We start from the raw sequence: 72,089 nt of genomic DNA on the forward strand, positions 1-72,089 counted from the left end.
GGCTCAGGTGTGGAGGGCACGGTCGTGGGAGCCGGGCTGGCACCGCTTGGTTCTTCTCTGCGGAGCAAAAGGCAGGTGGTGGCAGGTGGATGCTCAAGCCCTGGGAGCCCTTCCGCCGAGCACAGCACTCCCTCACAGCTCCCATCGCCCCATCTGTGTGTGTGTGTGTGTGTGTGTGTTTGAGAGAGGGGGGAGGGAGGGAAAGATGGAGGAAGGAGGGGAAGGGAGAAGAAAAAGAAAGAAGGAAAACAAATGCTGTCGCTTTAAATCAGAACTGAGCATGCCTGGCTGTGGAATTCTGGGAGTTGAAGTCCACAAGTCAAAAAATTGCTGCCTCACCAGCCATAAGCCTCACTGCAGGTCACTGAATGACACACACCCGGCCATGGTGTAGGAGACCGACTAGGCCATGCCAACCATGGCCATGGTCACCCAGCAATGGGGTAGCGAACCTGTTGCTGCAATTTTTGAAGCCCATCCCTGTTTGATTGCAAGAATTACCTATTTGCAATCATTTATGAAGAGACCGCAAAGGACAATAAACAGAAATATACAGAAAACAGAAGATAATTTAGCATTATCTTTGGATGTTCTTTATTCAATGCCCATTGGGGGTTGGTATATTAGCTCCAATTGCTTAGAACAGAGACGTTCTGGTCATAGATCTGCCTCCGAAGGTCATTTACAGTCCACGGTTCATACAAAATACAATGTCATTTTTCAACTCAGGTAAGATGGCTAATATGTAAGGTGGTGGTGGTAGGAAGGAGAGAGAGGGGGGGGTGAAAAACAAATCTATAAACATTTGATTAAATGCAGACTGCTACAGTTCTTAATGTTTTCTATAATGACAAATTTCAACACAGAGATCCCCGCCAAAATATTGAACTTGTGGAATCCTACCTGAATCATAAAAATAGTGCATCTGTCACTAGCAAATGGAGGAGGATTTTTATTTTTATTTTCTCTGGAATATATTGGTGCAAGTGCTGAAAGGTAAGAAAAGGCCATCCTTCATAGCATACCTTTGTTTCTCATTAAGGATGGGAGAGAAATCTACTTGTTTCAAGCAAATGCACTTAAGTGCATAAAGTGACTTTCTGAAAGGAAAATAATTTTGCAAAAAAATGCATATTTATAATGTGCTCAATTAGGAGGAAAATGGAGAAAAATGCAAATGATTTTTCCAGCAAGCCACCCACCCACTACTTTTTAAGCCACACGCTGATGTGGAAATAGAAAGCGTTGAACTCAAGACTGAAAAAATGAAAACTGACAGCTATCAAAATAGACTTTCAACTCCAGACTTTTCATTTACTTTAGCATCCTATCAATAGACATAATAATATATTAAAGATAATTTGCTTGTGGAGGGAAATTACATGAAGCATTTTAAATCCATGTTTATCAACCTATACACTTAGGTTGGAACAACATAGAATGATGTGGTGGCCTAGTGGGGAAGATACTCACCTCCCACTCGGAAGGTTGAGACTTCCATCCTAGGCAGTGGCAGATGTTTCTCTATCAGGGTGCAAAGAGAAAATATCTGCTTCGTGTAGGCATCAGGAAGGGCATCCGGCCAGTAAAGGCGCAGATCCATTCAGTTGCCCACCCCAAATAAAAGGATTAAAGGATCATAAAAAGGGTGGAAACCCCACTTTGGAACAACATAAATAATGTCCAATTGTATAATGAAGTCAAAATCTTATAAAAACTTCCAGAAAATATATAGCTGTACTACAATAATCTTGCTAATTATTTCACTGTTTAGTGACTATATAGAGATTCGTGCGTGTGTGTGTGTGTGTAGCTACGTTCCTTCACCATAAAAATTGCAGCTTGGATTCTCACTTCTTTTGGCACTGTGCCGATTTACATAATGGCAAAGCTGTGAAACAGCGTACGCAATAATCCAAGTCTTAATTCGATTCCAACAAATGGTTAACACTGTTTGATTTGGTCTAGGGCAGGGGTGTCCAAACTTGGGAACTTTAAGACTTGTGGACTTCAACTCCCAGAATTCCCCAGCCAGTAAGTCTTAAAGTTCCCAAGTTTGGACACCCCTGGTCTAGGGTGTGGTGATAATGGAACGACAGGTTTTATTTCTGAAAGGAATTTAAAACTCCCTTTTCCGCGATTGTTTTTGGAAGATTATATGCTTGCTAGGAAAAGTCAACAATTGGATACCTCAGGATTCAAGTATGGTGCACAGGTTTATGCATTTTTTAATATACAGCTGTATATGGAATTCTGTGTACAACTCAGAGTGACTCATCGGGATGCTTAGGGTGATACTGACTGCATTTTTTCCTCTTCGTTTGACAATTCAGTTGCGTGGATGAGTCATCGGTGGAAGCTTCTGGGAGCTATTTTGGAAAAAAATATTAAAGCTGGGAAGCTTTTTAATTTAGAGGATTAAAGTATCTAATAAATATATAATACGGTGTAATAAAATGGAGCAAGAGGTCTTCTGCTTCCTCTTCAGAATTCTGAGTTATAAAATTAAATTGATGGACAGTGGGTTTAATACCAATTGGGGTGGGGGGGGAAGCATTTCTTCCTGAAATGCATTATTCACTGCAGTGAAATTAATGATGATTGGTAGCTAAAGCCAAGAAGTATTGTTCTACCAGATCTATTGATCGTTTTAGCTAGGGCAATGTATGAAATTCCTGATTTAGAAAAAAGATGTAGCGGGTAATAGGAGAGGGAGATGGGCTAGTACTTTCAAATTCTTTAAATTCATAACTACCTGTTCAAAAACAAACAAACACTGAGACGTGGCTTTCTGAATTGTCATTTAGTTCCTAATGCATAGCATTCCTTTATTTGGCTTGTTGGATCTGGCATAAGGCAAATCCAGCAAGTTCTATCTTAACCCACCTGTGTTCTGCATGTAAAATGATGGCATTAGATATATATTTCCTTTTCAATGTACTATATTAGGGGTCCCAAATACTGGTCCATGGCCTGGTATCTATTACAGCCCTGTACTGGTCAATGGCCTATTGGAAACTGGGCCGTGCAAGCAGGCAAGTGGATGAGCGGGTGAAGCTCCATTTGCACAACTATTCTGTCTCCCTCACTTCTGCCACCGCTGCTGTCACTGCTGGTCCACTGAGCTGGAAAGGTTGGGAATCACTGGACCGCATGATAGAATTAACAAGTCACTCCCAGGGATTTCTGATCTGTGCTTAGTAGATTTTGATGGATGGATTGATTGATTATTTGTTTATTTTTATATGGCCATTCAACTTACATACAGTGATTCTGGGCGCCATACAGCAATAATAATTTTACATTAAATAATAGAATTTGGTTATTTTTTAAAATTGTATAGATTACTGTATGATACAGAGTTAAGTATGTTAAATGCAACAGAATGGAATGACAGTTCTGTTTCTGACAATGGACAATGGACAGGGGGCTGTTGTTGTTTTCTTGTTACCCACCTCAAAATGTACTCGACAAGTCCCAGCAGCTCTCTGGAATATGTTTGTATTCAGATTGTAAAAGTAAATGCCCACTTATAAAGTGTTGGATTTCATTTCCAGATTTGTTGATAATTTTTCTTTAAGATTTATCCGGAAAATGAAATGAAGATTTTAACATTTTTTTCCTCCTTGACAGAGTATTAAATATAAATAAATTATTTTAAAAGTCAGGTGAGAAATAACTATTAGGAAACATGTGCATACTATTCATTTGAATATTGCAATATTCAGGTTCAAAATCTACCTCAGTAAAAACAAAAAGCAACTACTATAGTTAAGATAAAAAAAGAGCATGACAGAATATGTGTAAAGATAGTGCTTAATGAGAAGATGATAAATCATTACACAGACAAATAAAAATTTAGATAGCATTTATTGAAGCTTTCTGAGTTTGCTTGTTTTCTTGGAGACGTTTTATTATGCAAATTAGGTAGCATCATCAGTGCTAGTAAGAAGTGCAGTTTGCTGTCAGTTTAAATTCTGGTGGCTTGCTCTGTCCGTTTTGGTGGGGGGTGGTCTTAGACATTCTTTGATTGGGCTGTTTCCTGTTTGCTCTTTAGCAGTTTCTTGATTGGAGTATTGTTTACTTGATTGTTGGTCTGGTGTTAACCTTGGAATTAATCTATGTGATCTGGGTGCTGATTATGGTGGAGATGTGCTGGAGTCTTTTTGTTCCCTTTTGGGATGGTTGATTGTCTCTTGCATAGGCTATAAATGTTGTTAATGTCTATGTGTCTATTGATGCCAGGCTTCTAGAAATTCCCTGTCATTGTTGGACTTGGCCTGATCTAGGATGGTCACATTTTCCCAATTGAAATTATGGTTACATCTGTCTATATGTTGTAAAATTAAAGAGTTTTCATTGTGTCTTCTGATTGCTAGTTGATGTTCATGGATAGTTCTGCCAGTCTTCTGGCTGTTTGCCGTACATAGTGGTTGTTGCAGTACTTACATTGCATGTTGTAGGTGACTCCTGTTTTTTTCTTCTGGGGTTGCTGTTTTTTTTGGTTTGCTTAGGATGTTTTAGTTGGCTTCTGTGCTACACTGATTCCAGATGGTTGTAGTAGTCTGTTGGTAGTTTATGAGATATTCTTGATGTATGGCAGTGTAATTGTTTTTAGGGTTTGTGTTGGTTATATTGTATTGAGTTACATCGACTTTTTGACAAAGTTGTGTAGATAGCCATTTTGTTGGAATATATTGTATAGATGCTTCATTTCCCTTTTCTGCTGCTCCAGATTGCTGCAGAGACAATAACTTCTCTTGGACTGAGAATATCTCAAGGCATATATCGGATGATTACACTAAATCTAAATTCAATAGTAACACAGATAAAATGGATACTTCAGAAATAGAGCCCTAAAACATATTTTCAGAAATTTAATTCACTGATTCAGAGTTAATTTGGGGAAATTTCCTTTAATTTCCAATCAGAAAGCTTTAACTGTCAGAGCAGTTATGGCAAATGTTTCTTACCTTAATGAAGGCATAACTAGTGAAGCTTAGTTTCATTACGTTAGAGAGTATTAAAATCCAATTACTTCATAAAATATGGAATTAGCTGCTATGGAGGAATGATGTACAATACCAAACCAGCCCCAGTATCATCCTAGTGATAAATTACCATTGGGGAACTAAAAACCTGAAAATAGGAAAAACCAAATGGACAAAGAGACTGTATATCGTAATAAATTGGATTAGATTGTGAGTATAAATATCAGAACCCTTTTCAATACCACAGGATTTAATACATTCCTTACAAACTAGGAATATATGATAAATATTTATAAACAAGCATTAAATACTAAATTGGTTATTAAGCAAAAAACGGGAAACTCCAGGAGAAGAATGTCAATGGTTATTCATTGGCATATATAGAGAGGCAAACATTACCATTCAAATAAAAATATTTTATTGCAACTGTTGAATGTTTCTATGTCTTACAGGAAGGAACTGATAACTTCAATTAATTACTTAAAATACACTTGGGTTGCGAACAATATGGTCCGGTGTTTTTTGTGGTGGTATTTGGACAGAAGTCATTTCACTATTACTTTTATTAACTAGGCTTTAAAGATACTTACAGTATTCTGAATTATATGTCATTGGTTCTGAAATTGGTGGACGGACAAGGGAAATGAATATTGGGTGCACTTATGATTGCAAATAAAAAAATGTTATAAGATTAAAAGGATACAAACCCCCAGCCTAACCACCAACCTGAGCTACTAATATTCAAACACATTTCAAAGGATACATACCCAGTTACACAATGATTTGAAAAAGTTACTTCTCTTTCTATTGGACTGTTTAAATGCATTTACATGAAAAAAGTTTTAACACTGAAAATGATTCAGTACGTGGCAGGCCAGACGATGTATTGATAAGCTTTGCAATGCCTACATAACACTCTGCTTTGGGAACTGCATTGGTTAACTGTAGGTTTTACAGGTACAAGTTAAGATGCTGGTTATAACCTACCTGACATAAGGTCTAACTGAGGTGTCGGCAACCTGTGGCTCTAGAACCACATGCAGCTCTTTCACCCCTCTGCTGCGGCTCCATGGCCCTGTTGCGGCAGAGGGATGAAAGCTCTGTCACCCTGTCACCTTAGTGTGGAAGTGAAGCACCCCTGCACTTGCCTTTCCATGGCAACAGTATTCCGCCTGGTACATTTTCTGTTGCCACCAGCAAAGAGGGCTGGGAGAGAATGGCGGGGGTGGATCTTGCAGGATGGGGGCTATTCCCCAAGCCTGGCCTTTCTCTTCCCTCAACGGCGGGGCCAAGAAAAAGAAGGGGTGGCATGCGGAAGTGCTCCCCTCCCTGTCCGAGCACCAGACACAAAAGCCCACGGGGGTGGGTGGGCTGGCTTAGCAGAACTGCCCCCATTGGCAAGTTGGATGGTGGAGAAGCCTGGCCTGGCTCTCACAGCTATCCAGCACCTCTAACGCGAGCTGCCACCTTTGTAATGTGCCGCATCCTTGAGGAAGCTGGGCAACGATGACTGGGGCCATGGGGGAAAGAAAGTGGAGGCATCAGGGCTGCTTCCCCGCTCCTGAGCATGCCAAGCCCTGGAGGTACACGGAGAGTTGTGGGCCGAGCGCCAGAGGGTTACCCCAGCATGCATTTCCAGTGTCTGCTCCTCTGTCCTGAAGTGGGATTAAGTGGGGGGTAGGAGAAAGAGAGCAAGAAGTAGGGAGCAGGAGAAAGATAGGGGGATTTCTAGGAGGAGAAGTCCAGATGGCTTTCCTTTTGGTGTGCGGCAGGGGGAACACCCAATACCCCTTCCATGACTGCCAGCTGCTCTCGCAGCACCTTGCACAGCAGTGAAAGCACAATGGGGGAGACTCGGTCCCCTCCTCCACCTGGAGCCCATTCATTGCTTCTCGCCACTGGCAACTCTCTCTCTCCGGGTGGAGAGCAGGTCTTGCATCTAATACCAACCAAGGCCGCAGGTAGCTGGCTGACGTTTCCTGCTGCAGTCGGGCAGTGAGAGAGAGACAATTTTGGCTCGATTCGACTCTGTCTGCTCCCCTCTCTCTGCCTTTGCTGAATTTGGCAAGGATTCAGCGGACACTGCCTTGGTTATGGAGGGGGTCATCCCTTAAGTTGCCTGCCAAGTGTCTTCGGGGTTGCCCAGGGAGGAAGGTGGGAGAGAAAGAAAGAGAGAAGGAAAGAGATGAGACAGACAGAGAGATGAGTGAAAGAGTGGTGAGAGGGAGATAAAAAGAGAGGGAGGGAGATGGGAGAGAGGGAAAGGGGGAGAAAGAGATGAGAAAGTAAGAGATGAGAGAGGGAGAGAGGGGAGGAGAGGGAGATAGAGAGGGAGGAAGAGATGGGACGGAGAGATGGGAGAGATGTGGGGGAGAGATACCTGTTTCCCATAGAAAATACCTGGAGCCACAAAGCCTGGGTAGGCATGGCCGGGGGGCAGGGTCCTGTGACTGAGTGAGAGTGAGTGATGTTGACTTAGCCACGCCCACCCAGATTTTGTGGCGCCGAGTGTTTTGTTTTCTGTGGGAAACAGGTGGAAAAAATGGCTCTTTGAGTGTTTTAAGGTTGCAGACCTCTGGTCTCACTACTTGATCTATCTCCCACGGTATCTGTTCATTCTATTATATCTTACGTGTGCAGGATCAGTATGTTCAAGTCCCATTGATAATATAATGTGATCTGATGGAACTCGGACACATGCCTTCTCTGTCATCACTCTTACCATCTGGAGCAGCACCTGATCCTATTTTTAAAAACTTCTTAAAACCTGGCTCTTTGACTAGTATGAATGATGGATCCTTTCTGGATGCTGCTAGGGAAATAAGTTTGATTTTTCTGTCATTTGCCATCTCTTTTGTTCATTGTTCTATCTGCTTTTAAATTTGCCCATTGTCCAGTCACGTTGAATTAGGCAGTCTTATAAATTAAGTAAATTAAGCTTCTTGAACTGAATTTACATTCTACAACTTAAAGTTTTGATCTGACCCACTCAGTCAATTTGAAGATATTAACTGATCTCTCATCATCGCAATTTCTACTTTCTGGGGCCACTGAGAAGACAGACGAATGGGCAGCAATCGAAGCAACTTAATGTGTGAGGAGATGAATGCTGAAGCTGAATTAGATCATTTATTTTGAATGGGAGAAATAAAATATAGCCAGAAGCACTTAATTCTAAAAATGAAAATTCTTCAGCAAGAAATTAAAGCTATTGGAGATAAACTAAATGATTCAGCAACCATGGCTGAGTAAGTAATAATGCTGAGAATAACATTCTGGGGAGGGAGTGAGATGACATAAAAATGAAATTGATTTGAGCCATAAAATTGGGGGCCTGGAAAGCAGACAGAGATATAACAGTTCAAGGTTTTACTGAAAAATGTGCTAGACTTAATGTAGAATCATTTATTATCAGTTGGCCAACTGAGGTGTTAAAAGTAGAAGGTAACATTGCACCAATGATAGAAACAGCACATAAAGTTAATACATCAGGTAAATCATAGTGATTGCTTTATATATGTTAACAATTTGTACAAAAGTAAAGTTTCTTCATGGCAAGATTTGGACACTAGACAGAAATACGGCTTGCTGAATGGACAAGGTCAATGGGAGTAAAAACTACAATATAATGTAACAAATTTAAAGATAATTTTACCAGTAAAAAGTGGTAAAAAGAGGTGACTGAACCTGAATGCAATAAAATTGCCTAACAGTGGAAAAGTAAGAATTCTCAAAGTCACACCTTCAAATCATATATAAATTCTTCTTGTAATATGATAGTTGCTGAAATTATGCAAAAAGTGAACTTTTTAATCATTAGAACAAATCCAGAATTCATTTTTTTCAAAACGTTTAATGGCTAAATGCAAATTTATAATGTAGTACTGCTTCTTTTAAGCCCCAAAAGCCATATTTTGGAGGCCCAAATATTAAAACCATCTAAGGTTCAGAAATGAATGAGAAGTGCTTTAGAAGTTGTGTGTACAGCTTTGTATGTATAATTTACAACACAATTGGGACCAGCATATCCATATCGCTTAGCAACAGCAAATCCTACAATCCCAGTTGCCATTGTTAACAGAGTACCTGTCTTTAGGTGAGGCAACTTCTTGTGGGTTCTCCCAACTAGTCAGTGGGGAAGCCAGCAGGAAATTGCAAGCCCCAATAGATACCTATCCAGCAGTGATGTGCAGTCAGGTGAGGCAAGTGAGCCACAGCCTCACCTCTCATCATGAATAGAAAAAAAAACATAAAAGGAAAAAATAAATTTACTGTTAAACTAGTCAGGTGAGAGCTCGCGGTGAGGCTTTAGCCAGCTCAGCCTCTCAGGCGACAGCTGAGGTGAGGCTGAACTGTTGACTCTGCTTAACTGTTAAAAAAAAAGCCTCAAAGAAGCACCCTCTACTTTGAGGCAGCAGAACTGCATGCCTCTTAGTCTGACTTTTTAGGTGTTTTATGATCGCTATGTGTGGAACGTGTTTCTTGTGCTGAACGATCATAAAACGCCTAAAAATTCAGACTGGGTGAGGCAAGAAGTTCTGCCTCATAGTAGAGGGCGCTCCTTCTTCCTGTGACTCAGCAGCAGCAGGGTAAGTGACAGCCACAGAGCGCGACTCATTCCGGATTGCTGATTGTGGAGGTGTGGGCTTCCAGCTGCTTTCGCGGCTTCCTAGAGTGCTGAGAACCTTCACACTCTCCCATTAGCCCCAAATGCCACTTCTTGACAAAGAAGCCTAAGCAAAGGAAGGCTGGGCGGAGTAAGAGGGAAACCTTAGTGAGGGCTGCTGGGGCTGCATTGCCCCACTGGGTTCAGGGACTTCTGCCTCTCATGCCATGCTTTGCAGCCACTGCAGCCCCACGCAGATCTCTTCAGGATGCTGGGCAACCTGGTTCTGGGGATTTCTCCCCCCCAAAAAAGACCGACCGTGGTGCTGGGAGCCGGGCTGTGCGCGGAGGAGCTGGCAGCCGGAGTGGCCTAAAGCAGCGCTAGCCAGCATGTCCCACAAGAAGAGCCCCAAGGGCAAAGGCGGCAGTGCTGTGCCCTCCTCCTCCCTGCCCGCTGCCCAGCAACATGCCGCTGCCAATGCTGCCTTCTACGTCTGCCTTATGAAAAGAGAAAGCCTAGCCGCGTTAAATGAGCCTGCCCTGCAGCCTCCTTCATTCACACGTTTGGGCAGGGAGTGGGGCTTTCTTGCACGCTTTCAGAAAGCCCCCCCCCATTGCCCAAACATGTGTGAATTAAGGAGGCTGCAGGGCAGGCTCATTTGCCTTGGCTATCTCCTTTCGTTCTCCGTCTGCCTCATGAAACAAGATAGCCTAGCCAAGCAAATGAGTCTGCCCTGCAGCCTCCTTCATTCCTTCCTTCTCTCAGCGCCCACCAAAGCGTTCCCAAAACGTTCTCATATTCCAGATTAGGAGATCCCAGGTGATTGCAAACAGAATGAAGAAGAGAAATAAATTCCCCCCTGCAATCTCTTGGATGTAACTCTAAGCTATTGTCCATGTGACTGGCTTGATTGGCCAGTGGGATGAGTGGATTCCAAAAGGAATCTGTTCATCCATTTGGACCCTGGACATGTAAGATTTATCTAGTCCAACCCCTTTCCAAGGCAGGAGTCCTTCCTTCTGTTTGAGAGCTGTCAGTGGCAGTCTGGCAGACATGAGGGAAATGGTGTGTGTAGGTGTGTGTGTGTGTGTGTGTGAGAGAGAGAGAGAGAGAGAGAGAGAGAGAGAGAGAGAGAGAGAGAGAGAGAGAGAGAGAGAGAATGAAAGAATAAGAAAGAAAGAAAGTTGGAGAGATAAGAAAGAAGGAAGAAAAAGAAAATAAGTGGGGAGAGAGACACAAGAATGAAAGAAGAAGAAAGGAAGGAAGGAAGGAAGGAAGGAAGGAAGGAAGGAAGGAAGGGAAAGAAAGAAGCCCAAAATTTTGGTTGCTAAGCAAGAGTGTTGTTAAGTGAGTTTCACCACATTTTCCACCCCACCCAGTCACATGGCCGGTAAACCACTCCCACCTAGTCACATGGCCAGCAAGCCACTCCCACAAAGCAGGCCACACCTACAGAAGAGGCTCTAAAATTTTTTGAAACCCACTACTGTATCAATGCCTCACCAGCCATAAACCTCACCGCACGTCACTGCTATCCAGTAGGTAGATACGCTGTGGCAGGTGAGTAAGGAAGCAAGGGATACGTGGAGGTGGATGGAAGGTATGTGCAGGTTGAGGAGGATGTGCAAGGGTGTGAGAGATTGTGGTGAAGATTGAAACCAGTGCATAGAGATGAATGAGTGGTATAACGTGGGTTGAGCAAGGTGCACAAGAGTGCATGAGAAGTGAAGAACAGGTTAGAGCGGGTGCAGTGGGGGTCGGTCTGGGAGTACCTGAGGATGTGTGAGAGATATGGGGAGATCAGGAAGAGTGCTTGAGAGTGAACTGCAGGTTGAGGAGAATAGATTGGGGAGGAGGGGGAGTTGGGTATGATGCCAGAGAGTGCAGTTCAGGTGTGAGGGAGCATGGTGGTATGAGCACAAAGGGCTGTGGGACGGTATGTGGATGGGAAAGATTTATCCAAGCTTATTTGTTTTTAAACATCGGGGTTTTTTTAAATTAAAAATTATAATTTATTATAATATAAACTACAAATAGAAACAGATCAGAAAAGACGGGAAAAAGAAGAAAGGGAGAATGCTAGGGAAAAAAAGCAGTAATTGTGCTTTTGATGCCCTCTGGAAGAGGCAATTGGGCAAAGAATTGGAATGTTGCCAACCCCTCAATTCTAAGCCTCCTCCCTTTTCCTTCCCATCTGATGACTCAGAGAAAACTGTTGAGGTAGGTAATTCCAGAAGCCACACTGCATGCTTTCCTGACTTCGTTGTTTTCTTTCTGTCTTTTTTCTTTCTTTCTTTCTTTCTTTTTTCTTTCTTTCTCTTCCTTCCTTCCTTCTTTTTCTTTCTTTCTTCTTCCTTTCTTTCTTTCTTCCTCCCTCCCTCCCTTATTCCTTCTTCCTTTCTTTCTTCTTTCTTTCTTCTCTTTCTTTCTTTCTTTCTTTCTTTCTTTCTTTTTCTTTCTTCTTTCTTTCTTTGGGGGGTGAGGAATCTTTTGCCTGAGATACTAGAAACATGAACAGTACACACTTTTTTTGGCTGGTTTATTCATTTTATACTCCATTGCATTGTATTTGCAGGCCCTCATGTCTCACGGCCCCTCGCAATCTACTCCATTCGTATTTCATCACAAGGCACCAATTTAATTGCTAAAGAGGGTGCACTTGCCCTAATCTGTGATTAAACTCTAATTCAGATCCTCAAAAATGCGTTTTTGCTCCAACGTACTAGCCCCTTGGTTAATCTCAGAAACAACGTACAGAAAACTTTACGTAGAAATACACTTTAAATGTTCAGTTCTATTTTGATAAATACGACAATCAAATTCAGCAAATAGGATACAACAGATCGTACTACCGGTATCATTTTTCTGTCAAATAGTCTAAGAATTAGGCTTATTTTTCTGGTTCGTTTTTTACTATACTTTCCACTTGTTTTAGGAAAAGCCCATCATGTATTCTGTAACAGATAAGCAAAATAAACGTATTTCTCCTTCTCTAATGTAACACCTGCCAGATATGTACGATCACAGCTCCACTGAAGCTAAAATGCTAAGAACGGAATTAAAATCCAGCACACGTGAAAACTCTCCCGACTCGCACGCTACATTAGGGAAGACATCTCCGCGTTTCCACGGAGGTTTAAAAAACCCCAGTGGGCTTCCAAGCACTTTATCGAGAGGCCCGCGAGTGGATGCTTAGGCGAGAAAATTAATTCGCAGGCATTGCGAACTCAGGTCGCGAGCCCCAAAGCTTCCGCAGAAGAAGAAGAAGAAAAAAGCCCGAAGGTAGTTCGGTTGTGCCAACAAGAAAGAGAGAGGCGTGATCAGATGAACTTTACTGTTTTCCTGGAACTAAGGGCAATGTGCCTTCCACCTTGGGAACTGCGCATGCTCCGATTGGAGAGGACAACCGCAAGCTAGGGGGAGCCAACTCCGAAAAGAGGCTGGGAACCCTGAGCCAGTATTTCCTCCCCCGATCGGTCCATTTTTAATCCCCCCACACACACTCCGCCTCCTCCGCCTTCGCTTCCCCTCCCCTTCTTTCGAATCCTTGCTTGAACTTTTCAGTCCGGTTCTGCAGACGGGTGAGTAGCAAGGCGAAAGGCGCCAGGGGGTTAGCGCTTGCTGCGGATGCCCCCGCCGCCTCCTTCTCTCCCGCGGTCTTCCCATTAGCCCGCTTGCCTAGGGATAATGCGGAGGGGGCGGGGAGTCCTTGGGGACGGGAGGAAGGATAGACCACCCCACCTTCTATCCATCGGTTGCGGGGAAGGAGAGCCCCAGCAGCCTCTGCCTGCGCAGCCCTTGCGGGGATCTCGAGTGGAAGAGGGCTCCTCGGTCAGGTGCAGAGCTATTAAAAGCCGCAAACCAGGAGCCTTTGGGCTGGCTGTGCAGAGAAATAATTAGGCCAGATATCGGTTACTCGGCTTGGGTGGTTACGTGAATATCAGGTGTGTGTGTGTGTCTATGAAGATTGTCAGTGATCCAGGTCATGGTTGCCTCAAAGGTGCTTTTTTTCAACAGGCAACTTGGACTTTCTGATTTTTCTTTGAAGACGTTTTGCTTCTCACCGAAGAAGCTTCTTCAGCTCCTTTGTGTGTGTGTGTATGTGTGTGTGTGTGTGTGTGTGTGTGTATGGAGATTCTCAGATATCCAGGTCATGCTTGTCCCAAAGGTGCCCCCCCCCAAACAAAAGAGGCAACTGGACTTTCTGGTTTTTCTTTGAAGACGTTTTGCTTCTCATCCAAGAAGCTTCTTCAACTCCTGTGTGTGTGAGAGAGAGAGAGGGGGGGGGGGGAGGCAGAGTTATCTGGAGAGGTTAGATTAAGTCTCTCCAATTCAGCCCTATCCTTGAGAACTCCTGAATGTTTCCATAAGAAAGGCTTTTTGCCTTTAGCCTCTTCCTAGGTGGTTCTTCTGAACTTCCATCTCCATCCTATACAGCCTGGGATTTCTCAGTGGTCTCCTTTTCCTCTGCTAATAAGGATTGACAGGTTCTACTGTTTCCCAATGTGGCTGAACTTGAAGAAGTGCTTTTCAAGCTCAGCCAAGGTCAATTTCCCAATATGAGTGTGTGTGGTTCAGTGTTGGACCCAACCATGATTTTGTCTGGCTTAGACCTCCTGGCCTTTTACAGACTTGATACCTGTCTCCTGTGGCATAAGCTTTTATAAACTACAATTCACATCAAGTAGCTTAGGCCTTAACACATGTATGGGGTGTTTTTTTGTTTTGTTTTAATGTATCGTGAATATATCTGTTCCTCTCGAAACTGCTTCACAGAATTGTTGTAATTAGGATCAAGGAAAAACATGAACATGGGAAAAATATGGTAGAGATTAGGGTTATGCAACATTTTAGATTTAAAGAATAAAGGTGCTTCAGAAAATACAGGAACATTCATATAGAATCAATCTTACAGCACCTTCTCCTCTAGCACATTTTATATTGTAATACTTCTGATTTTTTGCCACCATAACAGATTCTTCTCTTACAATAGCACCAATCTGCAAGTCCTTATAGTAGACATATTTTCATGGATTTGTTGGGCAGCTGCAGCCTCATGACTCCTAACTGCTTTAACAAGTGGTAGAGAATAGCCCTCTGAGCTTCAAATCCAAAATGCTACATGATTCTAATTAAGGTTATCATTTTAATTAATTACACAAATGAATAAAAGGTAGGTGTTTGCCCAACCTTCTATAAATTATTTATTTCTTTAACGATTAGCTAATTGCAAGGCACTATAATCTTGGGATCTTGTATTCATTCTGGAGAATCAAGATTTCAATGTTCAGATTCCAGAATATCCTAGATCAGTGATGGCGAACCTATGGCACGCGTGCCACAGGTGGCACGCCGAGCCATTTGTCAGGGCACTTCCGAAGGCATCAGGGAAGCCTCTGGACGGTCCCTAAAGCCTTCGGAACGCTTAAAACAACCCTCCAAGCAAACTGGAAGTGACTTCCCGTTTCCTCGGAGGGTCGTTTTGAGTGTTCTGAAGTCTTCAGGGAAGCCTCCGGATGGTCCCTGAAGCCTCTGAAGGCCTCTGGGGGGGGGGTAGGGGGGCTCTTTTCGCCCTCCCCAGGCTCCTATAAAGCCTCTGGAGCCTGGGGAGGGCAAAAAAAGCATGTAAAAATGGGGGGGGACGTGTTGTGCATGCATGCGCACTGGGGTCACGCATTGCATTATGGGTGCGGCACGCCTGCACACGACCCCCCCTGCGCTCCCCCCACCTGTGGCACGCGAGCCAAAAAAGGTTCGCCATCGCTGTCCTAGATATTATATATAGCTAGACATTTGTAGTCCAAGCTCAGGGGCTGCAGGAAGATAGGAAATTTTTAATTGATTTTGTTTCTTGCAGTTGCCATGCAAGCTACGACCAGTATGTAATTTTTTTTATTGACCAATTTTAGAAGTGTATTATTTCATAAAGTTACTCTTCCACTATTTTGCTTGTGCATAATATTGCTTCCTCAATTCTCTGAAGCACAAAAATCATTTTTCATTTTCTGCTGATGAAAGCCATGATGTTAGTAGAGATATCAGTCAGAGTTCACCTTGCTTTTCTACATATTCAAATTACCATTGGGTTGTTTTTTTTAATGTTCTACATATATATTGCATTCACTTCCTTAGTGCCAACTTTATTGACTATGTAGCCTGGGAATTGGGAGAGCTATAATGATCTCGAAATTAAGACCCCATATTGCAAGACTTGTAAAATATTGTAAACCTGCTTTGGATGGATAGTAAATGCAGACTGTGCAATAAATAAAGAAAACCTGATGTTCTCTTAATGAGGCCTAATATTATCTTCAATTTTGTCACTGTGACTACTGAACTACATACTTTTGGAACTTAGTAAAGCACAAATTATAGGCAGATTTGCTGACTTCTAGCCTTCCTGAAACTGAATGGTAGATCACTAGGGATTAATCATTCAATGTTTATGTTTTGAACACCCATAACAACTCTTATTTCTCCATCCCCCTGTGTTTTTACCACCTTAAAAAGCACACATGGAAAATATTCAACTTCTCTTTATCTAATCTAATTTCTCCTGGCTTTTAGCAGAGGTAAAATTGTCAAAGATAAATGAGTTATGTCCTGCCTTTCTTTGTCCATTATGTATCTTTGTGACAACATAAATCATGTTCTCCATGATAATAGATTATATTTAGATGTAAATCTAAAATCTAAACATCGCTGATGCTGCTTATTCTGTGTGGATAAAAAGTTATTTGAGTGTTGAGATAAAACATTCAGTCCATTATGTTTTACATTTGTCCAAACTATTTATTACACGCTTAAAATGATGCAACTATCATAAAAATACATAAAACAGTGAGTCTCAGTGAAATACTAATTTGGGGAAAAAACAGATTCGAAACCTTGATTCGTGTTGCTTAATGATCTTAATGAAAATAAATTATTTCATACTTGAAGTTTTAATACTGTAAATAATCATAATGCTACATTTAAACAAAAATCAGAAATCTGAACAATGTTGAATTACAGAAGTAAACCCGTTGAAGAAATTGTTCTTCAAATTCTGGATAGATTATCGGTCTCCAAGACAGAACGAGTGCATAATTTGGGGTTTCTCTCGCAGTCTCAGCTCCTGCTGGAAGAGTAAATGGCCATGGCCAGGAGGGTGTTTGACCAAATCCAGAGTGAGCTTGAGCCAGTTCCTCTCTCAGTCCAACCCACCTCATACAATTGCGGAGAAGATAAGAAAAAGAAAATGTATTATGTATGCTTCAGAGATGGTATTCAGCAAGTTCTGACCAGTTCTGGAGAACTGGTAGCGGAAATTTTGAGTACTTCGGAGAACTGGTAAATACCACCTCTGACTGGCCCCGCCCCCATCTATTCTCTGCCTCCCAAGTCCCAGCTGATTGGAAGGAAATGGGGATTTTGCAGTAACCTTCCCCTGGAGTGGGGTGGGAATGGAGATTTGACAGTACCCTTCCCCTGCCATGCCCACCAAGCCACACCCACAGAACTGGTAGTAAAAAAAAATTGAATCCCACCACTGGTATCCTTCCTGCCTTGAGCTATTTATAAAATTAAAAAAAAAACTTTAAAAGCTACAGCTGTAGGTACTTTTGGAGCACCATGATAAACCTATATAACACTAATGCTTCACTAGCGCTTCATTGAACATTTTTTAAAGATTAAGAAAATTATCGTAGTTGGCTTAGGTGCGTTATGTTTTGCCTTTGCCTTCTAGGGTTTTATTACGGCTGTCATTTGTTTACTTGTTTGTAATTCATTGTTAGGACTCCAGAGTTGGAATTACTGGTTGCATGGCAATATAAACTGGGAAATGTAGGGAAAGGCTTCATCCTTGGCGCCTTGTCTCCATGTTAAGATAGTAAAGTAGATGTGTCCCAGAATGGAGATGTTTTGTTCTTTTTCTACTAACTTGAACATACCAATCCTTTGAGACTAGTAGAAGGGAAAACTAAGGGTACAAGCTTGTATTACAGCGGTTCTTGTTGTCAGAGAAATCACATACCACAAATGCTTTCGGATTTACCCATCCTCTTCAATCCTCAAAGTACAAATAATGGGAAAAGCAGAACTGTGCTCAGCGCTAGGATTGAAATTCAAATAGTGCCTGCTTCAGAGAGACGGGTGTATTCCTAAATCATTTTTGGGGTGGAAGAGGTATATCTTAATGCACCTTTTAAGATATCGCAAAAGCCAAATTTGAGATTTGTTTTCGTATTGGAAAATGATTCAGTAGGATCAAATATTTAAAGAATAATGCCTATCTGTCCATTTTAAGTAACAGGATGACAGAATAAAAGATATGAAGCTGTGTCTTGTAAAAGGGGCATCTATTGTTTGATAACAAGTCTTAGCACCTTTTTTTTTCTTTTGAATACATGCACTGTTTTTATCAAGATTTCATATCTATCTCTTTATATCTGAATGAGATACTTTAAAGTTATATAAATAAAGAGAGGTGTGTCAACCAGGAGATTATGGGAGTTAATGAACTATTTATGGAGATCATGTCAAACAGACGACAAACCTGCCTTCGTTCATTAGCCAATGAAGCCGTGCCTGTTTTCACTTTTGTGTTCTTTTTCTTTTTCCCTCTGCTTTTTATTTCAACCTGTTAGACATTGTCCTGGGTTGGGGCTGTTTTATCTTTTAAAGATAAAGGGTTCCTTGTCTCCATGTTAGAACAGTTGCTTTATGTGTAGAAGATCCCAGACAGGCAAATAATGAAAGAAACATTGTTGCATTGTGCTACAAGATCCCTGGCTTTCATGACCCATAAACAAATGGGTCTTGTGCGGAAAATGAACAACACTGAATTTGTAATTCTGCCCTTCCTTGCCTCTGAATCTACTCATTACCCCATCCCAGCAAATCAGCCTGAGACATTTTCAGGTAGCCTGGGATATTGTTTATGTAGATGAAATAGAGCAGGGCTCTCAGACTGGATTTCCTTGAGGGCTGGATCAGCCTTGTAGTTCTCCGTGGGCCGGCGAGGGGGGGAGGAGACAGGAGGGACCACTTCTGCAGCACCCTGACGGCCATAAAGGGGCACGGGGGGGGGCACATGCACCCTCACGCCCCATCGTCAGCCTGGACAGCCTCCTGCAGCACTTTGCTGGCCAAAATGGGGCACAGGGGGGCCGCGCACACCCCCACCTCATTTTCGGCCCGGACGGCCTCCTGCAGCACTTTGCCACAGTCCCCCTGTGCCCCATTTTGGCTGGCACAGGACTGCAGGAGGCTGTCTAGGCCGAAAATGGGGCAGGGGGGGGGCATTTTTGCTAGCAGAGGCACAGCAGGCCAGTCCTTTGCTATTTCCAGGCTGGCCCTGCGAACCAAATTTAAGCAGGGTTTAAATCTAAGCAGATTTAGGCTTTGAGCTACTCATATGATAACTTCCAGCTCTTTCACATGCTCATTGAACAGCTTGTTGAACTAGTTTGCAAGCAGTTGCAAGAAGCAAGGGAAGACTGACTGACTGACTGACTGACCAAACAGGCAGGGAGACTAATAAAGTGAGAAAGAGCTTTTCTCCATTGCACCTCTGATTTTGTCTGAACATAACTATCCTCAATCTTTCTATTTGCTACCCTGAGCATCTATTGTGTTCTTTCATGTATTGTTAGCTTCTTTTCAAGCAACAGCTAGAAGCACCATTTGCCTTGTTGTTTTCTATCCTTAATGCTTTTTGCAAAACAGCAGATATCCGTCTAAGTCAGCTCCTTCTTAACTTCTCCTTTTTGCTTTGATTTTCCACTTTTAACGGAATTATTATTTTAGTTTGTGTTTTAAAGTCAACAATAAAAATATTCCACATAGCAATGCAATTTCTTAATATCCTGAAATAATAAAACATAGAGTTGGAAGCAATAATTAGATAATTAAACTCAGTATTCTGTGTCTAATATTAACGTCTTCCTTACAATAAAGTCTTACTTTTATTTCTACCATGAAGGTTAGGGAAGATTCAAATTTTTTGGATAGAATTGTTAATGGATAATAACATGAAAACGTGAGAATTGTAACCTTAGAGAACTGGAGTGCCATGATCAATACTGATAGTATTGAACTAGATGACATGATAGGTTTGACATAAATCAGTTCAGTGTTTTCCTATGTTGATGTATTCAGGGCTAAGGAAATTTTAGGTCATATATACATATTAAATAATTCTATAATGTTAGTGTGAATTTTTTAGTTGATTGCAAAATTTAAAACTCTATGGTCATGTTTTTTTCTTGTTTACAGGCAGCTGGACGCTTCCTATCTGTGTCCTGAACTACCATGATATCATGGCAAGATTTCGCAGGAGAACATGTATCGTTTTGCTGCTTTTTATTTTATTTATTTGCTCTATAATGATGGCACTGAAAACTCTGAGACCAGAAAGAGTTGGGTTTGGAGATCCATTTGGTCTTGGCCTGTTACCAGATTTTCAGCAACAGACAACACATTTGAAAAAGAAGTTCAGTCTGCATAAAGGAGCAAAAGAAGAAAGTTTCCCACGGACCAAAAGTGTTCATCCTCTACCGATGAATCTCAAAACATCTACAACTTCTGTCAGAAAAATGGAAGCGCTACCTTCTCCCAATTATAACTTTCATGTATTTTACTACAGCTGGTATGGGACTCCACAATTTGATGGAAAATATATTCACTGGAACCATCCGTTATTGACACACTGGGATCCCAAAATTGCAAGTGGTTATCCAAAAGGCAAACACAATCCTCCAGAAGATATTGGATCAAGCTTCTACCCAGAACTTGGACCTTATAGCTCTAGAGACCCATCTGTCATAGAAGCTCACATGAAGCAAATGAGATCAGCATCCATTGGTAAATATTCCATCTCTTTTCCCCTTGTTCCCCCCCTCCCACACACACCTCAAAGCTCATGTCTCTGTCCTGCATCCCTTTGCTTGCTTGCTTGCTATTAGCCTCCTCTCAAAGCCTTTGTTTTGGCTGTATATGATATAAAAATAATCTAATACAGTGCGAGCAAAAAAAAAGTAATAGTCCTGAGATTAGCATATTGTCAGGCGTCAGTAACCAAGAAAGAAACCTCAACTCCATTGTTTAGGAATTAAAAGTACTTTTACTAGTTATGAAAAGATAGCAGCAAAGTAAAGCAAGGTCTGAGTCAGAAAAGCGCAAAATCATACATATCAAACATTTTCCCAACCCCCTCCCCCCAACAGTCCCCACCCCATTGCTCAATCTGCAACTCCCTTAGGTGTCATGTGGGTTGCATCTCCAAGAAGCATCATCAGGTTGGTATGCAGGACGGTTGGCCTTGACCAGGTCCAAACGTCGCCAACAGCATGCGCAGAAAATGGTGAGAATAAAACTGCCTTTTTTACTATCCCTCCTGTACCAGTTATTCCCATCCCAAATACCATTCCCCCCCCCCCCATTTCCGTGGCAGGTGAAAGCAAGTAAGTGAAACAGAGTCTGACACGTATCAAACTCAGCAGCACACATTTCCTAGTCTACGACCAGAGAACAAGCCCAATCTTCAAGGCCAATTCAAAGGATGGCAAGATCAGGGAACCTTAATTTTCTGGGAAATGCTGTTTAAGAAGGCAAACATCACAACAGAGAAACCATACCACTAAGTGTCAGAGTTTGTTGCAGAAATCACATCCAGAAAGCACCAATTCAGCAGGATTCATTAACTTATTTATATACATAATAACACATGAGTAAATGTACAATACCAAGAGTGGTTCTTCAGTTTCAGATCAGAGCAGCAGGTCCAGACTAGTTTCATTTCCAGCACAGAGCTTAATACAGACAAAAAGAACCTCCTCTATACAGGACAGTTAAGCTAAGCCTAAGCCACACCCAGGCACCTAGCTGTCTTCAGCAAATACTGTTTCAGTTTCTAAACAACCCTCATTGACTGACCATGCCTATTCATTGGCTGACCTTGTTGCCATGTCTCTGCCACTCATGAATATTCTGATACTAAGTCTCATCAGAAGAGCTTGTTTTAAAATTGGGAGCATGTCTCCTCTTTCCTATCTTGGAGGATTGGCAGAAATAATGAGAGAAAGGAAGTCACCCAGATAGTGATAGTAGACGGGTCCTAGATTTGGTAAGACTTTGTGGGTTGCAAACAGCAACATAATTTGCAATCAATTTGCAATCAATGCAGCAAAGAGAATTAGAACACAATCACTTCCTTTACTACTGTCTTCTGGACCAGCTGTAGTTTCCAAATGGTCTTCGAGGGCCGCCTTATATTGAGAGCATTGTAATAGTCCACATGGGAGAGGACTAGTGTCATCAGTGACTATGTCATTATTGACACTAGAGACTAGTCATTAGTGACTATGAGAAGGGATTCCCAGTTAAGAAAAGAGTGCAGTGGTGCAACAGATGAATCTAGGGAAAAGCCTCCTTAGAAACAGCTGCCACTTTCTGTTTGAGAGGACTTGAGTCCAGGAGAATCTTCACATTGTGAATTGTGGAAAATGCTATCCAATTTCAAACTAAAGATGGAACGTCCTTGATGCATTTCTTGGTCAGCTTGTGGTTGAAATATACAGCTGGTGTTATCAGCATATTAATGATACCCAACCGCATGTCAACAGATGCTTTCGCCCAAAGGCTTCATCTAGATGTTAAACAGGAGAGGTGACAGCACTGAGCCTTGTGGCAGTCCACACGTCATCAGCCTATTATAATTGAAGTGGCTTGTTGGAAAGTTTAAATAAAAGCTTTAAAATGTGGTGAGGTTTTTAAAAAAACATTTGGGAGGAGGGTGTCAATTCAAATTTATAATAAAAAGATATATGTTTTATTCCTTAGGAGTTTTGGCTCTTTCCTGGTACCCACCTGTTATGGCTGATGAAAATGGAGATCCCACTGATGGGCTTGTGCCTATAATTTTGGATATTGCACACAGTTATAAATTAAAGGTATAGTATTTGAAATTTGTAAAAACTAGCTGTAATGGGTTGAATAAAGTAGTCCATTTTGTTATATCAACAAAGTTTGCTGATATTTTATATCCATTTCTCTTAGATTAAATTCCATTTATATTTATAATTGTATTATCAAATATCATTAATAATTTATTTCAGTAAAAGACTGCTTACAAAATGCTATGTTGTTACCTTCCATAAGTTATATATATTCAAACTGACTGTGCAGCAGTCCTATCTTTTAAATGAATTTTAATTTTGTACCACTCTAGTTAGAAAGCTATTTGAAGCAGCTGTAGCGTCATCATCTTAGAAACAGCACTTCTCTCTCTTAATTCAAAGCAAATATTATCAAATAAATATATACGTAAATACTTTTCCATCCCAAAATTTGTTCTTAGGGATAGTAACTTCTAATTCTTTTGAAAATGAAAGAATTGTCCTTAGTCAAAACTGAAATAATGATTGCCCTTAAAAAAAAAATACAAGAGTTAAAAAATAATTCACAGGTATTTGAGAAATATAGGGTAAAGTTTCCTTAAATCTAATCATTATTAGATTATTAAAATATTATTGTAAATGTTACTTATATATTTTGTCCCAACCCAGAATTGCAGGTCATACTATTATGTCTCAGATGCTAAGGAAAAGATATCATGTACGCTGGCTAGAAATTGTGTGAAGAAATGGCTGGCATAGCCTCTTATTAATGAGTTGTCATTATTGCCAGTTATCTCTTCATTTCAAAGGATAAGGTTGATTAGGGAGGCAGGGCAGATGCGTTGAGGAAAATTGTTTGCTAATAAGGTAAATCCAATTACTTATTCAGGTATAAATTGCTGAACTGGAAAATTTAATAATTTCAACTGCCCAAACCCTAAAATCGATCCCAACACTAATTAAAACTGAACGTTTAATAATTTAAGCATTTCTTGCAAATCGGTACATATTTCTTTTTTCCTTGAGACATTAATATCTTGAAATGCTGTTTCTCTGATGAAATAATCATCCAGTGAATTTAATATTAGATTACTCACTGCCTCTACAGTTTTGCACAAGGCTTTGAAACTATTGGGCAGATAGGCCTCAAAAATGAATCAAAAATGGCAATGACACTGAGACTTTTGATCATTTGAAATTCCAGCCACATTTCTCTTTTCACTGTCGGCACATTTAAATTTGCTCTTCAGATTGGAGTTGGCAATGCACTTATATTTTCTCTTTCTATGGAGAGATTTAACACATTACAGCATTGTCTTTAGGTGATTTTTTCAGCAGATGAAAACATAGTTTTAATACTAAAGAGCTATTAACTTTCTGTTGGTGTCATCTGCCAACCTTTTTTCTGGTTTAATTAATAATGGCTGCCATATAAGGTATATTTATTGTTGTACTGTACTGTAATTGTTTTAAATTGTGTTTATGATTGTTTACTGTCCAGAGTCACTTATCTTAGAAAGGTGGACAGAAATTAATTAAATGAATAAAGCAAAACATTAATTGACATTGCAGCATAGAGCATTTTTGATCTGTGTTTGTATCAAATAGCTATGCTTTCCATTTTCTAACCAATCTGTGTTGGGTGACAACAGGACAAACCCCATTCCCATGTAAAGAACAAAAAATTTATCTCCCTTTTAGTTTTTTCCATTCTTTTTCTACTAAACTTGCAAATATCAAATAAAATTTCTGTTCTTCATAAATAAAGGACTACTGACTTCAGGATTTTTCTGCTCTTTTGAGACATTCAATTTTTTTAACCAAAAAAAAATCATTTTTATATTTCAGATCACTTTCCATATTGAGCCATATAAAGACAGAGATGACCGTAGCATGTACAACAATGTCAAGTATATTATAGACAAGTAAGAACTTGGTGGAATATTTGAATATCAACATGATAATTTTATTTTGTCTCATCTGACTTTATTATCTTCATGGTGATTTATCAATTAAAAATTGACTCATCAATAGACACAGTTCTCATTAAAATAACCTGTTCTCATTCTTTTTGTTCAAATTCACAATATTTAATATCATTGCTGTCATTTTTGTTACTGTGTCATGCAGCAACAAATAGGGGGTTACAAGCAGAGCAATTTGGTAATTTTATCTTTCTCAAATTTAATAAATGTATAGACTACATTTTTAAAATTTGATTTGTTGACTTGCAGTTAATTATCTTTAAAGACCTATCTAATGCTATTTAGGGACGCAGTAGCTCTGTGGCTCTGAACCTGTCACTCAGAAGGTTGGTAGTTCAGTGATTCGAATCCCTAGCACCGCATAACGGAGTGAGCTGCTGTTACTTGTCTCAGCTTTGTTCGAAAGCATGTAAAAATGCAAGTAGAAAAATAGGGACCACCTTTGCTCCTATGGCATTTAGTCATGCCGGCCACATGACCACGGAGACGTCCTCGGACAGCGCTGGCTCTTCGGCTTTGAAACGGAGATGAGCACCACCCCCTGGAGTCGGGAATGACTAGCACATACTGTATATGTGAGGGGAACCTTCACCTAATGCTATTTATGACATTTGAAATGAAATATAATTCAGAAAGAGTCAGGAAGAGTAACTTTTAAGATGATTAGAAATATATATATGGAACAGTTACTTTCTTTTTTGCTTGTTTGCTTTTAGATATGGAAGCCATCCAGCTTTTTACAGACATAAAGTCAGTACAGGTAGAACCCTCCCCATGTTCTATGTTTATGATTCTTACATCACAATCCCAGAAATGTGGGCAAACCTGCTCACTGTATCAGGATCTCAGAGTATACGTAATACACCCTATGACAGCTTATTCATTGCCCTTCTTGTAGAAGAAAAACATAAACACGAAATTCATCGAAGTGGCTTTGATGGAATTTACACCTATTTTGCAACAAACGGCTTCTCTTATGGTTCAAGCCATCATAATTGGCCCAGTTTGAAAGCTTTCTGTGACATAAAAAACTTAATGTTTATTCCAAGTGTGGGCCCAGGCTACATAGATACCAGCATCCGACCATGGAACAATCACAACACACGCAATCGTGTCAACGGGAAATATTACGAGACGGCATTCAGTGCTGCGCTTCTAGTAAGACCTGAAATCATTTCCATCACCTCTTTTAATGAATGGCACGAAGGGACTCAGATTGAAAAGGCCATTCCTAAAAAGACAGATTTGACAACTTATCTGGATTATCAGCCGCATAAACCAAATATTTATCTGGAGCTTACACATAAGTGGTCTGAAAAATATAGCAAAGAAAAGGAACAGTGGCTTACATGAGTTGCTAGTGTGATTGAGAATTCGACCATGAATCTATCACTGATAAACCACTTCCTCACAACATCTTCTCACTCTGACTATTCTGGAGCTTTATTACAGAAAGTTTTCACTTTAAGGAACAAAGGTAACAACAAGCAATACTATCTCTTCAGTTACTTTATTATATGAAGACTGTGTTGGCCATGCTTAATACTGTATATTATTCTCTACTGCAAGTACTGTTTCCAGAGTATTTGAGTGGTGGTACAATAAACTGTTAAAGAGCTAATTTCAAAACTGGCTGCAATTAAAATAATTGCCTAAGATATTTGTATGCAGCTGGTTTTTGTTTTCATTTTTGGGAGCGGGGGCGAAACCCCTCTCAAAGCAAAACAAGTTTAGAACCCATTTCAAATACAATTTGAAAAGCTGTAGTTGAGAAATAACTTCAAGCAAAGGTAGTACTCAGATCCAGTCATTTCTCAGCAAATCTCTTGGATCAGAAGCTTGGAACAACTATGTACAAAGATATTTATCCAGGTCTATTGTAGATTAATGTGTATATGATGCATGATACTGTAAAGAGAGGAATTTCTCTGGGAACTTTTTAGTTCAAGAACCATTTAGAATTAGTTCTACCTAAGAGCATAGTGTTGAAATCCTTCTTGTTCAGATCTTGTTTAATTGCCATGTGAATAGCTGGAATTGGAAATAAATTCCATGTTATTATTTTTAGTGTGTTTTTCAGAACATGAAAAACCTTTTATTTACATTTGCTTTATTAAAATTAGGGAAGAAGGTGAAATTTTCATAATATTTCTAGACAGTAATATTTTCAGTTTAGCTATTTCTAAATTACTACCCACTTTTCTATGTGAATCACTGCAAATAAAATTAGGGAACAACCCTAATCCCCCTGCCAAAAAAAAATGTTGTGGGAAAGGATGGATTAAAGTAACTACCAACTAAAATTGAAATACTGGGAAATGTTAAGTGTCATTCAATTTATTCATAGAATAGTCTGACCTGGAAAAAGGACTTTAACAGGAAGGGCTGTTCCTAATACGGAGAGTTTAAAAACCACATTTAGTTCTGTCCCAAACATCATAAGCTTTTGCTTTTGGTTTTTTTTTTTAGGAAAATGGTCTAGCAAAATAGTTTTACTTTTCAGAACAGGCTAAGAATATGTTTTCACAAACATTCATTGTTAGTCTTCTGAGTTTTAGTCCTCAAGGTACAGGAGGTCATTTAACAATCAATCAAAGTTATACCATATCCCCCCAAAAACTATGTATGGCCTTTTTTCAAAATTACAAATTCTACAGAGCACACCTGATCATTTGCAGGGATGCTGCAGGGAACTCAGCTATTTCCACCACCACCACCCTGCCCTGCCAGCTCCCCAAGGACACTGGACCTGCTTTGCCCCCCCCACTGGATTCCACACAGTCCTCCTCCTTCCCTCACAATCCCTCACTTTACCTTGTGAAGATCTATAGAGCTGAGGAGTTAGGGGGAGGGAAGGAGAATCACCAATGACCTATGCAGCCTGAAGCGGCTGACCTGCATGATTGATTGGCTTGGGAAAGTCCTGTGTTTGGCAAAGAAATGTTTAATTCACTAGCAAAGCAGCCCTTTAACTATAAAAGCTACTTTTATATTGGCTCAGTTCAGTTTCTTTTCACAAAAATGCAGTTTAATAATTCTCAAGCACCCCGTTATCGCTCAAAGTTGTTTATATTGTTTTTAAAAAATCCATAAGTATAGAAATTAATCAGCAACTTAAATTTGCTTCCATACAAGCAAGTTTAGTAAAAAGCAAAACTTTTTTGTTGAGCCATTTCAAATACAATATTTTGCAATCTGAGTGTCAAAAGCTATTCACATGGACTCTTGTAGTGTGAACGCTATTCCATTATAAGCTAAATGATGTGATATTTTTATTTTTGCTAGTGATGGGCAAACTCTTCCAACGGAGCCTGAGAAAATAGTTTTATGCATTTAAAAAAAACACTACCTTGCTTTATTTTGCATTTTGTTCTTAACCTAATTTGCTCTCCGTTTAAGCATCTACGAATCTCATTAGAAGCAGAATGGGCCTAGACACTCTTTTGCTTCAGCTCTCCAGCTGCTGCTTCTTTTTCACTTGTCTTATTTTCCTGGCCACAAAAACATCTGCTGCAATGGGAGCTATTTCTGCCAAGAAATGTGTTTTTTCTAGGTGCCTGCGAACTTTGCATAGAAGCAACTAGACCAGCGATGGCGAACCTTTTTTGGCTCACGTGCCATAAGTGGGGGGAGCGCAGGGGGGTCGTGTGTGGGCGTGCCGCACCCATAATGCAATGCGCGACCCCAGTGCGCAAAGGTGCACTACAGGCGCACCCCCCCACCATTTTTACATGCTTTTTTCGCCCTAACCAGGCTCCAGAGGCTTTATAGGAGCCTGGGGAGGGCGAAAACAGCCTCCCCGCCCCCCCCAGACGCCCTCTGGAGGCGTCAGGGAAGCCTCCGGACAGTCCCTGGAACCTTCGGAGCACTCAAAACGACCCTCCGAGCAAACCGGAAGTCACTTCCAGTTTGCTTGGAGGATCGTTTTGAGCGCTCCGAAGGCTTCAGGGACCGTCCGGAGGCTTCCCTGATGCCTTCAGAGGGCGTCCGGGGGGGGCTGTTTTCACCCTCCCCAGGCTCCTATAAAGCCTCTGGAGCCTGGGGAGGGCGAAAAATGACTTTAAAAAAGGGTGAAGTCAGCTGGCCAGCGTGCGCATGCGCGCTGGCCAGCTAACAGGGCAGCACTTCATGTGCCCTGACAAATGGCTTCACGTGCCACCTGTGGCACGCATGCCATAGGTTCGCCATCACTGAACTAGACCAAGGGACATAACCTGTGTTTTTTTTAGTTGAAGAATGGTGCAGGTGCATCTCTTGAAATCCCTTCAACATTGTCATCTGCTGCCAAATGGCCAAAAGAAGTTGAGAAAGAAACCATGTCCTCAGCCCACTTCATCCTCTACGTCTCTCTTTGGCTTTTTAGCAATTGATAAAACATTTGAGGAGTTGAGGCTGATGAGGGCCTGGTTTTCTAGGCATGCTAATAATAGAAATGTAATCATATTTTGCTATTATTTTTCCCCCACAGTGGATCTAGCATTAGTCACCTATCAGAGGAAGTAATGCAAAGACTTTTTTAAAAAGCATGCAATTTGAAGCAATTAGCTGTGATAAAAGACATTGTTCTCTGCCAGTTTTGTAATTACGTCTACAAAAGTAAATGGGTCATTGCATTTTAGTATATATCTCTATAACAGATACATAATGCATAGATAGCAATGTATATATGTGCACTAAAATAGCGGACCCCAATCTTTCTGGCTCTGGGGACCGGTGGCAGCCAGCGGTGTGAGAGAGAGGATGATTTTGTGCCTACAACCTAATCCTGCGCAAGCGCGAATAGAGTTTCATACATTGACCCACTGCTTGTGTGGACCAGTTACCAATGGGCTACAGACCAGTAGCGGTCCACAGATCGGGAATTTGGACCCCTGCATTAAAAGAACAGTACAGATATATTGTAAAGTGATTTCTTTTTTAATGCAGCAAATTGTCAGCTGAATTTTATATTTCCTACCTAATTGCAGATTATATGTAATGCATACAAACTATGCTCTTCAACTATAGATAATAATGTTAAAGTTTAAATTTGTTATACAACTCAACTTTCATAGATGCCACAAAAGAGCTGTATTAATGCTATTTTCTTGCCAACAGAAAACTTAAGTGGCTATTGTTTATTTATTGTATCACTTATTAATTACTGTGAATGTTTTATGAATTGTCCCTTGCAAGAAAGGATAGGCAGTCTGCCAATGGCAGAGAGCTTTGTGGAGCAACAGCAAGCAAGATTATACAATTGAGTTTAATTATAAGTTGGCCGATGCATCTGCCCCTTTGCAGTAGATACAATTTTAAGAGAGGAAATGAAACATAGCCTTACATTTCTGTCCTTGGATTGCCTGAACCTCCATATATGCTGAAATGTTTTATCCACTTTTAATGACATCACTATGTCATCACAAGAAGTTGAACAGTGTGCTGACTGATCACAATAAGCATGCTTGGAATTGCATTACTGATATCTTAAGATGTCTCCAAAAAGTTGACAACCCTCATGTAGAGCGTTTACAATATTTTTAAAATAACACTTCAAAGGCCAGATGTCATATTGACAGAATGAAGAAGCTTAAGGATATCATGAAGCTTAAGGGTATCATAAAAGGAGAAGCTGATTCTTAATTACTTTATTGGTCTACTCTTAATGCCAGAGAAATAGAAAGCTCTTGTCAGAAGAAGTTTCCACTCTGTGTGGTTATGAATTTTTTACTTGACTTGTCATACTCAATTCATAGGTGGGAATTTAGGAATAATCAAGCTCTGAAAACAATACAGCTATTTCTTTAGGCACTTTGAATAATCAGGTCAGTTAGCTAAGAGTGTATCATTTACTTCTCACTTCCATTTACTCACTTGGAAATACAGTGATCTACCATAAGTGTATGGATAGAAAAGAGGAACCACATACACACATAGCGGGAGCTTCTAGACACTCAAGTGGCCAGATTGTTTTTCAACAGAGTTGACAGCTGCAGCTGAGATTTCAAACAATCTGCCAGCTAAATAATAGGCCTTTTTCCTTCCCCTCTTCATCACAGAATATTGCTGGCTCCACTTCATTGGATATCTAGAGTTTGAAGAGTTGTGCACAATTGTTCTGTCAGTTAGAATAATTTATAGCAGCATTGTTCCTTTAGATATTTGAAATCTTGAAAGAGCAGTTTTGCAATATTACAGGAAAAGGATTACAGCATAGTCTTTCGTTTTCAGTTTTTAGCGTTATTGCAGCTATTGCATTGACTGTTCTGATCCCATTTTAATAGGATTCATTCACTTAACAATGCAAGTTTCCCTTGTCCATGTTTTCATGGGTTTGGATCCTACTTGGGTATTACACATGCACAACATGGCTTTTGCACATGGATAAAGTATATTTGTTTAGTCTCATTAGCATAATCTGCTTATCAGCTGTTCTTTGATTGAAAATGAACCCCACAAATAATAATAGAAAGTACATAAATGTTCTAATCACAAAGCCTATCCATAATTTCGAGAATGGAGTTGAAATCCAGTTAGACTCCTTTCACTTAATATACTGTTTGGGCACAAAGGATCGGTCAGGAATAGCAGGTAGCAAATATAACACTGACTTATCAACTTCTCCCTCTGCTGTGATATAATGTATTGGGTTCTATAGGATTCATAGAACCTATAGATGTCCTGATGAAATGCAGTTTCCTTGAAAAGGCAAATTGAAATGTCTTAATAAACAGATACCCCATTAGTATTACGAGTACTAAAGTTACCAAAATCATTTTTGACATCATTTTTTTATTTGGATAATAAATTGAACATTTTAGCTAACATTGAGTCCATGGCTAAACATTTTAGTGAATGTTAGTGAAACATGCAGTTAGTGAAATATGCAGAGAGTTTTTCTTGTTCCATACTAACAGCAAAATGACTAGATATAGTTAAAGTGATTTTGTCATTTTTTCTTGGACAAATGAAATGGAAAACTGTAAAAAACAGTTTGTAAATAAATGTGTATTTGATTAAGCTTGCTGTTAACTAAGTAGGTTGAGATTTTTCTAACCTCAAAAAATCCGCTAAAGCTCATCAAGCAGCACATAGTCTATTCCTTTGATTAATTTAGGCAATTTATTCCTGCTCAAAAGAGCAACGTTTATAAGGAAGAAATGATTTTATTACTGGAATTTGTTCGGAAAACCAAATGCTACAAAGTATTGATGCACCCAGGCAATTTTTTTTCTCACATATTTAGAATGAAAAACAATGATAACCCCAGGAAAGGAAATGCATTTCCTTGTTTACCAGGTTTAAACAAAGGACCGTGAATAATTTTGTGAGAGTTGTTATTTTGAATCTGCTTTGATCCTCAATAACAGTGCATTTCAGAACTAAGGTTCCTATAAATATATAGTTAAAAAGAAAGTTTTGAATATTTCTCTTCATATGGTCATGAATTAGAAAAGGTCATTTTCAATAAAACTGGAAAAATACTGTCTGGTAGGGATGGCAACCTCCAAATGTCTATAAACTCTCACAAAAGCCATGATCAAAAGAAAAGTTCGTTTTGGTAGATTAATTTCAACATTTTGCACATCCATTCTTATTCAGAATCTATATACAAATATTATTTTCCCATTTTGTTCATGTTAGACTTAATCCCCAAAATAGGCATTGAACCCTGGTTTCAGAATTTTTCTTGTTACATACCTGTGTTATCTGCAATAGAAGTTACATTCTCACTGGACAACCTAAACATACATTTTTTACATATGTTGAAGTTAAAACATAGGAGGTGGGGGTGGGGTTGGTGGAATTGACCAATACTAAACCTCCATAGGATCATTAAGTAGTTCGAATTTTGTGAAATATCATGTTAGATGGCAGTAAAACTGGATGACATTAATAATTTCTAGATTTAACGGTAATAGAAACTGATACCTGTCAGCTATCAAGAACTAGCTTTCTTGTAAATTGAGCTGAAGTCTGCCATATTGAAAAGAATCTGGGTTCCGGTTCCGGCGGCAGCGGCGACGGGCAGCTCTTTGCCCGCTCCGGCTCTCCGGTGGGCTTCCCCACTCCTTGGGGGGCACAGGACACCCCTCAGAGGGGTCCTGCCGGAGGGGCGGCATCGCGGGGAGCTCCTGCATCGGCGGCGGCCGGCGGGAGGTCTCTCGCGCGCCCAAGGCACCGGGGAGCTAGATCGGAGGGCGCCTCGCGTTTCTGCGCTTCGCGCCTCGCTAAAGCCGTCGGGAGAATGAAGCAATTGAAGGAAGCAGCTGCGGTGCGGTGAGGCTGCTTCTCTCTTCATGCCCTATTTTGCACAAAGAACTAGTTAGCTTTCTTTAAATAACTTTCGGAGTATTCTGGAGGCGCGGCTGGAGGGAGGGGGGTTTCCCCCCCCCTTGGATAAGCGGCGAGGAATAATTTTGCTCTCAGCCCCCGGGGAAGGAGGAGGGGGGAGAGCCAACGAATGAAGCCTCACCCAGGTTGGATGATTTTCTTTGCAATCTAATTTCACTATTTACTGTGATTTGAGGACTTTTGGAACTTTTTAAAACTTTGATATGCCTCTGTGCCCAAAACTGGCAGGGCAAGATGGCACACTTCCGTTGTCTTTATGAACTGTGAAACCTGACTCCACCTTTAAAATTCAGGCTTCCGGTCTTTGTCTCCGTGTCTCCCAGAGGAATCTCTTGTGGATTGGTCTTTTTGAACTTTCTAGGGGAAACCTTTCATCTATTGCCAGACTTATTAGAGAGATTCTCTTCTGCCTGGTTCTTCTGCTCCCGGATCTCACCTGGCTACCCTTCTTTTCTAACTGTTTATCTTATATATGGACTGAACTTCTAATGTTATAAAGGATGGCATCCAAAAGACCACCTCCTGGGAAATCTGGCTTTGCCACATCTGCTCCAACATCTGTAACATCCAGTCCAGCCACACAGTCCAAGATAACAGAACTGATGCAACCTAAGACTACAGAGATGGACTTTCAACAAATGCTTCAACAAATTTTACAGGGCCAGGAGGAAATCAAGAAACAGCTAAGGGAAATGAAAGATGAAATTAAAGAAAATCAAGCCCAAATTTATAAGAACTCACAGAGACTGGATCTTGTGGAAGGGGGGGTGGAGGAGGTGAGGGGGGGGGTGGAAGCTGTGCAGAAAGGGAACAAAGATCTTGACATCCAACAGATGAAATTAGAATTTGAGAGAATGTCCTATTATCTTAGATTTCAAAATGTTATAGAAGAAGATGGGGAAAATATAAGGGACATTATGACAAACATTCTGGCTGACTACACACACAAAGAAAAACAACAGATGGGGTGGGATATAGATCTGGTTTATAGAGTGAATTCAGCTTACGCTAGAACACACAATGTACCCAGGGAGGTTCACATTAAATTCCTTAGAAAAAGCACAAGAGATGAAATTCTGGGTGTACAAAGGGGGCAAGCATTGATATATCATGATATGGAGATAACCATTCTGAAGCAGATCCCTAAGAAGATTAGAGAAAAAAGAAAAAATTATTCGCAATTAGCGAATAAATTATACCAGAAAGGGGTGTGGTTTAGATGGTTGATGCCTGAAGGTATGTTGATATTCTGGGAGGAGACAAGAATTAGAATTAATTCACCCATAGAGGCGCAGGCCTTTATGGAAAAAAATAAAACACTCCTAGAGAAACCACCAGATACCACAACGGACACGCAGGACACGGGAGGGGCCAGAGCTCTGCCAGTGGAGGGAGATGGGGCAATAGCAAGAAGACTCAGATCACAAAAATAAACAAGAAAATCATATTATTATAAACTGACCGAAAGTGAAAATGGAATTATATTTGGATTTTATACTGTAATGTTTAATTTGATTGAATTTAATAATAGAACTAATATGCTGACTGTAATCAATTATATACTAATGCATTATATTAAATGTATACTATGGGTATGGAGGGAGGGGGGCCTCACACACTTTGCAACTGCCAAAATTTGTATACCTGTCCATTTACCCTTTTCCCTATAAATCTTGAAAAACCAATAAAATTTTATTATAAAAAAAAAAAAAAAAAAAAAAAAAAAAAAAAAAAAAAAGAAAAGAATCTGAATATTCCAGATTAGATACACATTACTGCATGCTTAGCTAATACTTCTTTATTCTGCTACGCTATTAATATTTATTTACTTGTTTATATTTATTGTTTGATTTGGGTCTATATCGGAGTCATTAATTTACAAAGCTGATAGCAAACTTTCTACAGTCCGTTGAAGTCAATATGCTGATTTGGGGTTGTGGAATTCACTATAGTGGTTGTAGGCAAAAGCTAGATTAATCAAAATTACAATTAGTTATTTAATTGCAGCTCTGCCTAAATATCCCAGACAGCTGGATATTTAGTTTCAATAGTTAGTGTAGTAATGTATTCAGGTTTGATTTAAAGCCAGCAGTCTTCAACCACAGAGATTTTTTGTGAAACTGCTTAACATGAAATTTCTCTCTTGTATATATACATCAATTTGACTCACAGTTAATACTTTGAATAAGTTAGCCTTTAAAAAATAGCACTTTGTGTAAAAATAAAGTAGATTACCTATTGGAGTTTATCATTCACCTATTTTTATTAAATATTAACTTACAGGTATATGTTGCTAATTATTGTTGATTTTTTTATGGAAATAAATATGCTTGGTTATGTTATAACAATTACAAATGCTGTAATTCCCCTGATGGAGAAGTCAGACAACTGGACCCTTGCTTCTGTTTATCACTGATGTGGCCAGCTTATACTTTTTATCCCTGAATATGAAAAACATGATAAGCTGTGTCACTGGGTATTAAATCAACTATGTGAGCTGCTTTATTGACTTGCTTAATAGTCAATATTTACATTGGCATTCTTTTAGTGTATTTTGTTCAACTAAAGCTCAAGGGGTTAGTTGAAAAATAATTCATGGATATATTTCTGAAAACCCACTGGAAAATTTCACTGTAATATATATTACATGTAATGTATATAAAGGCTTTAGTTTTAAAATATTAACATTTTACTCTGCCATACTACAAAAATTCCCCAGTGTATAAGAAAAAGTTCACTATCGGAGGCAGGGGTTATGTATTGGAGAGAAAAGCTATGATTTGTGAAAAGTCACTTGTTTGTTTGGTCCTTAAAAAAACTTTTGTTTTGAAATAAATAGAAATAGTGAAGTCGTGAAAAAAATGGGAATTTCTAATTTCTGCAGAAAGCTGGAGGGCTTTGCAAATCCTTCAGAAGAGGCACTTCAAAGACACAGGAACAAAAGTTGTGTAGTACATGCTCGTCTGCATTGTGAAACATCTCTTTTAAAGAAATTGCACAGGAAGATCTAAAAACCGCGAAGTTGTGCTCGGTTTTAGGAATAGAATGTAAACCTTAACGATGCTTTTACAACCAGTGGTGGGTTTCACTTACTCTTACCACTGGTTCACCATGCATGTACAAGGTCCGTGCATGCACCCAGCCTTCTGTGCATGCTCCCTCCCTCCAAAATGTGGCTAAATAGAATGGCATAGAGCCAGCGTGGGGGTGCAGGCCCATCCATGATCTTTGCTACCGGTTCGTCCTGCTGAATACCACCTAAGGTTTCAACCATTCCAAAGAAATTATTTGAAGGCCTTTTGTTATACTCTGTCCAATATTGGAGTACTGCAGAGCTATAGATCTTTAGCAAAATAAGCATAAATGTAACCATAACATAGGCCCATGAATGAATATTACACCCAATGGGTAAATGACTTTGTACACAGTTTCAGAGTATTTAAAATACCTGTATTGGTCTTTCAATGTGTTCTAAAATTTTACAAGCATATTATAGGATGTATAATATGTATTTGGCCTACAACACATCTTGAATGCTTTTAGTGAGCTTTTGAGAAAGAAACATAATTTACCAAAATGCTTAGCTATGAAGCTTTATAGGTTTTCACGAGCTAGTAAAATAAACAACAATCTTCCTCTTGATCTCCCTGCTGCCCTCCCACAACACATACATTATGTCCAGTTTTAGAAAATGAAACTTCCTTTGGCAAATTTTGAAGTTTTGTGTGGAACTAAGGTAATCAGCACATCCATTTATAGAAACAAAGTGTCCCTTGATATTTTTACTACATGTGATATGACCATTGTTCAGACTCATAAACTTCCACAGGATTGCAGGGGGGAGGGGGGAGGAATTATATGAAACGATTTTAGAATAAAAATTATTTTTAAAAAATGTTAATTTGCAAATATTGGATACTTTATTTTAATGACGTTGCATGATAATGTGTTTTAATGTACAATACTTCATGTTTTGCTCCTTTATATATATCTACCATTCATGTTCATAATGTTTTGATGTACCTAATTTATGTTCAATATGTAGAAAACAGAAATATATTGTATTGTTCATGAAATACAATTTTCAAACAACATATTTCAAAAACCATAAAATCCCACTAAATAATTTACAGTATAATTAACACTTGAACTAAGGACTGCAAAAGATCTACAGTTGTGTTTAATAAAGAAAACTTGTTTCTATTATTTCTGTTGTTGTTTGTATGCTTGTAAACCAAAATGGGGAAAGGGTATTGTGATTATATTTACTAGAGAATTGATTTAAATGGCTTCCATTTAAATTGCAGGCAAAATTAAATATTTAGTAATTGAATCTTAGATATTTTAGGAAATAATCAGTTTTAAATACTTCCACTGTCCTGTCTCTAATGTTGAATTTCCAGATTGTTTCTTTCTCGCAGTTTCTCAGCACTTGAATCATTTTTATACTAATCACTCCTTGTATTAGTGGAAAATAATTGGAATTCTGACCATTGCAGCTATACTATTTTCAATGCAGGATCCTTTCCTATTTGGAAAATCCAGCATCTCCCTCTCTTTCTGTCTCTCTCTCTCTCTTTCTTTTCCCTTCAAACAAACTATAATGGAAAAGGGGATTTTTTAAAAAAAGAAATACAATTTCTGAAGCTGGTAGAATTTTAATCTCAAATATTTTATCTAAATATGTATTGTCAATTAGTTGTCATTTTTCATCTATTTCTGAAAAAAATGTGCCCAAAACTTAATTATTAATACAATTAAGACTAATATCCAACATACTTTATTTTAGGGACAAATCAGATGAAAGAAATAAGTTTTGAGTTAATGTACATAAAATTTTAATATAAAAATGCTTCCAAGTTGTCTTCAGTTCTCCTTCTAAAAATAATACTATATAATCATGTATCAAGAGACACTTCAGGATTGTTGAATTCAAATTATTCCAGAGTGGCTTTTGCAGAATAATTGAATTCTATTGTAGAGTTCCACACTCCCCAAATGTGTTGGGATCCTTTATTCCACCCAAACATGTCTAATTATATATACTAAATACTATCATTTGCCCAGCACTAGTTATGAACTCAATTTGTTCTACTTAGACAAGTTTCAATTCCCAGATTGCTTGATAAATGTAGAAGAGCCTTTTCCTGCTCCAGTCCTTTCCTGAAGGAAAAAACTAGTACTACTTCAGCCACCATTCCATGTGGAGCCTTGTTACAATAAAACAGGGATGGGAGGCGGAGGAACATTATAGGAAACCCCACAGGCTGGGTTAGCCATCTTTATATGTTGTCCTAAAAGACTTGACACCAAGTCAGAAGCTGAAAACAATTTTTATACATCCCTTGACTGTTCCAGTCCTCAGCTCAAGCATCGCTGCATGTAGCATTTGAAATTAGCAGAAATATTGCAGCAGGTCCTGATTCAACATTTAGTTCATTCGTTCATTCAGGTTTTCACTAATTTTGCCTTCGTGTTCCCAGATTTGGACACTGTGATCTTGGAATGCAGACCGAGTCACATTCCTGGAGTTAAAGGTGAATTTTAAATAGAGCGAATCTTTTTAATTCTATTCGGGATTGGCTATTTAGTAGACCAATAAGTAAGTGTCATTGCATTCTTTTTCCAAACAAAGTCAAAAATGTGTACCATCATACTTCCAAATCCCTGTCTGCATTTTCAAAATCTGGGCACCCTTCTTTTTCTCATTACTTCATCTCTACAACTTCATCCTATTGTGTTTAACATCATTTTTTTAAAAAAAAAAGTCATTTGAATTTCTTCTGTCGTAGCTAATCAGCCACAATCTTGGTTTGATTCAGACATCCAGCCAAACTGGGAAACCTCTAATTCAGACCTGGGTATTTTACAGCCTCTGTGTTATGTCCAGCCTTTTTATTGTCCCTGTCCAGCCTGCAGTGGGGGATAGGGCATGGTATTGAGGGGCAGAGAGTGTAACAGAGGGGCAAGCGGGTAGATCACAGAAGTGCTGTAGCAGCAGAGGGCCATGGCAGGGGGGGGGGGAACTGTGGTGGTCCTCCACAATCATTCCAGTTCCTCATATGCCCTCTTGGGAAAGTTAATTGCCCACCCCTGCTCAAATTCAATCCAAGTCAAACAGTCTTCCAGCCACTACATACCTAATGTGTATGCATTTTTTAAAAATGTAAGCTATTGATTATGTGCCATGAAGTCGGTTTTTCTCCCAAGATAAACAAATGGGGTGGCTTATTGCATAAATTAGGCATAAATTGTATTAAAATAATGATAAATAACGTTTCATTCTGAATAGCATAAGTTACAGAATTTTACTTAAAATATTATTTATAAAAAAAATCATTTGAATAAACTGAAAAGAGGATTAGAAGGTTCCTTGACAGTAGGAAAAAAAAACTCCCTAGAATTCACCATGGAATGAGAGCAGAGTTATTGACTATTTATGTAAGTTGTTGAATTATTTAAATGAATAGTTCACTGGTGCAGCAGCTGAGTTCATTAGTGGAAAATAATGAAGGCTACATCAACAAAATAGCTAGAAATTGCAGGTTAACGTAATAAGTGTAGATGAGTTTAAATATGTTCTGCACACAGCTAAATATATTAAAATGACAATGAATTGTGAACAATAGCAAATAGTATATTTTGGTCTGATAAATTAAAAGAAAAATGTCAGATATGTTAGAAAAAGTCAGACAGATAACACGGTTCTTATACAATATAATTTCCCATGAGATAAGGTTCAGATCTAAAATCTGAAAGTTAAATAAAATTAAAAGGTAAGAGAAGCTTACCTTTTAGCTTTGGCATGCTAAAGAGAAATACACTGCCATTTTTAGATGCAATGATATTGACAATTTGCTGCATATATTGATTCCACTATATCAGTGTTTCTCAAACTTGGTGACTTTAAGTCTTGTGGACTTCAACTCCCAGCTGGCTGGGGAATTCTGGGAGTTGAAGTCCACAGGACTTAAAGTAACCAAGTTTGAGAAACACTGCACTATATTGATCAGGTGTAAGCAATTTATGATTTGAAACATCCAATAACAGGTGGGGAAAGCATGTAACATAGTTTACTGCATTTTTAAAATTCTTTTTATGATTCATACTTTTCATTTATTTGCAAAATATACTTTTAGAGGGACTTAGGAGGTTGCACTAGGGTGGAAAAGAACTGGTTTATCAATTCTACTTGTCACTGGATTGATACAGTACACAAAACTACCCTTGCTGTCAACAAGAGGAAGCAAGTCTCTAGTTCACGGGTGTCAAACTCACCAAGTCATGCCATCACATGACATTTTGTGACATTTTTCCCATTCACGGATCTGGGGTAGGCGTGGCCTGTGCATGACGCATCTGGCCTGCGGGCCACCAGTTTGACACCCCTCCTCTGGTTTGAATCATGTTATCATGTATCTATCATCCTTTTCATATAAAATCAACTTACTGCAAGTATGTAAACAATTGGGTTTTTAATCAAAAATTGTTGTCAATTCATTGTTAGTGACCTAATTTACACTAGAGCTAAATAATAATGTTCTTCCTTTACTTTTGATTTATAGTCTGGTATATTAGGCAAATGCCACTAATTGTGCTTTAACTGCAAATCATACTTAAAGTTTTCTGATAAGGAAAGAACCATCACCATCTCTCACCTTAACCTCTCTATATATGAGACTAAGGCTGTGCATGCTTAAAAATAATATTCAGAATAAGTTCTTCAGATCTTGCAAAAGCCCAGTACTTCTGCTGTCCGTTCAAGCAAACCTATATTCTTTTTTTTCCCCTGGAGAAATCTGGAAAAAGGGGTGTGATTATTTCGAGGACATTTTCCTTCTGGACTTTATTGGCTCTGAATTATTAAAATGTAGTCAAACAATAGCTCTGATTTTGTTGGCTGTTTTCAGCCAACAGCTACAAACCATGGGTAAGAGACTCTATGACCCATTAGTCTGAGCTTATCTCTATCAACTGATTTATATTTAAGCTAATAAGACAGTCAAAAATCTACCATTTACCTCCTGTTTTGTTTGCTGCTCCACCTAGTGCAAGACATCTGCTCCTGCTAACACAAGTCCTGAAACATTTCTCCATGCCATTTTTGAAGCATGCACAGTCCTACCTAAAACTATAACAGCAAGTAAAATGGAGCCATGGAGCCCAGATTTATTTATTTTAACTTCTGGAACAGAATTCCTAAACCAATGGTGTTTCCTACATAGATTTTCAGCTGAAGATTCAGGATGGAATCAAAACAAGCAGCTTCTTGGAGCTCTGTGACAAGTGAATGTAATAACGCTATAAATTATTTCATAGTAGTAACGAAGGAATATCCTTTTACATCCCAGTAACTCCTTGAGTTATAATGTTAGCTATGTACATTTCCCCAAATAACATGTATGATATCTTTGACATACAAAAGACTAAATTTCATCCACTGGATTACGAAATGGTGGCCTACTCTAATATTTTGGTAAGAAAATTAAACTAATATTTACAGCTAAGACAATGCCAACATACAGAACAATAAGGGCTCCTACTATCACTCCAGTAGAAGCAAAAAATATTAATTTGCCTCCAGAAGTTGGGAGGGAGGGAGGGAGGGAGGGAGGGAGGGAGGGAAGGAAGGAAGGAAGGAAGGAAGGAAGGAAGGAAGGAAGGAAGGAAGGAAGGAAGGAAGGAAGGAAGGAAGGAAGGGCATTTGCTTATTACATACACCCCAAATTCCCAAAATATATATTTCTATATATGCAGTCACGTATTTTGGGGAATGTGCTCTGGGTATCAATGCCATACTTGGCCATACTTTATGTATTCCTATTTTATATGCTTGCTTATTTGTTTGTTTATAAAAAAATTATTAGCCGTCCATCTTACCACAGGATAACTCTGAGTGGCTTACAATCTAAAGCACTGAGTATTGCAAGGCTACCAAATATCAAGTCCAAATTTGGTTTCAATATTTTGTCTAAATAAATAAATTGTCACAATCCGATCCAAATATGGCAGCATTCATACGTGAAAGAGGCTTCCCTATGCAAATACATTCAAGATGAGGAATTGCATCCTTAATTGGATTCCATGTCAGTAAAGACAGGCATGGGTAGGACATCAGAATTCAACAGACACAATGCTTGTAATTTCATTGATGATGTCATGATGAAAACCTGGCTTTTAATGAGGGGGGGTTGTAATCAGAGTGTGCCTAAGCCATTCAGGCAATTGATGATACTACGTACATATCAGCTACAAGCTCAAATCAATCTCATAATACATAAATGAACTGTGACTCATATCTGAACCGGACAAACTTTCCAATTACTTTCTCTCTCTAATTCAAAATGAATCTGTTTCCTTTAGGAATGGGGTAGAATTCAGTATTCCAAGCCCAGTTCTATTCACCACTAGTTGTTTCTTGAGAGCTTTGTTGTGGAATACATTTTTTGTGTTTTGCTACACATCTATGTGGAAATGTGTGCTGCGGTGGCTGAGTAAGAGAGGGCTTTCAGAGCCACGCTGCAGCCTCAAGCCATTGCTATGGAAACACAGCATGGCAGCTTAAATCTCTGGTTGCTTCATACAGGGGGAGATGATTCAGAAAATAAAATTAACAAGCAAACAAATCAAGGCACACTTACTCCAGGGGAAATTAGGAGAGAAATTAAAACACTGTCCTATTGTGAGCATTAATAGGTCTCAGCTGGGAAAGTCCAAATGGAAGATTTGATACTAATATAATAGCTATGGCAGGGAGTCTCTCACACTCCCCCACCCCCCAAAAAAAGCTTGGGTCAGATCTGTTGATACAGGCATAAGCCAGGCTGCCATCAGGGATATTTTGGAAAGCAAACACTCTGGTTCTCTGTATAAATGTAGGGTTTATGAAGCCCCTGGTTTCCCAGGCATCCATGTCCCCCAGCATTACATCTGGAACAAATCACCTTCTATGGTGTTCAGAAATCCTATTCAATTTACTGAATGCGAAAGTATATAATAATAATAATGGATACAGATTGGTTTCTGTGATCATCAATGAGCCCTGGTGGTGCAGTGGTTAAAGTGTAGTATTGCAGGCAAACTCTGCCCACAGCCGGGAGTTCAATCCTGACAGGCCTCAAGGTTGATTCAGCCTTCCATCCTTCTGAGGTAGGTAAAATGAGGATCCAGATTGTTGTTGGGGGGGGGGAATATACTAACTCTGCAAACTGCTTAGACCCGTAATGGCAAACCTGTGGCACGCGGAGCCATTTCTTAGGGCCCCCGAGGCGTTGCCCTGTCAGCTCCAGCACGCATGTGCGCACTGGACAACTGACTTCAACTTTCATCTTCAGCCATTTTTCACCCTCCGGGAAGCCTCCAGAGAACGAAAAACAACCCAACATACAAACCGGAAATTCAGCAACGGGAAGCCTCCTGAAGCCTCCAGAGGGAGAAAAATGGTCGTAAGAGCAACCCGGAAGTCTGTTCCCAAACTTACAGTTTGAGTATTATGGGTTTGGGCATGCTCGCGCACATCCCCCCTGCACTCTCCTCGCTTTTGGCACACAATGGCAAAAAGATTAGCCATCACTGGCTTAGTGCTGTAAAGCACCATTAGAAGACCACATAAGCCTAAAATGCTATCGTTATTGCTATCCTCAGCCTTCCGTAACTCGCCCTCTTCCAGATTAACCAGGTACACATGCTGACTGGAAATCCTAAAGAAGGCTAATGCAGACGCATCTGCAAGGAAGCCAAGAAAGGAGAGGACAAACCAAGCATGGAGCCCTTGTGTTGCAAGCTGTGTGTTTCTTTTATACCTGCATCATGGCATTGCAAGTATACCCGAGAGAGAGAGTGATTGCATTGTAATGGAGCCTTGCTTGTTTAGTCTTTTTGACAAAAGCACCGCAACCTGTAAGCACTTCTGGCTACAGTAGTTGTCAACTTGTGATCGCAATTAGGACCAGAATTTCCATTGCTAAGCAAGGTGACAGTTAAAATCGGCTTCCCCCATTGAGTTTGCTTGTTGGAAGCCAATTGGGAAGGTCAAAAATGGTGATCATATGAGCCCAGGAGGCTGCAGCTGTCCTACATGCATGCCAATAGCCAAGCACCCAAATTTTGATCATATGACTAAGGGGATGCTAAGGGGTCATGTGCAAAGACTGGTCTCAGGTCATTTATTTTCAGTGCCAACTTACAATTACATATTAAAATTAGGAGTCCCTTTTCGCTTTGGATATTTCAGGGAATCCTGAGGTGAACAGGAGCTGATCAAACCTCTCCTTATTCAAAGTGAAATACAACATTAATTTTATAAATGTGAATGTATTCTCTAAATTAACCATGTTTGCTTGGCCAATAAACATGCTATTTTCTTTCTTGCAATCACTTCATAGTTGATTTGGAGGTTTGTTTTGGATCACTTCTGATTGTGGGACATTGTTTTCTGGAATATGCTACCCTATACTTACACAGTATTTTCCACAAGCTGCTGCAGAACACAAATGCCCCAAAACAATTTCCACAATTTATAAAAGACTGCTGTTGATTACTGTTCATAAAAGGTATAATATAGACACACGCACACACAACACACACACACACACACACACACACACACACACACACACACCAAAGGCTACCAGATATAGACTGCAAACATCTGGATGACTCCTGGGTGACAGTAGCATTATCATTTTTTATTTCTCATTGTTGCCATAAAATGGTTGTCTAGATTTTTGCACCAGAAATCAGATGCTCTAAAATAAAGATAAGATGCCAGTACAAGGACAAATGGAATCTATAGAACAAAGGTAGATTTTTATATTGATTGTAAACTTCTGCTTACTACATTTCATCTCTGTTAGCTGAGATCCAGAGGCAGAGAGCTAGAAGGGGGAGGGAGAGGGAGAGAGAGGATGGATGGATAGATGATAGATAGATAGATGATAGATAGATGATAGATAGATAGATAGATAGATAGATAGATAGATAGATAGATAGATAGATAGATAGATAGATAGATAGATGATAGATAGATAGATAGATAGATAGATAGATAGATGATAGATAGATAGATAGATAGATAGATAGATAGATAGATAGATAGATAGATAGATAGATAGATAGATAGATAGATAGATGATAGATAGATAGATAGATAGATAGATAGATAGATAGATAGATAGATAGATAGATAGATAGATAGATGATAGATAGATGATAGATAGATAGATGATAGATAGATAGATAGATAGATAGATAGATAGATAGATAGATGATAGATAGATAGATAGATAGATAGATAGATAGATAGATAGATAGATAGATAGATAGATAGATAGATAGATAGATAGATAGATAGATAGATAGATAGATAGATAGATAGATAGATAGATAGATGATAGATAGATGGATGGATAGATAGATAGATGATAGATAGATGGATGGATGCAGATCATATTTGGCCACAGCTTGATCATCCACTGAGATTAAATGTAGGCTTTTTTCCCCTTCTAAAAAAAGTATCCCCTCCCCCTTCATTTGGAACATTTATATTAATTCAGAACCCAGTAGCTTCTCTATTATTTAAAAGGAAACTACTTTGCAAACAATCTTGTTGTCATTTGTTCATCAAGGGAACCCTATAATAAAATTTCCTTAGAAGGCATGTGGAGAAGACGTTCTGGTTCTGCAGAATACCGCCAAGAGATCTAAAACGTATGTATTTTATCACATTATTATATTCAGATTCAGTCATACAAAAAATGAAATAATAAGAGACCATCATTTCTAAGCAAACACAGGAAAAAGACAAATGAATACACTAGTGCATATTATTTAAATGTGGAAGGAGGAGGGGAAACTGTCCAAACTTACCATGTACAACATTATGGTTTCTTGAATGTATTATTAAAGTACCATTTAGTTCGGTGAGATGGGAACTGAAATTGAACCAATCAGTTGCAGGAAAACCATGTAGTTATCCATGCCTGACATCTTCTTCTTCTTCTTTTTCCCATTACATTCTGATTATGGATGCCTCATTTGCATAATCACTATTCTGCTAGAACTCAGAATAATCTCGATGAACTTTCTCAATGGTTTGGCTCTCTTCTGTTCTTGGAATATTAAATTGTTCTCAAAACACCCCCTGAAAGCATAAAAGGTAGATGAAAAGAAGAAAGTGCACCATCTTGAAAGAGAATCAGAGTGACTGAGGGAACTGAATCAGCACCATTCACTGAGAAGAAAAGTTCACCTTCTTAAAAGGATATGGTGTCATGTACCTATTATAATCATGCTAACTTTCACAAGCAGCTCAGAATCATGACACACACATTTATGTCTAATGCTGCATTATACGTAGGTAAGTCTTTGGACAATTGTTTGACCAAAGGTTCTGGTATTTTAAATTAATAAATGGTATGCAGATGTCAAGATTGGAACCTAAAAAGGCAGTGAAGTGAGATAAAATTGACAATGACTAAATTACAGCTTTCTAGGCTTTGTGTAACTACCAGCACTTCTTTTACAATTTAAAGTGTCCCACCTGTTTCTACATTTTTTAAAAAATCTGGAAAGGCCTGGGAATTAATAGGAGAATGGATCCCTTGGATCTAGCAAAAGTTTAAGAAAATCATTGAACTAAGTCCCCTTCCAAATTCAGCTAAGAACATTGTGGCCCCTCATATATCATGCAAAGTCAAATGTGACTCCTAAGCTGTCAGAAATTGTGTATGTTTGGACTCTGCCATTATTCCAGTTTTAACTCAGTTAAGATTTTATAGTAAATGTCAGGAAAATTGAAGATTAAATTTTAAAAATTAGTTGTTTTTTCTTGTTCCTCAAATATTTTGCCCATTGAATATTTGTCGCATTAACAAATTGGTATATTTGGTATGAACTTCTGGAGGACTCAGAATTTCTGGAGATCTCTGAAGGCTTTTCAGAGGCATCTGCTTCTCTAAGATCAACCCTCTTTTCTCTGCTACCATGTTGTATTTCAAAGGGAAGAATGGGGTCTCCCTTGAAGAGCCATGAAAGATTTTGAAAAACAAATTTCCATACCCAGTTTATCAAATGTAACCCTCTATAGCAGGGCTGTCAAACTCCCAACCTGCGAGCTGTATGCATCATGCATTGCCCGCCTATGTCCAGTTTAGCGAAGGGGGGGGGGAGTCTTGATACATCACATGATGCTGCCATGACGACATGAGTTTGACACCTGCTATATAGCAATAGAGGTGCCTTTCATTGTTCTACTCAAATGTATAAATGATCATTATGAGTCATTTGATTGGGTATCTGTTGATTCCTGTCAACTACCTGGACTAGTCCATGCAGTTTTCTTGTTAGGATTTCAGAAGTGGTTGCCATTGTTTTCTTTCTGGAATTGAAACACAGTGTGTAGTCCAAAGTCATTCAGTTGGTTTTGTGCCTACCGGTAAGTCAGGACTCACAGTCTCCTTGTTCGTACACTGGAGCCTCAACCACTACACCAAACTGGTTCTCTGTGTAAATTCGTAGCAAGAGAAGAGAAGAAATAGGAATTATAAAAAGTCTGGTTTGATAAAAAAGAAATGCAGAAATGAAACTTCACTCATGTTTACATCACAATTCCTTCTCTGCAACTCTCAGTAGTGAGAGATTTGTAATTTAGGAGAATACAGATAGTCCTTGACTCACAACAGTTCCTATAGTGACTGTTCAAAGTTACAATGACACTGAAAAAAATGACCTATGGCCATTTTTCACACGAACAGTGCAGCATCCCCATAGTCGTATGATAAAAATTCAGATGCTTGGCAACTTGTTCATATTTATGATGGCTGCAGAATCCTAGGGCTGTGATAAATGTTTGTGACAAAACAAGAAAAAACAAGGAAGTCCAGTTGCTTCCTGTGAAAGCAAGACAACCGTGGCCTGGACAACTGACAATCCCCATAAACTTCGATTTGAAGTAATTCCATTTTTGGAACAGTAGTGTAGAGTTTAATTGTCTCACTTTAGCAGATTATATTTCCCTTTTTAGATTTCTCTAAAATAGATATAGAAATTAATCTATGGCTCAAAAATAACATATGATGAAGTTTATTCTTTGATACTTCTACTCTTTGTAGTCTGGTCTGACAAATCATGTGAAAAATCCAGCATATCATAGAGGCAGAAGAATTCTGTCTGAACGATACATCTAAATATAATAGACTTCCAATAGTGGCTCTGAGAAAAGAAGCATCTTTCTTAGAATGCTTTCATAGGACTCAAGCTCCATGATAAGTTAGTTTTATTTCAAGCATGTTAAAGAGAGCTGGTATTCAAGCTGGTTTGGACCAGTTCACCCAAACTGGCAGCAGAAATCATGGGTGGGCCCGCTCTATGTCGTCCTATTTAGGCACGCTTTTGAGGTCGGCTGCATACGTGGAAGGCTCATGTGTGTGAACAAAGCACATGTATGGAAGGCCAGGTGTATGTGTAGAAGGGGTATGTGCACCCGCAAAGCATGTGTGAGCATGTAAGGCAAGCGAGTGCATGTGTATGTGAGACAAGCGAGCACGCACAGGGCGAACCGGTAGTAACAAAATGTGAAACCCATCACTGATGTAAAAGATCAATTTTAAACACTAAACATAGAATGAGGAGGTATAAAATTAGTTCCTTTCCAGTTGTGCCCATAAATGTCAAGTCTCACAAGACGCTTCCATTCGGTGCCAGAGGAAATTATTTTCAAATTATTTTTATATCCATGCATGGAAAACAAATGATAGAGGCCTTTGAGGCCTTTTTTTTAAACTCAGGGTTTCAATCTAAGTTAAGGACTTATATGATTTTCTCAGAAGATTCGAGTTTTTTTTTTAATGTAATAAGAAATCTGACTTTAAATTATAAAAAGCATTTTGAAAAAAGCATTCATCTCCCCGAATGAGAAGATAAACAGGAATTTATATTCCAAACTTCAGACACAACATAACCTGAATACAAATTTGTCTTAAATCAGCTAAAAATAGTCTCTGTGTACCAAATACAGCAAATGAAAAGGTCAGATGTGCCACATTCAACTGCTTCATGCACAGACATTCATCTTAATGCTCACTTATAAAGAGGTTCTCAAAATTCTCTTTTTGATCCATTTGTTAAATTAAGTAGGCAATGTTATAACCACTGTTTAATTATGGTTCAAATATTAGTTGCATGTGCTAAATGGTAACTTGCAAAACCTACCCTGCATTGGCTCATCATTAAAATGGGTATTTAAATACAATTCATCCAGGAAACAAGATAAATCACAAATTTAGAGAATTTTTCTAGGTTCACATATACTTTCTGAATTTCCTTCAAATTAGTAATTGAAAGGATAGTTTCCTTTACTGATAGCTGTTATTATATTTAATAAGAAAATATCAAAGATACTAATACAAGGAGTCCTAAACTTATGACCGCAGTTAAGCCCAACCTTTCTGTTGCTAAGTGAGTTTTGTACCATTTTACATTTCTTGCCACAGTTGTTAAGTGAATCTTTGAGGTTGTTAAGTTAGTAATCTGTTGTGGCCCAGCCGGTGCCGCTGTCACCAGACTCCGAGAGTGATACTCCATATGAGTCAGCTCCAGAGGAGATGTGCGATCCTGGACAGGATTCAGAGGCTGAGCAGGAATCCGAGAGTGGTCGGCCACCAGGTGGCGCCAGAGGCATGGAGCAGCGGTGAGAGCGAGAGGAGGAGGACTCCCGATGCCCTGCCTTGGAGCAGCGGAGAGGATAGTGACTCAGGACTTAGTAAGGCGTTTCGAGATGCCCGTTTCCGGCGCGCCCACAAACGCAAGGAGCGTGGGCGTAATTATAGGCAGTAAAGAGCTCTCAGGTGCTGTTGGGAGACGCCCTTTTTAGATTATAAAAGGGTTGACTCTGGAGAGGCTCGGCGTAGCAATCAACAAAGGACTTTTGACAGCAACTCTAGTCTGGGATCCTGGCAAGCTGGATTGCTGCTTTTGTGTGTTCTGTCTTTGTGACTTCTGTCTTGGTTGCTGCCACAAAACCTCTTGTCTGTTGGTGTAATAAACCTTGTTCCCTTGTACTGTTCCGGAGTGTGTGTGCTGTGTGGGCAACGGAGGAAGGGGGGTCAGAACAGTAATCCAGTTAAGTGAATCTGGTTTACCCACTGACTTTGTTTGCCAGAAAGTCCCAAAAGATGATTGCATGATCCTGGAACATTGCAACTGTCATAAATATGAGGCAGTTGCCAAGCAACTGAAGTTTGATCACATGACTAGGGGGACGCTGCAAAAGTTGTAACTGTGAAAAACAGTCATACGTCACTTTTTTTCAGTGCGGTTGTAACTTTGCACGGTCACTAAATTGTAAGTCCAGGGCTACCTGTGTAACCATCAATTAAAATTAGTACATATGAATTACTATATGAAACAATATGAAAGTTCTTAAAAAGTATAGATGGAATAATAACTACGGTAAATGCATTGATGGTACATATGCTTTCTTCTGTCCCAACAAGAGGCTCCAAGAAGAAAATAGGAAAGTTTGGTCTTGTGACCTGATCCACTGTAAATAAAAATAAATACAAATGTTTCTATTCCATATAGATACTCCTGCTTTTTGAATAAATTAGCCAACCTATGAACATATAAAAATGCTGTAAAATTGAATCGGTACATTGGTGGAGCTATTCAACCACTTCTTTTCCTGATCTGTTGACTTATGTGGATTTAGAATAGACATTTATAAAGATTGCCAGGTTCTAATGACCCATACATGTTTCTCCTATGACTATACTTGTATATGCCTATATGTACATATCTATATTTTTCACCATATTAGGCAATGATTTTCAGCTGGAAATCATTGCTTGTATGTGATGTATGTTGTTCCTAGTACAGTCTTTCTACTTCTAGCATGCTTGCTCACCAAAGCAAAACAAGAGAAAGCTTCACGTGTAAAATTTATTGACTTTTAATAACCTCCTTTCAACATATTTCAATATGTTGTCAATCATTTCACAGAATTCTTTTTTAAAAATACACATTGAGCAATGGGAAGGTTTTAGTCTGCTATGTAAGGCTGTGGAAGAAAGATTTTGAAAGAAGGACTTCACAAAGCAGATTAGCATGAGTAAAGAACTCCTCCTTAAAGTCAACTGTCTCCTTTGGATGACTCATACCACAACGTCCTAGGATATTTTTAAGTGCATGCAACTGCTTTACTTTGCTGGTTGCCCCAGCAGTTTAAACCCAACTGTGGTCAAAAACTAAAGACATGGCTGCTTTAATGCATCAGAGAGATTTATTCCTCTCTGTCAGGTAATGTCCATATCAAGTCCCTCTTTCAAATTATTTCCATAGCCCTTATACTATTATATGACAATTCATGAAGGTCTTGCTCAAGCTGTATGCACAGAACATCTGTCACTCATGAGTTTTTTTTTATTGCAGCATGGCAGACTACAGATGTTGGGCCGGCTGACAATAATTAGTGTTGCAACTCTATAATTCTGCTGGGATTCCAGCTGGGATTTGGCATCTTTAAAGGATTTGTTCCTTACCTAATGCTATTGTTTAAAACACATGCGCAATGTCCTGTGGTCCAATATCATACAAGCTGATCTCTTTTCTCTATGGAATTGGTTTAAATGACCTGACTGTCACTGATGCTTCATAGCAACAAAAAGAGCTATGTAAAATAATGGGCTATAGAAATGAATATGCTGAGATGATTATTTTGCCTGTTTTGCTGTTTCCACACATTAATATCCGTGTTTAGATTATCCCTGAGTTTCAATTCCCTTCAGATAATCAAAGGAGCCCTGTCCAGTCATTACAGCTTGTAATGTGTAGTGCAAACTGCAATACAAACCTTAAACCAACTCAACAAAGCTTTTTAAAAAGCAAGCAAAAAAAAAGTCAGAATTAGACTTACATAGAATCTCACCAAAAGCATACAGGGCTGGTTTAAATTGCAGCTGTACTCCAATGCATGTATTCAGTTGGGTTTGGGAATAACTCCCAGTGAATGCAATTGAATGAAAATTTACTGCATGTAGTAAATGTGTTCCCACCTCTGAGACAGATCCAAATAAGCTGTTCAGGTTATTCAATTCAACTTGTAATATGGCTAGTTGAGATCTACATAGGGATTTATTTTTATTCTACCTTCTATCTATATCTACAGAATCTCTTTCTACCTCTACCTCTAATCTATATTTGTCTACCTTTATTTTTAACACTCCCATCTCTATCTCTCTACATCTCTGTATCTCTATTTATCTATTTTCTAACTCTATTTGTCATTCACTCTGTCTCCCCACACCCACACCCACCTTTTCTCCAGGATATAAAGGCAGCATGCATCTTTCTCCTCACAACCACAAGAGGTGTGTGAGTCAGATTGGGCTCAGAGACAGTAACTTGTGGATGGATGTTCTGTGGAAATTCCCTTCACACTGGAAATGGTACTATCACTTTGTAATTGTTGGTTGAAAAGAGACAGGAAATGGAATTTTATTGCATTCCTAACTGTATCCTGTCTTTCTTTATCCTTTTCTTTATAGTATAATATAGTCTTTATTGTCATTGTACAAATACGACAAAATTGGTTTTAGCCTCACTGGTGCAATCCATGACAACAAATGCAAACAACATAAATAGTATAAAGATATACTATAATATATCTTATAAACATATACTCAAAAAACAGTCCACTGCCTTTGGGGTCTTTTCTCTGAGCGAGAGGCTATTTCAAATGGAGTTTTTAATGTATCTGGTGTTCCAAAGCTGTCTCAGGAACCAATTCACACTGAAGCTTAGCTCTACATCAGCGTTTCTCAACCATAGCAACATTAATTTGTATGGACTCTTAATTCCCAGAATTCTTCAGCCAGCATTTTGGTGTTGGAGTCCACACAATGTAAAATTGCCGAGGTTGCAAAACACTCTCTAAATTTAGCACAACAATAAAGAGTCACTATACGACACAAGCTTGGAGAAAGCAGGACAACAATATCAGACCTATGCACTTCCAAAGATATGAAGGCAGAATCTGCCAGGAAGTCCTAAAGAAAATCTTGCCTCAGGCGTCCCAATTGAACTATTCTGTCAGCATCAATCACTCTGGGGAAGCATAAAATCACAAGGTGATTCTATTGCTAATGACACTGCCCTAAATCCATTTAAATACAATGCTGTATTCTGCCTTTATATTGCAAAATCAGGTTGGCTTCAGGTGGGTTGCCTTAGAAAATGTTTCTTTAAATGTCACCTTCCAGAATAGAAGTTTAATTATTAAGAAGGAGCTAATATGCATTTGTGGGGTGGTGCAAGAGATACTCCGCATCCATTATCTTTTGAATTCCCCTCAGCTGAGACATTATATTTGGAGGGTTATATTTCAAGCCCTATAATTTTTAATCTTGCATTTTGACTCTTCCTGTAATTTTTGTTATAAATTCACATCTTAACCTTAAGTAGAATAGTCATATCAGCATAAGAGAAACTTTCTATGCTAAATCTCCTCTGAAATCAAATACCCAAGTTGGTTCAACTCCAAGGATTTCAGTAGGAATTAGTAATTAACATCATAATTACATTTATTTGATTAGGGTGGTATGTGAGTGGGAGAAGTAAAGAGAGGGGGGCTATGCCTTAGAACAATTCAATGGCAGGCAATACTAAAATTAATCCTAAATGGTGATCTTATCTGATGAAAGATGAAAATGTTGTGAAATCAGCAGGGAACGGGTCAATGCTATTATGTTTTGAATGTATGCAAACAGAACAGCATCTGCAAAATCCCACATGCTGACATTTGGTTACAAAGGGTAAATGTCCCAGAAATGAGGGGACTGGTGAAAAAAAGAATAAAGGGCAATTGAGAAAACAAAATCTCTTCTTAATATCTGGAAAATACCTTTCTATTTTCTATTACAGACATTCTTCAACTTATGACCATAATTGAGTCTGGAATTGTGGTAGTAAGTCATGGTGGTAAGTCAATTTTACAACCTATTTTGTGGCAGTTGTTAAACAAACACCTAGGTTGTTAAGTGAATGCTACAATATTTAACTGAACATAATGGTTGGTAAACTAATCCATTTGAGTGTGGTTGTTCGAAATCTGGAAGCCGGTCATAAGTACCTTTTGGGAGGACTGTTGTAACTTTGAACGGTTGCTAAGCAACCAGTTGTGAAGCAAAGGCTACCTGTAATGTCCAGAAAGCTGTAAATATTAAAAAGATTTCCTTTAGGAAAGTAAAGCCTATTTTAGAGAGGAGCACACAAAGGACAAGAAACTCTGCACTTAAAAAGTGTAAGATAATTATAAATGCAAAACAAAATGTTGGATAGAGAGTGCATGGCAAGGAACATTAATGAAAACAATACAAGCTTCGTTTAAAAAAAAACCAATTTGGTGTAATGGTTAAAGTACTGGACTAGAAAAGAGATGACCATCAGTTTTGGTCTACCTTTAGGCACGATAGCTAACTGGGTGACTTTGGTCTAATTATTCCTTTCCTCAGCCTAAGCCATCACACACAGTTTTATGGTGAGGAAAATTGGAAGTAGATCATGTTCTATATCACCTTGAGTTCTACAAATATAAAATGAATATGAAATAAATACATGTGACCAGTGGTGAGATCCTGCCGGTTTAACAACCGGTTTGATGATTGCATGTTGCAGCATGCACACTTTGTGTGCATGCACAGTTTTACCAAAACTTACCTTCCACGTTACTTCTTGGGGAGTAATGCAACTGAGGTGTGGCAATCTGCTCTACTGCACTAATCAGATGAGAGGATATAGGTAAGTAAAGTGCATGATTGTTAGAGTGAACCAGTTTGCTGTCAGCTGATGAGCTACCGGTTCACCCAAACTGGATTGAACCGGCTGAATCCCACCCATGCATATGACCCTGAATTGAGAAAGCTTAGGGAACTAGGTGACAAAGGAGCAAAAGAGATGCTTAAGGGAGAGATGGAAAATTACAAGAGAAAGTTGTAGAGGGATGCCTTAGCAATTCTGGTAGAGGGATGCCTTCTGGTAGAGGGATGCCTTAGCAATAGAGGGATGCCTTAGCAATAAATCAGGGTTTGTGCCAAATGGACTCCGAGAGATCCAGGAAGTTCTTGATCAGCCAGCATAATGTCTGTTCCATGCAAATTATTAGAAATGATAATCAAAGTGAAAAATAAATATGCATATAGGGAACAAGCCTTGCTGAAAAGAAATTAGCATGGGTTCTGCGTAAGTAAAGCCAGCCTCACCAAACTTTTAAAGTTACAGTGTAAAGAAACACATGGGTGCAGATGATTCTAGCAACACTATATATTTGAATTTTAAAAAAAGACTTTGTCAGAATTCCACCTCAAAGTATCTAGCATAAATTTAGCAATCATATGATGAGAAGACCTATTCTTTTTTTTTTATTATTTCCAACAGGTTAAAGACAGAGAACAAAAAACAGGGATAAATAGGCAATGGTGAGAATTGACTTTTCAAGGATTTGTGTTGGGATCAGTGTCTTTTAATCTGTTTATAAATTATCTTGATTTGGGATTAAGCATTGACCTGACTAAGCTTATGAATGATGCTAAACTCTTTAGGGTGGTTAAAAAAACATTGTGAAGACCTCCAGAAGAATCTCTTGAAATTGGATCAACAGAATGGTAACTAAGTTTAATTTAAGTATTTGGAATGTGATGTACAACTGAGCAAAATGTTTGGGATCCTTTCATTTGGTAATGTGTGATTGGTGATCTCAGGAAAAAAAATAGACTTTATAAAAAGCATTAATGTCAGAAGTCATCCGAAAACTATTGAGAGTTTTAGAATGGATAAAAGGAAACAATTCTCCATACTAAAAATAGTCTTTGTGGGTTTTTTTTTTACCACAAGACATGGTAATAATCACCAATTTGGATAACTTTAAAAAAGAATTGATAAATTCATGGATAAGTCTATCACACCCATCTGTTTGCAAATTCAGTACAAACACTCTGTGTTGCCTCTAGACCAGGAATAGCATATTTTCAAAAAACAGTTTTATGTGAAGAAGGCTAAAAATGGATATTCTGTCACCTCCTATAGATGAGAACCTTAAAAGTGTGTAGGACACTATTATAAGAAGAAAATAAAATGGTAGCAATAGATTGGCCTTGGTCTACCGGTAATCCATGTTGCTCGTTCTTACAAGAAATAAATATTCTTAAAATGCTAGGGGAAAGAAGACACATTAGAGGGAGGAGAAAAGGAAAGATAAATCAATTTAAGCTAACGGTATGAAAATGTGATTTTATGCCCTTCTTCACAGTTGGGAGGTGAAAGAGACGAAGACATAGAAGGCAAAAGCAGCCAAAATCCACAAAGAAGCCAACAGTTGTATTTTTTTTCACAATCAGCAGCTAGAATACAAACATTTCTTCCATTAAGTTCTATACAGAAACAATAATGACAAAATATACCTCCGGAAAATTCCCTTACCCTTAAACTTTATTAGCAATAAAAGTTTATCTTCTCTTTTTTTTCTACCACTTTCTTTCAAAGGCTTACAACGTGCAGAAGTTTCACTCCCAAAATAATATGAAAGCTTCAAAGTTTAAACAAATGAAATGTGATTTTCTATATTAGTCACACTTTATTTTCTGGTCTGCTCCCAGGGGATTTGGGCTTTGAGCCTCATTCTATTGATCACGACATTGCAGAAGTCTGTAGTAACTAGCATCATCAATAGTGCCAGCAGGGGGCAGGATACTATTGTCCCTTTGTGGAGTTTCTCCCTTTCATCTTTTCTCCCTCAGTATGAAACCTGCACAGTGGTGAGGCTGCCAAGCAAGCAATACTTTCTCAGTTTGCTATCTGCCAGTGTTATTCATATGTCTTTCAGGATAAATTTCTCCAGTTTCCACAACAACAAAAACATTTATTTATGTAAGAAAAATTGTGAGCAGGGTAGAATTGCTTACAGGATGCATAAAGTTCATAAGCTGTAGGGCATGATTTGTACTCTTTCAAAGAAGGAAGGAAGGAAGGAAGGAAGGAAGGAAGGAAGGAAGGAAGGAAGGAAGGAAGGAAGGAAGAAAAAGGAAGGAAGGAAGGAAGGAAGGAAGGAAGGAAGGAAGGAAGGAAGGAAGGAAGGAAGGAAGGAAGGAAGGAAGGAAGGAAGGAAGGAAGGAAGGAAGGAAGGAAGTTTGACTTGCCTGCCATCTTTATAAGATCCATACTTCTGGGCCTTTTTAAAGAAGACCCAAATTGATGACTGCCTGTTTCTTACAGGGTGAAGAACAGAAGGGAAAGTTGATGCCATCATGCCAGACATAAAAGCACGGGAGTAAAGCAATAAGACAAAAAGAAGCATTCTTAGTGTGTTCTTCAAATCTCCCACTCAGTCTGAAAAGGAAGATTTCAACAATTTCCAGGGGTTTCTTTTCCTGTTAAAGGAGAAGGACCCTCATGAAAAATGGGGGATATACAAGACCAAAGATAATTCCCTAATTATTTCACCTGTCTTTATATTATTATTATTTTGCTTCTGTGACTGTGCTCTGTGAATAATGAGATTTCAATTAGCCACCTAGAATGCTTAACTTCTAAACACGTCTATGGAAGGATTTGTTTGACATATGACCGGCTTGTACCATTAATTTTTCCCCCCCAAAAAAGGGGGGGCTGTTTTCAACACAATCAGCTTTTGAAAAAAGGACAGTTGATTAGTTCCAGAGGTAATTAGGCAGTAATTGTGCTCAGGAAAGTATTAGAGATCAAAGGTACCAATCATCTTACCTGACAGCAGAGGGTGATTAAAATCCTTTCTAAGTTACCTGCAATTTCATGACTGAATACTTATTTAGATGACAGTGGGACAAAAAAATATTTCTGTTTCAGCCTTGTATCTTTCAGCCTGAGCATTCATAGCCAGTCTATCAGAAAATTGCCTGTCGTCTTTTAATGATGAGCTCAGGAAGGAAGTCTTTGTAATCTGGCAATCTTCTTCATTTGAGATTATAACCCTACATTACATTGACATGGCATTAAGTCCTACTGAAGTTAGTAGCGCCTGTCTGGAAATAAAAGTCATTGGTATGGTGCAACTATACATGTATGCTGCACATGTATATGTATATCTTCTTACTTGGCTGCTCCTATTTCCCAAAAATTATCTTGAAAAACTGTTTGCAGCAGCTGCTTATTTCTCAACTTTTAGCTAAATGTGTTTCTTATGAACCAGTGTAATTTACCATTCTGGTAACTTTAAAAAAAATACCATTACATAATTCTGCCTTTAATTTTTTTTCTGATTTTTAACAATTTATATACTAGATTTATATCTTGTCCTTTTTTCAAAAGCTCAGGTAAAGATCCATTGTACTCCTCCCTCCAATTTTTCCCTACAACCACCCCATGAGATAGGTTGTGCTGTGAGAAGATGACTAGGCCAAATTCTACCAATGGACTTTCATGGCTGAGAATAGACTTGGGTATCCTCAGTTCTTGCCCAACACCTCAAATGTATTTGCACATTTACTTTGTAGATACGTTACACTTAGTGCCTTATTTTCAGTTCATATCCTGGACAATCAGTTTGGTGTTGTCGTTTCGGCACCAGGTTAGAAATCAGGAGACCATGTTCTAGTCTTGCTTTAATCATGAAAGCCAGCTGGGTGACCTTGGGCCCCTCACTCTCTCTCTCAGGTCAACTCACCTCACAGGCTTGTTGCTCTGGGGTTAAACAGGAGGAGGAAGGCATGTTAGACAGTGACGTGCAGTGAGGTTTATGGCTGGTGAGGCTGGTGACGTCATCAAACCGCGTGGTTGCTCCGATCGCAAGGGCACAGCCCAACCAGAGAAGTTTCTCTTCTCAGAAATGTCAGAAAGGGACAGGGAGGCTGCCACAGCTCCACTGAGAAGACATTTCTGAGAAGAGAAACTTTTCCTTTCTCCTCCTCCTCCCCCCCACTCCCTTCTAGCACTGATGATGTTACCTAGGCATTTTTTGCATCGGACGAGCCTGGGATCCTTGCAAGGGGAATGGGATTATCTGTGCATGAGGCTCCTCAGTGCCAGCCTCAGATCAGCGTGAGCCGCGGTCCCCTTCCCCTGTACACGTGGTCCCATTCCCCTTCTTCCTGTGCCAACATGAAGGGGACCATGGCTGCGCTGATCTGAGGCTGGCGCTGAGATGCCTCCTGCACACGTGGTCCCATTCCCCTTGCAAGGATCCCGGGCTCGCCTGATGCAAAAAATGTCAAGATCGGCGCACTTGGGGCTTCTGCTGCGATGTCCAGGGAGGCTAAACGAAACCACACACCTCTCCCAGCCACTTTCGCGGCTTCCTAGAGTAATTTTTTTTTATTTTCATGATGAGAGCGGTGAGGCTCTGCCTCCCTGCCTCCCCTGACTGCACATCACTGGTGTTAGATATGTTTGCTGCTTTGAGTTATTTGTAAAAAGAATAAAGGTAGGAAATAAACAGAGAAACAAATTAGGGTGAGATTTCAATAAAAAGTTAGAAAGTGACTAAAGCTTGCTATAAAAAAAACTTTAATGATTACAGAACTGACACTTTTTTGACACTGTAATTCCTCTGCATTATCGGTATTAAGTCTTTACTGAGAGCATTATAAGATATTCAAATATCCATATTAAGAGCTTGTTGTTGTTACAAAGTTGTGTCCAACCCATCACAACCCCATAGACAACTTTCCTCCAGGCCTTCCTGCCCTGTACCATCCTCCGGAGTCCTTTTAAACTCATATTAAGAGCTACTTTATGTTTTTACTGTCAAAATTAACAAAATGTGACTGGACTGTTCATATCATCATTTTCATGAATACATATTCCCAGCACTATAGTTCCTTTGTCAGATGGGGTTATCTTCCAAAGCTTAAGAGTCTCATCCCCTTAACTAACTCCCACCCTACTTGGTTGTACTGCTTCCTTCTCCCACTGGAACATCTCAAGCCATTCCCGGTGCCCATCCCCATTGCTATCAGAACAGTAAAGTAATTAGTCGTGCTTTACCCTTTAACTCAGTCCCATCACTCTGGAGAACTTCAAAGGGAAGCAAATGACCATCTTTCTTTCTTTCCAATTTGTTTCCAAATCCCATGACATCCAAAGGCATAGTGAAAAATGTATGTGTATATGTAACACATATATATGGGTTTGAGTTTGGGTTTGTGCGGAGGTCCTCCTGGGCACAAAGGAGCATTCTGTGTACATCAGCCTATTTGTGTCCAGCTAAGTTAACCTGGTGAGTATCTGGTGGGGAGACAACCTAGGAAGGCTAAAGAGATGAATTCCATAGAAAAAAAAGAAGGTATGAATGACACAAATAACTATATAAGGCTGTGCAGAATATTTGCTTTTCCTCATATTGCTCAACAGCTATGAAAGATTTGTTGTTTTCAAAAATAAATTTATTTGTGTATAGGAGGCATTGTTCAGATGACAGAGGAGCTAGACTGGCCAAAACTAATGAAATTGATTTAGTGCATATTAGTAGCTGCCAGGAGACCACAAACTCATATTTGATTTGTAATGATGCTGGACAGATCTAAGGTGCTTGCACAATATATTAGCAATTTTGAGTAAAGGATTGTTTATTATTTTGTTAGAAAGTCATTTAAAAGTCCAACAATTATTGGAATTCTATTCTGCCTTGTGATCCAAAAGTTACAACTCTGTTACAGCATTATTAAAGCAATGCAGCTCTTATCATCTTAGATTACAACAATTGATAGCGACTGATTATCATCCATCAATAGCATTTTGGTTAAAATTATTAAATTGCTACCTTGAACAGCCCTAATGTTTTACATGGAAACAGAAAAGCCAAGCTGTAAACCATAAATCATTTTTCTCCAGGGCATTCCCATAAAGTAAACCAACTAACAGCTTGAGAACTACAGCTTATGTATTTAAGAAAAGCCAATAGACAGGATGCATGTACAGATTAAAATCTTTTATCGTGTAATCCTAATCATGTCTAATCAAAAATAAATCCTACTCAATTCAACTGGCCTTCAGTCCAATAAATACGTATAGAAACAGTGATAGGTGTACAGAAATGGAAGTATTATGTGGGTGTGTCAAAAGTGGTAAGATACCATTGCTATGCCATAATCAAAACCATCCCGATACCACTATATATACATGTACCATTTTAATTCAAATTACATACATATTTACTTTGAAATCTCACAGAGGTCAAAAACACTAATTTTGATCATACATATATGAAATTACATTATTCATTTTTATATAATTTTAATTCGTTACCAAATTTATATGGTTTAACTTAGTTTTTTATATGTGCAATTGATAAAATTTGTTTCTTTTTTAATCTATACATGGTTTTTTTGTACATTCCAGAAATGAAAACAATATTATTCAATTAGTGCAGGCATGTCCACTCCAGTCCCACAAGGGCAAAAAAAAAAAAAAATTCCTGATACTTCACAATTGGGTTTGACATCCCTGAATTTGTGTATATATCAGTAAAGAAAGAAAAGATAAAGGAGCATATAAATGGAAGGAATAAAACTGGCAGGTAACAATCCCTAGTAATAAAAACAATTTTTAAAAATACCATTTTATTTTCAGAAGCAAGATCAGATATAATTTGGAATTCAAATCCTAAATATCTCTCCCATAATTGTTAAAGACTTTCAAGATTATCAGTTGAAGAATTGTGCATAAAATATAGTAAATTGGATTGGAGGCTTTTGTTTCTTTTGGTGGTGTTTTAAAGCTTTTTTAATTGTGTTTTAATATATAATTTAAATTTGTTAGCTGTTCTGAGAACCATCCATTGGCAGTTGCCATCCCAGTAAGTAATGTAAGTAAGCAAATAACTAAATAATCATGTGTAAAAAAAATCCCCTTATTATAAAGGCATAAACAACCGTGTGAAAGTTTCAGTCCTTTTAAATAATGTTCTCGAATGACTTGATTTTGCGAGGTGACGGGGTGTTGTAACTATTGATGATACAGGATTATGAGGCCTATGTAATATTGACAAGATCCTCAAGCAGTTTATACCACAGCAATCTCACTTACTTAATGGCAGGCTGGGGAAAACACGTTTTTTTTCAAAATAGCAAATATGTAGCATAAGCCTACACATGTGTCCTGGATGACTAATTTCTTGTTGACTTACAATACTTTTAGCCTGCCTTTCCAGCTGCTCACAGCAGCTCCTAGTAGCAACAAAATAAAACACAAAAATGCAGGAAAACATAATAAGATATATACAAGTAATTCCTTCTAGGTAAATGTTGGCATGGTTATTGCCTTATGTTAACATCTTGACCTTTTATAAATGAAGCTGGAGTTCAGCCTGATATTGAAGCATTAGCCTAGTAGTTCTATGAGGCAAGAGGCACCCATATCAACACCCATAAATAAATTAAACTTAGGCTAACAAGCAATTTCCACCCCTCTGCCAACCTAATAACAAAGTATAAAACACATGCATGTGCACACATACCCTCCCCCCCCCCAAGAGAATGAGTATTTGCATGTTTAAATACCCTGATTTGTTGCACTTACCCTGAGAATGGGACACTGGGAGTTTCTTTTCATGACTACTTCAGACACTTACAATACAATACAATACAATACAATACAATAGTAGAGTTGGAAGGGACCTTGGAGGTCTTCTAGTCCAACCCCCTGCCTAGGCAGGAAACCCTATACCGTTTCAGACAAATAGCTATCCAACATCTTCTTAAAGACTTCCAGTGTTGGGGCATTCACAACTTCTGGAGGCAAGCTGTTCCACTGATTAATTGTTCTCACTGTCAGGAAATTTCTCCTCAGTTCTAAGTTGCTTCTCTCCTTGATTAGTTTCCACCCATTGCTTCTTGTTCTACCCTCAGGTGCTTTGGAGAATAGTTTGACTCCCTCTTCTTTGTGGCAACCTCTGAGATATTGGAATAATGCTATCATGTCTCCCCTAGTCCTTCTTTCTCTTAAGCTAAATATACCCAGTTCCTGCAACCGTTCTTCATATGTTTTAGTCTCCAGTCCCCTAATCATCTTTGTTGCTCTTCTCTGCACTCTTTCTAGAGTCTCCACATCTTTTTTACATCGTGGCGACCAGAACTGAATGCAGTATTCCAAGTGTGGCCTTACCAAGGCATTATAAAGTGGTATTAACACTTCACGTGATCTTGATTCTATCCCTCTGTTGATGCAGCCTAGAACTGTGTTGGCTTTTTTGGCAGCTGCTGCACACTGCTGGCTCATATTTAAATGGTTGTCCACTAGGACTCCAAGATCCCTTTCACAGTTACTACTACTGAGTAAGGTATCACCTATACTGTACCTGTGCATTCCGTTTTTGTTGCCTAAATGTAGAACCTTACTCTTTTCACCATTGAATTTCATTTTATTAGATAGTGCCCAATGTTCAAGTTTGTCAAGATCCTTCTGTATCTTAAGCCTATCTTCTGGAGTGTTGGCTATTCCTGCCAGCTTGGTATCATCTGCAAATTTGATGAGTTCCCCATTTATTCCCTCATCCAAATCATTGATGAAGATGTTGAAGAGTACTGGGCCTAAAACAGAGCCTTGGGGTACTCCACTGCATACTTCCCTCCATGTAGATGCAGTTCCATTGAGAACTACACGTTGAGTGCGGTTGGTCAGCCAGTTACCAATCCATCTGGTGGTGATGCTGTCTAACCCACATTCTTCTACTTTATCTAGTAGTAGGTTATGGTCTACCTTATCAAAAGCCTTACTGAAGTCCAAGTAAACTATATCAACGGCATTCCTCTGGTCCACTAATTTTGTCACATTATCAAAGAATGCAATAAGATTAGTCTGGCATGATCTGTTTTTGACAAATCCATGTTGGCTTTTGGCTATTACTTTGTTTGCTTCTAGGTGTTCGCAAATTCGTTGCTTGATTATTTTTTCCAGAATCTTTCCTGGTATTGAGGTTAGGCTGATAGGTCTGTAGTTTCCTGGATCTAATTTTTTCCCTTTTTTGAAGATGGGAACCACATCAGCTCTTTTCCAGTCCTCTGGTAGTTCCCCGGTGTTCCAGGATCTCTGAAAGATATAATTCAGTGGTTCTGAGATCTCGTCTGCTAGTTCCTTCAGAACTCTGGGGTGTAATCCATCCGGTCCTGGTGATTTGAACTCATCTAGGGTAGACAGGTGCTCACTTACCATTTTCTTCCCTATTTCAATTTGTGTTCCTAATTTTGTGGTGCTGCTTTTGATAGGTTGGACTGTTTTATCCCTTTGTGTAAAGACAGATGCAAAACATGAGTTAAATAGTTCTGCTTTCTCCCTGTTGCTTGTCACCTTCTTGCCACTTTCTCCTAGCAATGGACCAATTGTTTCCTTAACTTTTTTCTTGTTTTTAACATGTTGGAAGAAGCTTTTTTTGTTAATTTTTACTTTTGTGGCAAGCCTTTCTTCATTGTGAGCCTTAGCTTTCCTCACTTCATCTTTACAGGCTCGGGCTATTTGCTGATATTCTGCATTAGTTATGTCCCCCTCCTTCCACTTTTTATACTTACTTTTTTTGTCTTTCAGTTTGTCAGATAGTTGTTTATGCAGCCATGCTGGTTTCTTTTGGGAGCTGTTGTTTTTCTTCTTCATTGGTATTGTGTTAGACTGGGCTTTTCTAATCTCATTTTTCAAAATTTCCCAAGCTTCTTGAGTTGTTTTCCCCTCGAGGATTCTCATCCATGGAATTTTTCCCAAGCTCTCTCTAAGTTTATTGAAATTAGCTTTCTTAAAGTCCAAGACTCTAGTTTGACTTTGTTCTACTACTTGTGTTTGGATAATGTTGAATTCCAATATTGCATGGTCACTTGCCCCCAGGGTTCCTATGGCTTCAACACCTTCTATCATTTCCTCTCTGTTAGTGAGAATTAAGTCCAGTATGGCTGATCCCCTTGTTTCCTTCTCTACTTTTTGGAAAACAAAGTTGTCTGCTAGGTTTGTTAGGAACCTGTTGGATCTTCCACTTGGTGCAGAGTTTGTTTCCCAGTTGATGTCAGGGTAGTTAAAATCTCCCATTACTATTGTGGTGTGCTTCCTACATACCTTAGTTAGCTGACTAGCAAAAAGTTCATCTTCTTCCTCTGCTTGGTTGGGTGGCCTGTAGTATAGACCTATGGCAATGTCATTTCCCCCACAACCTTTAATATTGACCCAAATGCATTCAAGATAGTTCTCATTATTGTTGTGCTCTATTTCTGTAGAGACATAGTTATTTCTTATATATAGTGCAACTCCACCTCCTCTTTTATTTGGTCTATTTCTTTTAAATAATTTAAATCCTTCTAGCTGTATGTTCCATTTGTCAGTTTCATCCCACCAAGTTTCTGTAATGGCAATAATATCATATCTGCCCTCTTTTACTTGAATTTCTAATTCTCCCTGTTTATTCCTCATACTCTGTGCATTGGTATATAGACATTTGAGTCCATTTTGATTGACCTTGTGTTTACTGTCTACATAACCTGTATTATGCCTGACTGCCCCTATTTTCTTGCCACTTGTGTGATTCATGCACATGGTATGACAATCACTATTACATGCTTGGTTTTGCTTGACAGCAGGAGTGATAATCTTACCCACACACACATCTACGTTACATGCATTTATAACCCTATGAATTTTAGTTTGCTGGGGACAGAGATGTTCTGTATCTATTAATTCTCTGTCCCCGCTCTTCAGTTTAAATGTTTATCAAGAAAATCTGTGAATTTAATGCCAAGTAACTCAGTTCCTTTCTTGGATGGGTGCAACCCATCTCTTTTGTACAGTTTTTCATTGGACCAGCTACAGGCTTCATGACTAATAAAACCAAAGCCTTCCCTTTTACACCACTCCTTTAGCCAAACATTAAACTCTGCTACACGCTGGCCCTTCCCTTTTTGTTCCTTATATACAGGTAAAACCTCTGAAAAGATAAGCCTACAACCTATACTATTAAGTTCATACCCCAAGTTCTGGAAATCATTCTGCACAGAAAGTACATCTTTCTGGGATAGATCATTAGTGCCAAGATGTATAATAGCATCAACGTCACAGTCCTTACTTGCATTCTTGACTATCTTAAGAATACGCCTCTTGTCTCTGCTGGCAGTAGCACCTGGCAGACACCTGACCTCTTTTAAAACCTCCTTATCCTCTCCTAAATTAACATCTCTTACGATTGAATCACCAACCAGAAGGTGACTTCTCTTTTTACATACCTTGATCTTCTTCTGCGACTGATGTGTGATACCTGGTTCCCCTTTTCGCCTTTCCGAAGAAAGTTCTTCGTTTTGGACCACGATCCCCTGCTTATTTGAGTCATCATTATCACAACTGCCTTGACCTATCTCTTTAGTGTCCCCATTAAGGTCAGCAAGGGCACTATATCTGTTTTGCTGGGTCACAGCAAAAGCTTTGGGTTTATGGTTCACAGCTCTCAACCTGCCAGATCCCACAGTTGTCCAGACAGCTCTTCTCCTGCAAGATCTTTGTGGCAGAGGGGGCTGATAGTGTGGCTTCACCATAGAGTGGAATGGCTGACGTAGACACCTAGTTTCTGCTTGGAGAGCACAGATTACAGATTCTAGATAGGTAATCTGCCTATGTAGACTCGTAATTTGTTTACAAAGGGGACAGTATCCAAATTTGAAAAGAGTACTGCGAAAGACAGGTGCAAAACAGCTATTACATTGAACTAAGCCAGTCATTTTGAAATAAATAAAATCACAATCTCAAACACACTAATCCAGAATGTATTGCTATTTTGGTTTATAGATATATGATTCAGGAAGGTTCAAATGATATGTGAATCCTACTTGAATGAATCCTACCTAAAGAATGAGGCATTAGGTCTCATCCATGGTTCCATTGCAGTGGACCAAGCCTAGCTCCCTTTGCAAGATAAGACAGGATCCTCTAGCTATCATTTTTTTAAAATTTTATTTTTTTAAAAGACAAACAAAAGACAAACAAAACATATAAAACATACAACCTTCAACTGTTTCATATATCATGTCATTTGGTTACAGGTTTTTGTGCATCTCCATTCTCACCACTTACAATTATATATCAAATCACAAATTATCCATTGAATAAGCATAAATACATTATTATCATTGTATAGTCATTGTCCCACTATGATTGTTATTCCTTCATTTTACACAAAATATTCTAGGTATTGTGTTCATATATATAGCATCATTATACATCAATTGTTCCACTCCAATTGTTATTCCATCATTTAAAACAAAATGTTCTAGGTATTAAAATCATACATACAACCTCATTCCATTGCCTCATATTATACTACTAAGTCTTTGTGGTATTTCATATATCATTCTATTGTTCTTAAATATATAAGTAGCCCTCCATCCTTTTCCATTACCATAGTTTTTTATCTAACCATTGATAAAACAAATCCCATCCCTTGTAGAATTGTTCTTCTTCTTGTTCTCTAATTTCAAATGTCAATTTACTCATTTCAGTACAATCCATTATTTTTTTGAATAATTTCCTCTAGCTATTGTTTTACTGAGTACAGAATAGCATCAATAAACACCTCTTTCCAAGGGTGGGCTTCAAAAATTTCAGCAATGGGTACTCTGCCCAGTTGCTGGTGGAAGTGGCCATGGTGGGTGTAGCCTAGTTGGCCTTCTGCACCATGGTGGGTGGGGTTTTTGCCTTCCCTAGGCCCAAGAGGCTTTCCTCGAGCCTCTGGGAAGGCGAAAACTGGGGTGGGATTCGAAGGTTCTCTGAACCCGGGGAAACCCATGGCAGCCCACCCCTGCCTCTTTCTCCTTTACTTAAGTCAGGGGTGTCCAAACTTGGGAACTTTAAGACTTGTGGACTTCAACTCCCAGAATTCCCCAGCCAGCTGGTTGGGGAATTCTGGGAGTTGAAGTCCACAAGTCTTAAATTTCCCAAGTTTGGACACCCCTGACTTAAAAGTATTACTACATTTTGGAATCTCTGGAACTGGGTGGGGAATTTTCTTTTGCAGTGTGATACATTCTAAATCCTCTCTTCATTTTTCTAAGTACATAAGTACATAACATAACTTGAGGGAATGATTTAGGCAATTTCTATGCAATTAGCAACTTTTACCCATTGAGTGATATGCTATCTAGAGGGTTTCCTTTCTGTATCTTGTTACAGGTTCCTGTTCCTAAAGAAACATTGATTCATTGATTGATTGATTTCACACATTGATAACGTCACCCACTTCAAGCAATATGATGCTAGGCAGCATACAACAGAAATAAACATCAAGAAAAAATAACCCTACATAATTAAAACATATCTCTTTTAACTTTTACTTTACATGATAACCACGGTAGTCTATTGCAGTCCCCATATATGGAAACAGTCTTTTAAGCACAAGGATGCTAAACATTAGGAATATATCAAACTGTTGGTTCAGTATTATGACAGAAACTGTCAGGCACAAAGAATCAGTATCTTATGTTATGTTTCAGTTAAGAAGATTTATTGGTCAAGCCTATACACTGAGCAGTGGCTCAGTGGCTAAGATGTTGAGCTTGTCAATCAGAAATGTTGGCAGTTCGAATCCCTAGCACCGCATAATAGAATGAGCTCCCGTTATTTGTCCCAGCTTCTTCCAACCTAGCAGTTCGAAAGCATGTAAAAATGCAAATAGAAAAATAGAAACCACCTTTGGTAGGAATATAACACCATTCCATGCGCCTTTAGTCATGCCAGCCACATGACCATGGAGATGTCTTTGGACAGCACTAGCTCTTTGGCTTTGAAACGGAGTTGAGCACTGCCTGCTAGTATTGGGAATAACTAGCACATATGTACGAGAGGAACTTTACCTTTATACACAAGAATGTAGTAAACTAATGGTTAGTACTAAGTTGTCCCTAGATAAGAGTCAACTGAATTGAAGGGGCCCTGGACCTGGATTGTTTGTGGATGCATAACAATTCTAGGCTGAGTCCTCTCTTGACATCACTACCAGACTCTGCCTCTTCTTCTCCTACAGAAACTTGATGTTGTTACAAAACAATTTTTGTATGAGTAATTGTCATGGCAAAGATTGTCCATGCTAAAGCTCTTTTGCCCCCCCCCCCCCCGTGCTATAGTCTCTCAAAAATTGAAATAGTTTGCTGCAGGTAGGGTAGGCTGATTTGAATGAGGACTGATTGTGTACGACATTTCTGAACATTCAATGCAGCATTTGTTGACAATATTTTGTTGTCATTTCAGTAAATGCAGAACATTAGAATTAGATTATAAATTGAAGAATCCTATCTAGAACGTGGAAGTTCTTTAGAAAGGAATATGCATTATTTTTCCTATATAATCTTATTCATGCCCTTTCTTTTAAAGTATTTAAAGTGTGATTGACAGGGCAATTGGTAATGGTGCATTAGGGGTACATTCTGAACAGCTCAGAATATTTCAGATATAGGGGGATTTACTTTTCTATAATTAACAGTCATATTGCAACTCATTTAAATATTATGGAGTAATTTGCAGTACTATAGTTGTCAAGGTGGAAATGTACTCAAAATGGACTCAAATGCCAAAAACCAATGCACAGAGTATGAGGAATAAACAGGGTGAATTAGAAATTGAATAAATGAGGGCAGATATGATATTGTTGCCATTACAGAAACTTGGTGGCATGAAACCCACAAATGGAACATACAGCTAGATGGATTTAAATTATTTAAAAGAAATAGACCAAATAAAAGAGGAGGTGGAGTTGCACTATATATAAGAAATAATTACATCTCTACAGAAATAGAGCACAACAATGATTAGAACTATCTTGAATGCATTTGGGTCAATATAAAAGGTTGGGGGGGGAATGGCATTGCCATAAGTCTATATTACAGGCCACCCAACCAAGCAGAGGAAGTAGATGAACATTTTGCTAGTCAACTAACTAAGGTATGTAGGAAGCACACCACAATAGTAATGGGGGATTTTAACTACTGACATTACTGGGAAACAAACTCTGCACCAAGTGGAAGATCCAACAGGTTCCTAACGAACCTAGCAGACAACTTTGTTTCCCCAAAAGTAAGAAGGGAACAAGGGGATCAGCCATATTGGACTTAATTCTCACTAACAGAGAGGAAATGATAGAAGGTGTTGAAGCCACAGGAACCCTGGGGGCAAGTGACCATGCAATATTGGAATTCAACATTATGCAAACACAAGTAGTAGAACAAAGTCAAACTACAAAGTCTTGGATTTTAAGAGAGCTAATTTCAATAAACTTAGAGAGAGCTTGGGAAGAATTCCATGGATGAGAATCCTCAAGGGGAAAACAACTCAAGAAGCTTGGGAAATTTTGAAAACTGAGATTACAAAAGTCCAGTCTAGCACAATACCAATGAAGAAGAAAAATAACAACACCCAAAAGAAACCAGCATGGCTGCATAAAGAACTCTCTGAGAAATTGAAAGACAAAAAAGTTAAGTATAAAAAGTGGAAAGAGGAGGACATAACTAAGGCAGAATATCAGCAAATATCCCGAACCTATAAAGATGAAGTAAGGAAAGCTAAGTGCCAGGGCAGCCTCCATCAGTAACCAAGAAAGAAACCACTCAAGTCCATTTTTCCCATGCCTCTTCAAAGAGTTTCATGGCCTGAGACATCATAAGGTTCTCCTCCTCGACCCCCTGCCACTCAGCAGCTGGTCGCCTCTGTCTCCTTGTGGTGACCCCAAACGGAGTTTCCTCGGGATCATACTTCTGCCCCACTCCAAATGTCCATCTGTGGTGGATGGATTGTTCTTCCAGGTGTAGTCCAGCCATTCGCTCCATTTCCAGAGGGCAAGAAGATGCAGTTGCTCCCATGTCATCCTCCCGGTCACTGCCTGGCTGGGACATTCTTTTGAAGTTTGAATTTTTATTGCACTCCCCTCGGAAGGTGTTAACTCCAGGTTGAATGCGAAACTGAGATCTTGCTTAATGTCAGGGCAGCCTCCATCAGTAACCAAGAAAGAAGCCACTCAAGTCCATTTTTCAGAATTAAGAGTACTTTTACTGGTTATGAGTAGATAGCAGCTAGAAAAGGAAGATCTGAGGCAAAAGCGTGCACGATCATAGATATCAATATGTGACCCAACTCCCTCCCCCTAGTGATCCCAATCCTCAGTCCAATCCCCACACCCCACAGGTGTCATAGCCTCATATTTATTCTTCTGTACAGGACTCTTAATTTTAACCTCCTCCACATACATACATATATTTATAGCCCTATTTATATTTGTATTTTATCTGTGATTTATTGTGGACTGTACACCGCCCCGAGTCCCTTTTTGGGAGAGGGGGCGGTTTAGAAATGTGAATTAATAATAATAATAATAATAATAATAATAATAATAATAATAATAATAATAATAATAATAATAATAATAACACTCCAGAAGATAGGCTTAAGATACAGAAGGATCTTGACAAACTTGAACATTGGGCACTATCTAATAAAATTAAATTCAATGGTGAAAAGAGTAAGGTTCTACATTTAGGCAAGAAAAACAAAATGCATAGGTACAGTATACGTGGTACCTTGCTCAACAGTAGTAACTGTGAGAGGGATCTTGGAGTCCTAGTGGGCAACCATTTAAATATTAGCCAGCAGTGTGCAGCAGCTGCCAAAAAAGCCAACACAATTCTAGGCTACATAAACGGAGGAATAGAATCAAGATCACGTGAAGTGTTCATACCACTTTATAATGCCTTGGTAAGGCCACACTTGGAATACTGCATTCAGTTTGGGTCGCCATGATGTAAAAAAGATGTGGATACTCTAGAATGAGTGCAGAGAAGAGCAACAAAGATGATTAGGGGACTGGAGACTAAAACATATGAAGCACAGTTGCAGGAACTGGGTAGGTCTAGTTGAATGAAAAGAAGGACTAGGGGAGACATGATAGCAGTGTTCCAATATCTCAGGGGTTGCCACAAAAAAGAGGGAGTCAAACTATTCTCCAAGGCACCTGAGGGTAGAACAAGAAGCAATGGGTGGAGACTAATCAAGGAGAGAAGCAACTTAGAACTGAGGGGAAACTTCCTGACAGTTAGAACAATTAATCAGTGGAACAGCTTGCCTCCAGAAGTTGTGAATGCTCCAACACTGGAAGTCTTTAAGAAGATGTTGGATAACCATTTGCCTGAAATGGCATAGGGTTTTCTGGCTAGGCAGGGTGTTGGACTAGAAGACCTCCAAGGTCCCTTCCAAATCTGCTATTGCATTGTATTGTAATACAATTCATCTAAGCTACTCTTCAAGCTATTGTGCTCTATAAGAGTAATCCTAT

At 39.0% G+C, this 72,089-nt stretch overlaps 1 protein-coding gene and 2 long non-coding RNA genes across 6 annotated transcripts; 2 read left to right on the plus strand and 1 right to left on the minus strand.

Moving 5' to 3' along the window:
- The first annotated feature begins 13,021 nt into the window (after positions 1 to 13,021).
- MANEA (mannosidase endo-alpha) lies at positions 13,022 to 26,535 on the plus strand. Of its 2 annotated transcripts, none has more exons than XM_081942317.1 (5): positions 13,022 to 13,178; positions 19,858 to 20,445; positions 22,423 to 22,532; positions 24,327 to 24,403; positions 25,180 to 26,535. In XM_081942317.1, exons 2-5 carry the CDS (start codon positions 19,902 to 19,904, stop codon positions 25,814 to 25,816), a joined length of 1,368 nt encoding a protein of 455 aa, XP_081798443.1. In that variant the 5' UTR covers positions 13,022 to 13,178; positions 19,858 to 19,901; the 3' UTR covers positions 25,817 to 26,535. The 2 variants fall into 2 exon arrangements, with proteins under 2 accessions (XP_081798443.1, XP_081798444.1); XM_081942318.1 differs by lacking the exon at positions 13,022 to 13,178 and adding an exon at positions 13,344 to 13,541.
- A 19,087-nt stretch (positions 26,536 to 45,622) lies between these two features.
- LOC309387961 lies at positions 45,623 to 57,154 on the minus strand. 2 transcript variants are annotated; one of them, XR_014174695.1, is made up of 3 exons: positions 56,983 to 57,154; positions 47,230 to 47,298; positions 45,623 to 45,938 (listed from the first exon to the last, which is right to left on the minus strand). It is a non-coding gene; the product is annotated as an uncharacterized lncRNA (long non-coding RNA). The 2 variants fall into 2 exon arrangements; XR_014174696.1 differs by having other exon boundaries at positions 47,114 to 47,298.
- LOC309387962 lies at positions 52,105 to 57,173 on the plus strand. Of its 2 annotated transcripts, none has more exons than XR_014174697.1 (3): positions 52,105 to 52,239; positions 53,714 to 53,770; positions 57,059 to 57,173. It is a non-coding gene; the product is annotated as an uncharacterized lncRNA (long non-coding RNA). The 2 variants fall into 2 exon arrangements; XR_014174698.1 differs by lacking the exon at positions 57,059 to 57,173 and adding an exon at positions 55,226 to 55,267.
- Positions 57,174 to 72,089: the final 14,916 nt, after the last annotated feature.

This window comes from Natrix helvetica (genome assembly GCF_964273705.1).
Source record: "Natrix helvetica genome assembly, chromosome: 2".
In the NCBI taxonomy this organism is placed as follows: domain Eukaryota; kingdom Metazoa; phylum Chordata; class Lepidosauria; order Squamata; family Natricidae; genus Natrix; species Natrix helvetica.

Coding starts and splice junctions, on each gene's coding strand:
- MANEA (XM_081942317.1), top strand. CDS start 19,902: ATGGCAAGATTTCGCAGGAGAACATGTATCGTTTTGCTGCTTTTTATT. Junction 20,446..22,422: donor AATGAGATCAGCATCCATTG/GTAAATATTCCA, acceptor TTTATTCCTTAG/GAGTTTTGGCTCTTTCCTGG. Junction 22,533..24,326: donor CACACAGTTATAAATTAAAG/GTATAGTATTTG, acceptor TTTATATTTCAG/ATCACTTTCCATATTGAGCC.